The 72089-nt window shown below is 41.8% G+C and overlaps 2 protein-coding genes and 3 long non-coding RNA genes across 9 annotated transcripts; 1 reads left to right on the forward strand and 4 right to left on the reverse strand.

Annotated features, from left to right (window-relative positions):
- Positions 1 to 30460: 30460 nt before the first annotated feature.
- Positions 30461 to 30887, reverse strand: LOC117149969. The gene is made up of 3 exons (XR_004460634.1): positions 30776 to 30887; positions 30618 to 30666; positions 30461 to 30552 (listed from the first exon to the last, which is right to left on the reverse strand). It is a non-coding gene; the product is annotated as an uncharacterized LOC117149969 (long non-coding RNA).
- Positions 30888 to 32478: 1591 nt separating this feature from the next.
- On the reverse strand, positions 32479 to 32819 carry LOC117149973. The gene is made up of 3 exons (XR_004460635.1): positions 32785 to 32819; positions 32639 to 32720; positions 32479 to 32573 (listed from the first exon to the last, which is right to left on the reverse strand). It is a non-coding gene; the product is annotated as an uncharacterized LOC117149973 (long non-coding RNA).
- A 1819-nt stretch (positions 32820 to 34638) lies between these two features.
- LOC117149968 lies at positions 34639 to 35801 on the reverse strand. 4 transcript variants are annotated; one of them, XR_004460631.1, is made up of 7 exons: positions 35746 to 35801; positions 35595 to 35679; positions 35309 to 35481; positions 35105 to 35253; positions 34946 to 34994; positions 34799 to 34880; positions 34639 to 34733 (listed from the first exon to the last, which is right to left on the reverse strand). It is a non-coding gene; the product is annotated as an uncharacterized LOC117149968 (long non-coding RNA). The 4 variants fall into 4 exon arrangements; XR_004460632.1 differs by having other exon boundaries at positions 34946 to 35253; positions 35309 to 35407; XR_004460633.1 differs by having other exon boundaries at positions 34946 to 35253; positions 35323 to 35481.
- Positions 35802 to 39889: 4088 nt separating this feature from the next.
- LOC117149970 (dynein heavy chain 2, axonemal-like) lies at positions 39890 to 51504 on the forward strand. 2 transcript variants are annotated; one of them, XM_033316865.1, is made up of 3 exons: positions 39890 to 39968; positions 40026 to 40694; positions 51418 to 51504. In XM_033316865.1, the coding sequence occupies exons 2-3, from the start codon at positions 40028 to 40030 to the stop codon at positions 51450 to 51452; spliced, it is 702 nt and encodes a 233-aa protein (XP_033172756.1). In that variant the 5' UTR covers positions 39890 to 39968; positions 40026 to 40027; the 3' UTR covers positions 51453 to 51504. The 2 variants fall into 2 exon arrangements, with proteins under 2 accessions (XP_033172756.1, XP_033172757.1); XM_033316866.1 differs by lacking the exon at positions 51418 to 51504 and adding an exon at positions 40761 to 40814.
- Positions 51505 to 70334: 18830 nt separating this feature from the next.
- On the reverse strand, positions 70335 to 70686 carry LOC117149965 (CCHC-type zinc finger protein CG3800-like). The gene is made up of 2 exons (XM_033316862.1): positions 70416 to 70686; positions 70335 to 70359 (listed from the first exon to the last, which is right to left on the reverse strand). Exons 1-2 carry the CDS (start codon positions 70665 to 70667, stop codon positions 70348 to 70350), a joined length of 264 nt encoding a protein of 87 aa, XP_033172753.1. The 5' UTR covers positions 70668 to 70686; the 3' UTR covers positions 70335 to 70347.
- Between the last annotated feature and the right edge of the window lie 1403 nt (positions 70687 to 72089).

The raw sequence follows: 72089 nt of genomic DNA on the forward strand, positions 1-72089 counted from the left end.
TCTCGGTCTTTCTGCTTTGCCCTTCGTCGCGGCTGTTGCTCGGCCGCTCCCCTACGCGAGACTTGTGGGGAGTTTAAAGACTCCTCATATCTCCCCATTCCTTCGGAAGTTTTTAAAACTGTTGGTCCCGGCGGTCCTCCGCCCCGGTGTCCCTTCGTATATGCAGCTCCTCTGTTCCTTTCATCCGGTGCTGCTGTTGATTCTGCCCCATTTGTTTGACATTCAAATTCTCCCGCCTTCCACTCACCGCTCATCCGTTTTTCCGCTTGGCCACATCGGCGAACTCTCGTTATCGATATCACCGCGTCGTTGCCACTGTCGATATTCCGGCGTTGCCATCTCGTGCCGATCGCTACCTCCAGTGTGGCCGCATACGAGCATCTCATCGATCACACTATCGATCGATAGTTGCTATCGGGGTGCTCCCATCCCAATTGCTTCCTCACGTGCATCGGTGTAGCAGCTCAATGAAAGGTAAGCCTAACGTTTTCTTGCGTAACGCCATATTGACCAATCCTCTCTTGCTTCCAGCTCCACCAACACATGTATGCCCCCCTTCCTTCATGCTCCGGGCGGCTGCACCTGGCCTCGCGCCCGCCCTGGAGGCCTGATTGTGCTGTCAAGTGAGGCCCGCCTGTGTTCTGCGACTGCCTTCCCCTCCCGCGCCCGCAACAGCCCCGCGTCGTAAGCCGGCCCGGCGCCTGGCCCCGCGTCTCACCCCTCGCGCGTTATCACGGCTGCTGCGGTGATGTCCGCACCCATTTTTTTGAATGTTACAAATGCCTGTGTTGTTTACAAAAACCCAGACAGATGGTTTTCATTGCCGTCTGGCGTTCTTTATTCGGCGACCGTTACCTTTACCTTCCCGCTCGTCCGTACCTTAAGGCGGTAGCGCTGCCCGCCAAGCTCGAACAACTTGGCCCAGTGCACTCTTCGCTTCCGGGCTCCTTGTCGAGCCGCCTCCTCGGCCACCTGGACCGGCCAGTCTTCCGTCGGCAACTCCCTTTACTTCTGCCCGTCCAGCGACGCCTGCCTCCAATGGCAAGGGCGGGGCGGCGGTTGCCGCGCTTCTGGGCACGACGTCTGCCTCGGCAGCTTTGGTGGTGGCGGCGCCTCACCGGGTGCAGGCCAGCTCCACTCCTCCTTCTCCGGGTTTGCTTCTCCCGGGCTCTCCTCCCTCGGGACCTCCTTCTCCGGCCTTTTACCCTCTGCTCGGGCGCGTAATTGCGGATCGCGGTGACGGCGTGCGCGGTGGCCGTGGTGGTGTCGGCAGCTGCGCCGGCGGCGGCCGCGGCGGTGTCAGCAGCGGCGCCTGCGTCGCCGTCATCCGTGGTGGTGTCGGTGGCGGTGACTGCGTCTCCGTCATCCGTGGTGGTGACTGCGCCGGCGGTGGCGGCTGCCGTGGCGGCGTTGGTCGACTCGGCGGCGGTGTCAACGGCAATGGCGGCTGCGGTGTCGGCGGTCGCTGTCTTCCAGCCTCGTCCGACGACACCTCCGGCGTGACCGTCTCGCCTCCGTCATCGTCTTCCTCGCTCTCTGAGGAGAGAGTGATGACCTCGGCCACGCCCTCCGCGTCCGCCATTGGCTGGTCATCCTCTAGCTCGATGTCCGGAATTTCCTCCGGGTCCTCTATACTTCCCGGGGATGGAGATCGCGACACCAGGGGTGACGCCAGGAGCTGGAGGTAGGAATCGGAATCCCTACTCCATATCGCCCCGGGCTGTTCTCCGGCGCCGTTCTCTCGTACTTCCCGGACGTGAAACACGTGTGCTGCCATGGTGATCTCAAATTAAAAAGACCAGTTCGAGCCGCGCTCTCCGCGACGAAACCTCGGTTTTGCTTCTGCTCCTTGTGCCGTTATTCCGTGGGCCTGTACCGGTAACGGATCTTTTCCCGTCCGTATACTCGCCTCCCACGGAATCCGCAGCTGTGTGTGCGTGTTAACCGTTAACGGTTCTTGGCTGCGTACCCTCCCTGTCCCGCTCTCGCGCTCTAACGGGTCGTGTGTTTTTTTTTTTTTTTTTTTTTTTAATTCGTTTATTGAATTCTTATGGTAAACTATATACAATAAATCATAATAACGTTTAGGAGGGCAAATCCAGGACTCCCCGCGGTATGGCCGTGAAGCATTGCTTCGCGAGGACGATCAGGATTTGCTCATTCGTGGACCCTCCTGGCTCTCTCGGCTCTTCTGAGCTCGGTGGTTATCGCTGCGGCGAAGCTGTTGACCGCTTGCCATTCCGCCTCCCCCTGCAGCATGAATGGGACTAGGTTGTCCGCATTCAGTCTGCCGCCAAGTACGGTTTCCAGAGAGCTCCGTTCCCTAGCGTATTTAACGCACGAGAAGAGAACGTGCTCAGCTGTTTCGCTCCGACCACCTCCGCACCATGGACAGTCATCCGCATCCTCGTGTCCAAAGCGCTTCAGGTAGCTGCGAAAGCAGCCGTGCCCGCTGATCAGCTGCGTTAGGTGGAACGTAATATCGCCATGCTTCCGCTCTAGCCACTGCTTGAGGTTGGGTATCAGCTGCTGCGTCCAGCGACCCTTAGGCTCGTTGGTCCACCTGTGCTGCCATGTCTCCAGGGTGTGCTGCCTTGCTTCAGCTCGTATTGTTTTCTTGGCGCCGGGGGAGAGTCTTCGACCGTGGGTTTGGTTGAAGACCACTTCGTTTTCCTGCGCTAACAGGTCCAGAGGCGGTATCCCTGCGATCACCAATGCCGCCGCGTTGGACACTGTTCTGAAGGCGCAGCAGACACGTAGGGCCGAAAGTCTGTGGGTAGCATTTAGGAAAGCGTAGCTTTCGGTACCAAGCGCTTTTGCCCACACCGGGGCGGCATATAGCATGGTCGCTCGGGTGACGCTCATCAGCAGCCTTCTGCTCGCCTGTTTTGGGCCTCGGGAGTTCAACATTATGTTTGATAGCGCCCGATTTACTCCTGCTGCTTTCGAGCTAGCGTAGGCAAGGTGTTCTCGGAACGAAAGCCTGGTGTCAATCATGACTCCCAGGTACTTGCCCGAGAGGAGGACACCTTGGTACAGCCTACTTCGACGGTGGCCGTCTCCACCGCTTTCCTTGAGCTAATCAGGACAGCCTCAGTCTTCTCCGGCGCCAGCTCTAGCCCCATTGAACTGAGCCAATGTTCAATGGCCCTGATGTTTTGGTTACAGCTTTCTTCGGCACGGGCCTGTGTGTGTTGCTGACTTCTGCTTCGTATCGATACCTTGTATCGTCTTCCCCCTTTCCTCCCCAACGATTTGATTTGTGATTTTTTTTTGTTTATTATTTTTTTTATATTTTTTTTTTTTGATTTTATTTATTTTTTAATTTTTTTTATATTTATTTATTTATTTTTTTTTTTTTGTCATTTTTTTTTTTTTATTATTCCTCGAAGTCTCCTGTCTTCGAGATCTTTTCTCGTTTTGTGTTCTAGGACGCATATAACTGGTAACGTGAATTTTTTTTATCGTGTACGGCCCGTCAAATTTTGGGGCCAATTTTGCCGCGAAACATCCGGCTGCCTTTGACAGGTGGTGCTCTTTGGCCCATACTGTGTCCCGCACCTTGGGTTTCCACGGCCGTCTTCTGAGATTATAATGACGTGCCTGATCCTGTCCCGCCTTTTCCATATTTCTCCGCACCAGTTCGAAAATTTCCTTCAATTTTCCCGCATTTTCCGCCGGTGTCTGGATGCACGGCTCCCTTCCCTGCGTTATGAACGCCGGCGAGTATCCTGTGGTCTCCGCCACACTTGTGTTGACGGCCAGCTGCAGCTCCGGCCAGTGCTCGTCCCATGTCCTCTGATCGGCACCTGTGAATTGTGCGATCATTGTTTTGACGGTCCTGTTGGCCCTTTCCGTAGGGTTATCTTGCGGAGTATATGGAGCCGTGAGCTGGTGTCGTACCCCCAGCTCCTCCAGAAACTTCCTGAACGCCCTACTTGTGAACTGCACGCCGTTGTCTGTGATCATCACTTTGGGCACTCCGTATCTGGCCACAATCCGCTCTCGGACGGCCTTTCGCAGCGTCTCAGTGGTCGCCCTTCTCATAGGGATGATCTCGGTCCACTTTGAAAATTTGTCCACCAGGACCAGCAGCATCGAATTCCCGTGCTTCGATCGTGGCAAAGGGCCCAAGAAGTCCGCGCACACGGTTGCCCATGGTTCTTCCGGCACCTGTGTTAACATCTTCCCGGCCGCCTGTAGCTGGCTGGACTTGTACTTCATGCAGCTCTCGCAGTTCCGCACATACTTCCTTACGTCCCGATGCATTCCCGGCCAATGATACCTGGCTGCAATCCTGGCAATCGTCTTGCGGCTTCCCAAGTGTCCCGCAGTTGGCATGTCGTGGTTTTCGGTCATGACACGCTGTCTCTGCCCGACCGGTACACACATCTTCCATGATGCACCTCCTCGTTGCCCGCCCGATGCGGTATGTGCCGATACAGCTTGCCGTCTTCCTCCAGATAGTCTGGAAATTTTTCTGGCTGCTGCTTCACTTTTCTTCGCATCTCCTCCAACCACCTACATTCCTGCTGCTCTCTCGGTTGTCCGTCGTCCTCCACGCTCACTCTTCGGCTCGTCTCCTGCAGTGGTTGTCTTGAAAGCGCGTAGGCGACGATGTTCAGCTGGCCCTTCCTGTACGAGATTTCGAAATCGTACTGTTGCAGCTCCAACGCCCACCTCGCTATTCTGACGGACGGACTCTCGATGTTATTCAGCCATTTCAGAGCCATATGGTCCGTGATAACCTTGAAGGGATAACCCTCCAGGTACGGTCTCAACTTTCTGACCGCCCACACTATTGCTAAACATTCCTTTTCCGTTGCCGAGTAGTTCCTCTCCGCTGCGTTCAGCGTTCTACTGGAGTAGGAGATTACTCGCTCGCCTCGCTCGGAATGCTGTGTAAGGATTGCACCCAGCCCATAGTCGCTGGCATCTGTCTGCAACACAAACGTTTTCGTGAAGTCGGGGCATGCCAGAATCGGATCGGCGACCAGTCTGGCCTTGACGGCCTCGAATGCGGCTTGGTGGGTGTCTTCCCATTTCCATTTTGCCTGCTTCTTTAGGAGCGCATTCAAAGGCTGTACCAGCGTCGCAAAATCGGGCACAAAGCGTCTGTACCACGATGCGACTCCCAAGTATTGCCTCAGCTCCTTCACGTTTCCTGGCGGCTTTAGTTGCGCTATTGCCGCCACCTTCTCAGGATCCGTTCCAATACCTTGATTTGTCACGCGGTGACCCAAGTATTGTAGCTCCTTCCTAAAGAATTTGCACTTATCCGCATTCACTTTCAGGTTCGCCGCCCGTAGCCTCTTGAACACCTCCTTCAAGTTGCGCATATGTTCCTGCAGCGTCCGTCCGATCACTATGATGTCGTCCTGATATGCGAACGCGTGCTGCATCATTTCGGGCCCTATTACTTGGTCCCATGCCCGTTGGAACGTTGCCGACGCTGAGTGCAGTCCGAATGGCATCACTTTCCATTGGAACAGGCCCTTTCCCGGCACCGTAAACGCCGTATACTGCCGGCTCCTTTCTTCCAACGGAATTTGCCAGTATCCGTCCTCTAGGTCTAGACTGCTTATGTACTTCGCCTCCATTAGCTGTTCCAGGATGTAATTTATCATCGGCATCGGGTACGCATCCTGTACGGACCTTGCGTTTATCTGCCGGAAATCCACGCACAGTCTCCACTGCCCTGTTTTCTTCATCACCATCACTATCGGTGAGCTGTACGGGCTTCTAGACGGCTCGATACATCCTTTTTCCAGCAGCTCGTCGACCTTGGCGTTGATCTCCACTTGCATCTTGGGGTTTTTTGGGTAGTACCGCTGCTTGACCGGTTGATCGTCCTTCATCGTTATCCGGTGCTCTGCCACGGTTGACGTCCCTTGAACGTTTTCTTAACTAGTCATTGATAGTCACTGATATGTCTCCAAACCTGAAGCTCAGCTTGTGGTCACTATTAATGATCTTGGCGCATGAGCTGTCATCAATGCCAAGGCTGAGGAGCGAGCCACCACATTCATTCTTCCTTGATATAAGACGCCAGTTATCAGTGTCCAAGTCATCACCGTTGGTGGCGCGTTGATCCCCTTGTGATACCTACTGGCGTGGCGGTCAGTAATGAAATACAAAATGATTAAAATTAATAATATAAATGAAATTGAAATTTTCCAATTGTAAATTTCAATAAATGGGTTTAAAATATTAATGTTGTCAAGAGAAAATTCTGAATTGTTGGATTTTATATAATTTGATATTTCCAGGTTTTTAAAGTGGTTTGTAGTTATGTACTCAAGTATTTTGTTTTCTGAATTAGTGTATGCATTGTGTCCGTATATTTGTATCCCTTCTTATTGAATCCATATCCTGATTCTAGATTGATTATTTCTTTATAAAAACTTAAGTTAGTTATGTGGAATAAGTCGGCATAAGATTCATAGGTAAGGACATCCTTTTTGTCCTTGAACACGAAGAATTCGTGATTGGAGTAATCAATTATTTCTGCAGTGGTTATCATTACGAATTAGAAGTAATAAGAAATGAATTTTCCGTAATTTAATAAAAAAAAATGTGGTATTTGTTAAAACTTTGTAACGAACTGATTTTCTTTATTTCGCTCGCTACTGGTTGCAGCGGCTAGCTCAGAGAGTTTGTGTGTTCGTCCCACCAAATTTATGATTTGTGTGATTGCCCGACCAAGGAAACTCAATAGGTTCTTAATATAGTCGTTTATTCCACTGTTTCTTATATTATATTCCGGAGATATTCTACTCCTGCGGCGCTTCTCTTGCAACGCCTTGCCTCCGTGGTACTGCTGGCTCCTTGACGTGGACGACGAGTCGGCCCGGCCGGGACTGGGATGTTATGGGGCACGATGTATCGTCCTGGGGCGAGGCTATGCTCGTCCTGAAACCACCTGTACCGACCACTGACTCCACTGTCCTTCTCGAACCCGCTGCGTCGCAGTCGTCTCCGCTAGAAGACCACCCGCCGGTCGGTCTGGGTTTAGGATGTTATGGGGGTAGGGGGTAGGGTGTGTCGTCCTGGGGCGAGGCAACGCTCGTCCTGGGACCACCTATACCGACCACTGACTCCACTGACCCTTATGGACCCGTCGGGTTCCTGTCTTAGCTTCTGAAGGTCCTTCTGCCGGCCGGAATGGATTTAGGATGTTATGGTGCTGGGTGTATCGTCCTGGGGCGAGGCAACGCTCGTCCTGGGACCACCTTTGCTAGCCACTGACTCCAATGATCCTTGCGACACGCCAGGTCCTTCTCCTCCACTCCCAGGATCTCCACTTGCTTGTGACGATTCGTCCTTCTGAGTCCTTTGGGCTTCTTGCCGCCCGATGCTTACACTGCTCCTTTCCTTCGTTTGACCGCGCGTTCACACTTCCGAGATCCTTCGATTAACACTCCGACGCTCGGCCACCTTCCGCACGCGATCTCTCTGTCTCACTAACTGTCCTCCATCCGTGCTCGCGCCTACCCTCTATAGGCCGCAGGGATCCCGTTATTTCCCTTTTTGCGCATGGCCCGCTCGGGTACAAGGTCCAACAGTTGTACCGTTAGTTCACGGTGTGTCCTCTTTGTACACGCACCGTTACCGTTCGACCTCTTCGCACTTGGCCAGCGGAGTCCAAGGTCCACCGCGGTACCGTTAACTCTCGGTCTTTCTGCTTTGCCCTTCGTCGCGGCTGTTGCTAGGCCGCTCCCCTACGCGAGACTTGTGGGGAGTTTTAAGACTCCTCACATCTCCCCATTCCTTCGGAAGTTTTTAAAACTGTAGGTCCCGGCGGTCCTCCGCCCCGGTGTCCCTTCGTATATGCAGCTCCTATGTTCCTTTCATCCGGTGCTGCTGTTGATTCTGCCCCATTTGTTTGACATTCAAATTCTCCCGCCTTCCACTCACCGCTCATCCGTTTTTTCCGCTTGGCCACATCGGCGAACTCTCGTTATCGATATCACCGCGTCGTTGCCACTGTCGATATTCCGGCGTTGCCATCTCGTGCCGATCGCTACCTCCAGTGTGGCCGCATACGAGCATCTCATCGATCACACTATCGATCGATAGTTGCTATCGGGGTGCTCCCATCCCAATTGCTTCCTCACGTGCATCGGTGTAGCAGCTCAATGAAAGGTAAGCCTAACGTTTTCTTGCGTAACGCCATATTGACCAATCCTCTCTTGCTTCCAGCTCCACCAACACATGTATGCCCCCCTTCCTTCATGCTCCGGGCGGCTGCCCCTGGCCTCGCGCCCGCCCTGGAGGCCTGCCTGTGCTGTCAACTGAGGCCCGCCTGTGTTCTGCGACTGCCTTCCCCTCCCGCGCCCGCAACAGCCCCGCGTCGTAAGCCGGCCCGCGAGCCTGGCCCCGCGTCACACCCCTCGCGCGTTATCACGGCTACTGCGGTGATGTCCGCACCCATTTTTTTCAATGTTACAAATGCCTGTGTTGTTTACAAAAACCCAGACAGATGGTTTTCATTGCCGTCTGGCGTTCTTTATTCGGCGACCGTTACCTTTACCTCCCCGCTCGTCCGTACCTTAAGGCGGTAGCGCTGCCCGCCAAGCTCGAACAACTTGGCCCAGTGCACTCTTCGCTTCCGGGCTCCTTGTCGAGCCGCCTCCTCGGCCACCTGGACCGGCCAGTCTTCCGTCGGAAACTCCCTTTACTTCTGCCCGTCCAGCTCCACTCCTCCTTCTCCGGGTTTGCTTCTCCCGGGCTCTCCTCCCTCGGGACCTCCTTCTCCGGCCTTTTACCCTCTGCTCGGGCGCGTAATTGCGGATCGCGGTGACGGCGTGCGCGTTGGCCGTGGTGGTGTCGGCAGCTGCGCCGGCGGCGGCCGCGGCGGTGTCAGCAGCGGCGCCTGCGTCGCCGTCATCCGTGGTGGTGTCGGTGGCGGTGACTGCGTCTCCGTCATCCGTGGTGGTGACTGCGCCGGCGGTGGCGGCTGCCGTGGCGGCGGTGGTCGACTCGGCGGCGGTGTCAACGGCAATGGCGGCTGCGGTGTCGGCGGTCGCTGTCTTGCCAGCCTCGTCCGACGACACCTCCGGCGTGACCGTCTCGCCTCCGTCATCGTCTTCCTCGCTCTCTGAGGAGAGAGTGATGACCTCGGCCACGCCCTCCGCGTCCGCCATTGGCTGGTCATCCTCTAGCTCGATGTCTGGAATTTCCTCCGGGTCCTCTATACTTCCCGGGGATGGAGATCGCGACACCAGGGGTGACGCCAGGAGCTGGAGGTAGGAATCGGAATCCCTACTCCATATCGCCCCGGGCTGTTCTCCGGCGCCGTTCTCTCGTACTTCCCGGACGTGAAACACGTGTGCTGCCATGGTGATCTCAAATTGAAAAGACCAGTTCGAGCCGCGCTCTCCGCGACGAAACCTCGGTTTTGCTTCTGCTCCTTGTGCCGTTATTCCGTGGGCCTGTACCGGTAACGGATCTTTTCCCGTCCGTATACTCGCCTCCCACGGAATCCGCAGCTGTGTGTGCGTGTTAACCGTTAACGTTTCTTGGCTGCGTACTCTCCCTGTCCCGCTCTCGCGCTCTAACGGGTCGTATGTTTTTTTTTTTTTTTTTTTTTTAATTCGTTTATTGAATTCTTATGGTAAACTATATACAATAAAACATAATAACATTTAGGAGGGCAAATCCAGGACTCCCCGCGGTATGGCCGTGAAGCATTGCTTTGCGAGGACGAACAGGATTTGCTCACTCGTGGACCCTCCTGGCTCTCTCGGCTCTTCTGAGCTCGGTGGTTATCGCTGCGGCGAAGCTGTTGACCGCTTGCCATTCCACCTCCCCCTGCAGCATGAATGGGACTAGGTTGTCCGCATTCAGTCTGCCGCCAAGTACGGTTTCCAGAGAGCTCCGTTCCCTAGCGTATTTAACGCACGAGAAGAGAACGTGCTCAGCTGTTTCGCTCCGACCACCTCCGCACCATGGACAGTCATCCGCATCCTCGTGTCCAAAGCGCTTCAGGTAGCTGCGAAAGCAGCCGTGCCCGCTGATCAGCTGCGTTAGGTGGAACGTAATATCGCCATGCTTCCGCTCTAGCCACGGCTTGAGGTTGGGTATCAGCTGCTGCGTCCAGCGACCCTTAGGCTCGTTGGTCCACCTGTGCTGCCATGTCTCCAGGGTGTGCTGCCTTGCTTCAGCTCGTATTGTTTTCTTGGCGCCGGGGGAGAGTCTTCGACCGTGGGTTTGGTTGAAGACCACTTCGTTTTCCTGCGCTAACAGGTCCAGAGGCGGTATCCCTGCGATCACCAATGCCGCTGCGTTGGACACTGTTCTGAAGGCGCAGCAGACACGTAGGGCCGAAAGTCTGTGGGTAGCATTTAGGCCCTGGGCGTAGCTTTCGGTACCAAGCGCTTTTGCCCACACCGGGGCGGCATATAGCATGGTCGCTCGGGTGACGCTCATCAGCAGCCTTCTGCTCGCCTGTTTTGGGCCTCGGGAGTTCAACATTATGTTTGATAGCGCCCGATTTACTCCTGCTGCTTTCGAGCTAGCGTAGGCAAGGTGTTCTCGGAACGAAAGCCTGGTGTCAATCATGACTCCCAGGTACTTGCCCGAGAGGAGGACACCTTGGTACAGCCTACTTCGACGGTGGCCGTCTCCACCGCTTTCCTTGAGCTAATCAGGACAGCCTCAGTCTTCTCCGGCGCCAGCTCTAGCCCCATTGAACTGAGCCAATGTTCAATGGCCCTGATGTTTTGGTTACAGCTTTCTTCGGCACGGGCCTGTGTGTGTGTGTGTTGCTGACTTCTGCTTCGTATCGATACCTTGTATCGTCTTCCCCCTTTCCTCCCCAACGATTTGATTTGTGTTTTTTTTTTGTTTATTATTTTTTTAATTTTTTTATATTTTTTTTTTTGATTTTATTTATTTTATATTTTTTTTTTTATTTATTTATTTTTTATTTTTTTTTTTTCATTTTTTTTTTTTTTTTTATTCCTCGAAGTCTCCTGTCTTCGAGATCTTTTCTTTTTTGGTCGTTTTGTGTTCTAGGACGCATATATCGTGTACGGCCCGTCAAATTTTGGGGCCAATTTTGCCGCGAAACCTTCGGCTGCCTTTGACAGGTGGTGCTCTTTGGCCCATACTGTGTCCCGCACCTTGGGTTTCCACGGCCGTCTTCTGAGATTATAATGACGTGCCTGATCCTGTCCCGCCTTTTCCATATTTCTCCGCACCAGTTCGAAAATTTCCTTCAATTTTCCCGCATTTTCCGCCGGTGTCTGGATGCACTGCTCCCTTCCCTGCGTTATGAACGCCGGCGAGTATCCTGTGGTCTCCGCCACACTTGTGTTGACCGCCAGCTGCAGCTCCGGCCAGTGCTCGTCCCATGTCCTCTGATCGGCACCTGTGAATTGTGCGATCATTGTTTTGACGGTCCTGTTGGCCCTTTCCGTAGGGTTCTCTTGCGGAGTATATGGAGCCGTGAGCTGGTGTCGTACCCCCAGCTCCTCCAGAAACTTCCTGAACGCCCTACTTGTGAACTGCACGCCGTTGTCTGTGATCATCACTTTGGGCACTCCGTATCTGGCCACAATCCGCTCTCGGACGGCCTTTCGCAGCGTCTCAGTGGTCGCCCTTCTCATAGGGATGATCTCGGTCCACTTTGAAAATTTGTCCAGCAGGACCAGCAGCATCGAATTCCCGTGCTTCGATCGTGGCAAAGGGCCCAAGAAGTCCGCGCACACGGTTGCCCATGGTTCTTCCGGCACCTGTGTTAACATCTTCCCGGCCGCCTGTAGCTGGCTGGACTTGTACTTCATGCAGCTCTCGCAGTTCCGCACATACTTCCTTACGTCCCGATGCATTCCCGGCCAATGATACCTGGCTGCAATCCTGGCAATCGTCTTGCGGCTTCCCAAGTGTCCCGCAGTTGGCATGTCGTGGTTTTCGGTCATGACACGCTGTCTCTGCCCGACCGGTACACACATCTTACATGATGCACCTCCTCGTTGCCCGCCCGATGCGGTATGTGCCGATACAGCTTGCCGTCTTCCTCCAGATAGTCTGGAAATTTTTCTGGCTGCTGCTTCACTTTTCTTCGCATCTCCTCCAACCACCTACATTCCTGCTGCTCTCTCGGTTGTCCGTCGTCCTCCACGCTCACTCTTCGGCTCGTCTCCTGCAGTGGTTGTCTTGAAAGCGCGTAGGCGACGATGTTCAGCTGGCCCTTCCTGTACGAGATTTCGAAATCGTACTGTTGCAGCTCCAACGCCCACCTCGCTATTCTGACGGACGGACTCTCGATGTTATTCAGCCATTTCAGAGCCATATGGTCCGTGATAACCTTGAAGTGATAACCCTCCAGGTACGGTCTCAACTTTCTGACCGCCCACACTATTGCTAAACATTCCTTTTCCGTTGCCGAGTAGTTCCTCTCCGCTGCGTTCAGCGTTCTACTGGAGTAGGAGATTACTCGCTCGCCTCGCTCGGAATGCTGTGTAAGGATTGCACCCAGCCCATAGTCGCTGGCATCTGCCTGCAACACAAACGTTTTCGTGAAGTCGGGGCATGCCAGAATCGGATCGGCGACCAGTCTGGCCTTGACGGCCTCGAATGCGGCTTGGTGGGTGTCTTCCCATTTCCATTTTGCCTGCTTCTTTAGGAGCGCATTCAAAGGCTGTACCAGCGTCGCAAAATCGGGCACAAAGCGTCTGTACCACGATGCGACTCCCAAGTATTGCCTCAGCTCCTTCACGTTTCCTGGCGGCTTTAGTTGCGCTATTGCCGCCACCTTCTCAGGATCCGTTCCAATATCTTGATTTGTCACGCGGTGACCCAAGTATTGTAGCTCCTTCCTAAAGAATTTGCACTTATCCGCATTCACTTTCAGGTTCGCCGCCCGTAGCCTCTTGAACACCCCCTTCAAGTTGCGCATATGTTCCTGCAGCGTCCGTCCGATCACTATGATGTCGTCCTGATATGCGAACGCGTGCTGCATCATTTCGGGCCCTATTACTTGGTCCAATGCCCGTTGGAACGTTGCCGACGCTGAGTGCAGTCCGAATGGCATCACTTTCCATTGGAACAGGCCCTTTCCCGGCACCGTAAACGCCGTATACTGCCGGCTCCTTTCTTCCAACGGAATTTGCCAGTATCCGTCCTTTAGGTCTAGACTGCTTATGTACTTCGCCTCCATTAGCTGGTCCAGGATGTAATTTATCATCGGCATCGGGTACGCATCCTTTACGGACCTTGCGTTTATCTGCCGGAAATCCACGCACAGTCTCCACTGCCCTGTTTTCTTCCTCACCATCACTATCGGTGAGCTGTACGGGCTTCTAGACGGCTCGATACATCCTTTTTCCAGCAGCTCGTCGACCTTGGCGTTGATCTCCACTTGCATCTTGGGGTTTTTTGGGTAGTACCGCTGCTTGACCGGTTGATCGTCCTTCATCGTTATCCGGTGCTCTGCCACGGTTGACGTCCCTTGAACGTTTTCTAAACTAGTCATTGATAGTCACTGATATGTCTCCAAACCTGAAGCTCAGCTTGTGGTCACTATTAATGATCTTGGCGCATGAGCTGTCATCAATGCCAAGGCTGAGGAGCGAGCCACCACCCTCATTCTTCCTTGATATAAGACGCCAGTTATCAGTGTCCAAGTCATCACCGTTGGTGGCGCGTTGATCCCCTTGTGATACCTACTGGCGTGGCGGTCAGTAATGAAATACAAAATGATTAAAATTAATAATATAAATGAAATTGAAATTTTCCAATTGTAAATTTCAATAAATGGGTTTAAAATATTAATGTTGTCAAGAGAAAATTCTGAATTGTTGGATTTTATATAATTTGATATTTCCAGGTTTTTAAAGTGGTTTGTAGTTATGTACTCAAGTATTTTGTTTTCTGAATTAGTGTATGCATTGTGTCCGTATATTTGTATCCCTTCTTATTGAATCCATATCCTGATTCTAGATTGACTATTTCTTTATAAAAACTTAAGTTAGTTATGTGGAATAAGTCGGCATAAGATTCATAGGTAAGGACATCCTTTTTGTCCTTGAACACGAAGAATTCGTGATTGGTGTAATCAATTATTTCTGCAGTGGTTATCATTACGAATTAGAAGTAATAAGAAATGAATTTTCCGTAATTTAATAAAAAAAAAATGTGGTATTTGTTAAAACTTTGTAACGAACTGATTTTCTTTATTTCGCTCGCTACTGGTTGCAGCGGCTAGCTCAGAGAGTTTGTGTGTTCGTCCCACCAAATTTATGATTTGTGTGATTGCCCGACCAAGGAAACTCAATAGGTTCTTAATATAGTCGTTTATTCCACTGTTTCTTATATTATATTCCGGAGATATTCTACTCCTGCGGCGCTTCTCTTGCAACGCCTTGCCTCCGTGGTACTGCTGGCTCCTTGACGTGGACGACGAGTCGGCCCGGCCGGGACTGGGATGTTATGGGGCACGGTGTATCGTCCTGGGGCGAGGCTATGCTCGTCCTGAAACCACCTGTACCGACCACTGACTCCACTGTCCACTGTCTCGAACCCGCTGCGTCGCAGTCGTCTCCGCTAGAAGACCACCCGCCGGTCGGTCTGGGTTTAGGATGTTATGGGGGTAGGGGGTAGGGTGTGTCGTCCTGGGGCGAGGCAACGCTCGTCCTGGGACCACCTATACCGACCACTGACTCCACTGACCCTTATGAACCCGTCGGGTTCCTGTCTTAGCTTCTGAAGGTCCTTCTGCCGGCCGGAATGGATTTAGGATGTTATGGTGCAGGGTGTATCGTCCTGGGGCGAGGCAACGCTCGTCCTGGGACCACCTTTGCTAGCCACTGACTCCAATGATCCTTGCGACACGCCAGGTCCTTCTCCTCCACTCCCAGGATCTCCACTTGCTTGTGGCGATTCGTCCTTCTGAGTCCTTCGGGCTTCTTGCCGCCCGATGCTTACACTGCTCCTTTTCTTCGTTTGACCGCGCGTTCACACTTCCGAGATCCTTCGATTAACACTCCGACGCTCGGCCACCTTCCGCACGCGATCTCTCTGTCTCACTAACTTTCCTCCATCCGTGCTCGCGCCTACCCTTTATAGGCCGCAGGGATCCCGTTATTTCCCTTTTTGCGCACGGCCCGCTCGGGTACAAGGTCCAACAGTTGTACCGTTAGTTCACGGTGTGTCCTCTTTGTACACGCACCGTTACCGTTCGACCTCTTCGCCCTTGGCCAGCGGAGTCCAAGGTCCACCGCGGTACCGTTAACTCTCGGTCTTTCTGCTTTGCCCTTCGTCGCGGCTGTTGCTCGGCCGCTCCCCTACGCGAGACTTGTGGGGAGTTTAAAGACTCCTCATATCTCCCCATTCCTTCGGAAGTTTTTAAAACTGTTGGTCCCGGCGGTCCTCCGCCCCGGTGTCCCTTCGTATATGCAGCTCCTCTGTTCCTTTCATCCGGTGCTGCTGTTGATTCTGCCCCATTTGTTTGACATTCAAATTCTCCCGCCTTCCACTCACCGCTCATCCGTTTTTCCGCTTGGCCACATCGGCGAACTCTCGTTATCGATATCACCGCGTCGTTGCCACTGTCGATATTCCGGCGTTGCCATCTCGTGCCGATCGCTACCTCCAGTGTGGCCGCATACGAGCATCTCATCGATCACACTATCGATCGATAGTTGCTATCGGGGTGCTCCCATCCCAATTGCTTCCTCACGTGCTTCGGTGTAGCAGCTCAATGAAAGGTAAGCCTAACGTTTTCTTGCGTAGCGCCATATTGACCAATCCTCTCTTGCTTCCAGCTCCACCAACACATGTATGCCCCCCTTCCTTCATGCTCCGGGCGGCCTGTGCTGTTAAGTGAGGCCCGCCTGTGTTCTGCGACTGCCTTCCCCTCCCGCGCCCGCAACAGCCCCGCGTCGTAAGCCGGCCCGCGCGCCTGGCCCCGCGTCACACCCCTCGCGCGTTATCACGGCTGCTGCGGTGATGTCCGCACCCATTTTTTTGAATGTTACAAATGCCTGTGTTGTTTACAAAAACCCAGACAGATGGTTTTCATTGCCGTCTGGCGTTCTTTATTCGGCGACCGTTACCTTTACCTCCCCGCTCGTCCGTACCTTAAGGCGGTAGCGCTGCCCGCCAAGCTCGAACAACTTGGCCCAGTGCACTCTTCGCTTCCGGGCTCCTTGTCGAGCCGCCTCCTCGGCCACCTGGACCGGCCAGTCTTCCGTCGGCAACTCCCTTTACTTCTGCCCGTCCAGCGACGCCTGCCTCCAATGGCAAGGAGGCACCGTGGTGGTGTCGGCAGCTGCGCCGGCGCCGGCCGTGGCGGTGTCAGCAGCGGCGCCTGCGTCGCCGTCATCCGTGGTGGTGTCGGTGGCGGTGAATGCGTCTCCGTCATCCGTGGTGGTGACTGCGCCGGCGGTGGCGGCTGCCGTGGCGGCGGTGGTCGACTCGGCGGCGGTGTCAACGGCAATGGCGGCTGCGGTGTCGGCGGTCGCTGTCTTGCCAGCCTCGTCCGACGACACCTCCGGCGTGACCGTCTCGCCTCCGTCATCGTCTTCCTCGCTCTCCGAGGAGAGGGTGATGACCTCGGCCACACCCTCCACGTCCGCCATTGGCTGGTCATCCTCTAGCTCGATGTCCGGAATTTCCTCCGGGTCCACTATACTTCCCGGGGATGGAGATCGCGACACCAGGGGTGACGCCAGGAGCTGGAGGTAGGAATCAGAATCCCTACTCCATATCGCCCCGGGCTGTTCCCCGGCGCCGTTCTCTCGTACTTCCCGGACGTGAAACACGTGTGCTGCCATGGTGATCTCAAATTGAAAAGACCAGCTCGAGCCGCGCTCTCCGCGACGAAACCTCGGTTTTGCTTCTGCTCCTTGTGCCGTTATTCCGTGGGCCTGTACCGGTAACGCATCTTTTCCCGTCTGTATACTCGCCTCCCACGGAATCCGCAGCTGTGTGTGCGTGTTAACCGTTAACGGTTCTTGGCTGCGTACCCTCCCTGTCCCGCTCTCGCGCTCTAACGGGACTGTGTGTGTGTATGTGTGTGTTGCTGACTTCTGCTTCGTATCGATACCTTGTATCGTCTTCCCCCTTTCCTCCCCAACGATTTGATTTGTGTTTTTTATTTTTTTTTGTATTATTTTTTTATTTTTTTTTTGATTTTATTTATTTTTTTATTTTTTATTTTTATATATTTTTTTTAATTTATTTTTTTTTTATTTTTTTTTTTTTTATTCCCCTTTTTTTTTATTCCTTGAAATCTCCTGGCCCGTCGGCGCCCGCGCTTCCCGTCTTCAGATCGCTGATGTGAGCAGTCTTTCTTTTTTGGTTGTTTTGTTTTCTAGGACGCATATAACTGGTGACGTGAATTTTTTTATCGTGTACGGCCCGTCAAATTTTGGGGCCAATTTTGCCGCGAAACCTTCGGCTGCCTTTGACAGGTGGTGCTCTTTGGCCCATACTGTGTCCCGCACCTTGGGTTTCCACGGCCGTCTTCTGAGATTATAGTGACGTGCCTGATCCTGTGCCGCCTTTTCCATAGTTCTCCGCACCAGTTCGATTTCCTTCAATTTTCCCGCATTTTCCGCCGGTGTCTGGATGCACTTTCCGGTCCCGGTCGTTTTCTCGTCAAACAACGCGTTGGGCAGCCTCGGCTCCCTTCCCTGCGTTATGAACGCCGGCGAGTATCCTGTGGTCTCCGCCACACTTGTGTTGACCGCCAGCTGCAGCTCCGGCCAGTGCTCGTCCCATGTCGTCTGATCGCCACCTGTGAATTGTGCGATCATTGTTTTGACGGTCCTGTTGGCCCTTTCCGTAGGGTTCTCTTGCGGAGTATATGGAGCCGTGAGCTGGTGTTGTACCCCCAGCTCCTCCAGAAACTTCCTGAACGCCCTACTTGTGAACTGCACGCCGTTGTCTGTGATCATCACTTTGGGCACTCCGTATCTGGCCACAATCCGCTCTCGGACGGCCTTTCGCAGCGTCTCAGTGGTCGCCCTTCTCATAGGGATGATCTTGGTCCACTTTGAAAATTTGTCCACCAGGACCAGCAGCATCGAATTCCCGTGCTTCGATCGTGGCAAAGGGCCCAAGAAGTCCGCGCACACGGTTGCCCATGGTTCTTCCGGCACCTGTGTTAACATCTTCCCGGCCGCCTGTAGCTGGCTGGACTTGTACTTCATGCAGCTTTCGCAGTTCCGCACATACTTCCTTACGTCCCGATGCATTCCCGGCCAATGATACTGGACTGCAATCCTGGCAATCGTCTTGCGGCTTCCCAAGTGTCCCGCAGTTGGCATGTCGTGGTTTTCGGTCATGACACGCTGTCTCTGCCCGACCGGTACACACATCTTCCATGATGCCACCTCCTCGTTGCCCGTCCGATGCGGTATGTGCCGATACAGCTTGCCGTCTTCCTCCAGATAGTCTGGAAATTTTTCTGGCTGCTGCTTCACTTTTCTTTGCATCTCCTCCAACCACCTACATTCCTGCTGCTCTCTCGGTTGTCCGTCGTCCTCCACGCTCACTCTTCGGCTCGTCGCCGGCAGTGGTTGTCTTGAAAGCGCGTCGGCGACGATGTTCAGCTGGCCCTTCCTGTACGAGATTTCGAAATCGTACTGTTGCAGCTCCAACGCCCGCCTCGCTATTCTGACGGACGGACTCTCGATGTTATTTAGCCATTTCAGAGCCATATGGTCCGTGATAACCTTGAAGTGATAACCCTCCAGGTACGGTCTCAACTTTCGGACCGCCCTTTTCCGTTGCCGAGTAGTTCCTCTCCGCTGCGTTCAGCGTTCTACTGGAGTAGGAGATTACTCGCTCGCCTCGCTCGGAATGCTGTGTAAGGATTGCACCCAGCCCATAGTCGCTGGCATCTGTCTGCAACACAAACGTTTTCGTGAAGTCGGGGCACGCCAGAATCGGATCGGCGACCAGTCTGGCCTTTACGGCCTCGAATGCGGCTTGGTGGGCGTCTTCCCATTTCCATTTTGCCTGCTTCTTTAGGAGCGCATTCAAAGGCTGTACCAGCGTCGCAAAATCGGGCACAAAGCGTCTGTACAACGATGCGACTCCCAAGTATTGCCTCAACTCCTTCACGTTTCCTGGCGGCTTTAGTTGCGCTATTGCCGCCACCTTCTCAGGATCCGTTCCAATACCTTGATTTGTCACGCGGTGACCCAAGTATTGTAGCTCCTTCCTAAAGAATTTGCACTTATCCGCATTCACTTTCAGGTTCGCCGCCCGTAGCCTCTTGAACACCTCCTTCAAGTTGCGCATATGTTCCTGCAGCGTCCGTCCGATCACTATGATGTCGTCCTGATATGCGAACGCGTGCTGCATCATTTCGGGCCCTATTACTTGGTCCAATGCCCGTTGGAACGTTGCCGACGCTGAGTGCAGTCCGAATGGCATCACTTTCCATTGGAACAGGCCCTTTCCCGGCACCGTAAACGCCGTATACTGCCGGCTCCTTTCTTCCAACGGAATTTGCCAGTATCCGTCCTTTAGGTCTAGACTGCTTATGTACTTCGCCTCCATTAGCTGGTCCAGGATGTAATTTATCATCGGCATCGGGTACGCATCCTTTACGGACCTTGCGTTTATCTGCCGGAAATCCACGCACAGTCTCCACTGCCCTGTTTTCTTCCTCACCATCACTATCGGTGAGCTGTACGGGCTTCTAGACGGCTCGATACATCCTTTTTCCAGCAGCTCGTCGACCTTGGCGTTGATCTCCACTTGCATCTTGGGGTTTTTTGGGTAGTACCGCTGCTTGACCGGTTGATCGTCCTTCATCGTTATCCGGTGCTCTGCCACGGTTGACGTCCCTTGAACGTTTTCTAAACTAGTCATTGATAGTCACTGATATGTCTCCAAACCTGAAGCTCAGCTTGTGGTCACTATTAATGATCTTGGCGCATGAGCTGTCATCAATGCCAAGGCTGAGGAGCGAGCCACCACCCTCATTCTTCCTTGATATAAGACGCCAGTTATCAGTGTCCAAGTCATCACCGTTGGTGGCGCGTTGATCCCCTTGTGATACCTACTGGCGTGGCGGTCAGTAATGAAATACAAAATGATTAAAATTAATAATATAAATGAAATTGAAATTTTCCAATTGTAAATTTCAATAAATGGGTTTAAAATATTAATGTTGTCAAGAGAAAATTCTGAATTGTTGGATTTTATATAATTTGATATTTCCAGGTTTTTAAAGTGGTTTGTAGTTATGTACTCAAGTATTTTGTTTTCTGAATTAGTGTATGCATTGTGTCCGTATATTTGTATCCCTTCTTATTAAATCCATATCCTGATTCTAGATTGATTATTTCTTTATAAAAACTTAAGTTAGTTATGTGGAATAAGTCGGCATAAGATTCATAGGTAAGGACATCCTTTTTGTCCTTGAACACGAAGAATTCGTGATTGGTGTAATCAATTATTTCTGCAGTGGTTATCATTACGAATTAGAAGTAATAAGAAATGAATTTTCTGTAATTTAATAAAAAAAATGTGGTATTTGTTAAAACTTTGTAACGAACTGATTTTCTTTATTTCGCTCGCTACTGGTTGCAGCGGCTAGCTCAGAGAGTTTGTGTGTTCGTCCCACCAAATTTATGATTTGTGTGATTGCCCGACCAAGGAAACGCAATAGGTTCTTAATATAGTCGTTTATTCCACTGTTTCTTATATTATATTCCGGAGATATTCTACTCCTGCGGCGCTTCTCTTGCAACGCCTTGCCTCCGTGGTACTGCTGGCTCCTTGATGTGGACGACGAGTCGGCCCGGCCGGGACTGGGATGTTATGGGGCACGGTGTATCGTCCTGGGGCGAGGCTATGCTCGTCCTGGAACACCCTGTACCGACCACTGACTCCACTGTCCTTCTCGAACCCGCTGCGTCGCAGTCGTCTCCGCTAGAAGACCACCCGGTCGGTCTGGGTTTAGGATGTTATGGGGGTAGGGTGTGTCGTCCTGGGGCGAGGCAACGCTCGTCCTGGGACCACCTATACCGACCACTGACTCCACTGACCCTTATGGACCCGTCGGGTTCCTGTCTTAGCTTCTGAAGGTCCTTCTGCCGGCCGGAATGGATTTAGGATGTTATGGTGCAGGGTGTATCGTCCTGGGGCGAGGCAACGCTTGTCATGGGACCACCTTTGCTAGCCACTGACTCCAATGATCCTTACGACACGTCAGATCCTTCTCCTCCACGCCCTGGATCTCCACTTGCTTGGGGTGATTCGTCCTTCTGAGTCCTTCGGGCTTCTTGCCGCCCGATGCTTACACTGCTCCATTCCTTCGTTTGACCGCGTTTCACACTTCCGAGATCCTTCGATTAACACTCCGACGCTCGGCCACCTTCCGCACGCGATCTCTCTGTCTCACTAACTGTCCTCCATCCGTGCTCGCGCCTTCCCTTTATAGGCCGCAGGGATCCCGTTATTTCCCTTTTTGCGCACGGCCCGCTCGGGTACAAGGTCCACGGTTTGTGCCGTTGATTCACGGTGCGTCCTCTTTGCTCACGCACCGTTACCGTTTGACCTGTCTGCCCTTGGCTCGCTGGGGTCCAAGGTCCACAGCGGTACCGTTAGTTCACGGTGCGTCCTCTTTGTGCCCGCACCGTTACCGTTCGACCTCTTCGCCCTTGGCCAGCGGAGCCCAAGGTCCACCGCGGTACCGTTAACTCACGGTCTTTCCGCTTTGCCCTTCATCGCGGCTGTTGCTAGGCGGCTCCCCTACACGAGATTTGTGGGGAGTTTTAAGACTCCTCACAACTTAATGTTATCTTTAAGAATAGTTCTGTTTCTATTATTGATTATAACTTTGTTAGGTAAGTTTTCCTTAACAATCTGTTTTTTGTATATAGTTTTTAGCTTATTTCTTTCTACGTATTTCTTCTCATAAACAACTTGACCTACATGATATTCAGTTTCTTTACGACCTTCATTGTGTGTTACAATCATTTTTTCTTGTGTGTTCTTTAGAATTCTTGAAATGTTTTCGTGATCAATTTTATTATATTTGTTGTAGAATTAACGCTCTGATTGAATTCTTTTGCGACTTTAATAATTATTTCAGAATAGTCAGTGAGATTGAATTCTTCTTTTATACAACGAGCTAATTCTGTTAATGTTGATGTGCCCTTTCTACTTGTCCGTTCGATGTACTGTGTCTGGGGCGAAATGTAGAGTTAAACCACATCTTTGTGCAAAGGATTTAAATTGAACAGAGGTGAAGCTCGGTTCATTATCAGTCATAATTACTTTGGCGTGGGGAAACTGTTGGAGTAATTCCATTACTTTATTCTCGATGTTTAGTTTATTTTGAATTTCTTTTACAACCAGGAATTTTGAATATGCGTCAATACAGGTTAGGAAAGTAAGACTTTGCGCGTAATAAATTTCGATGTGTAAATTCTCTCCTTCTTTAGTTGGAATAGGAGCTTCCCCAATAGGGATTTTAATAGGATGCCGGTTGTATTTATTTTCGTTGCAAATTATAAAATTTTGTATATATTCCTTTAATTTGATATATAAATTTGGCCAATAAAATAATCTATTGATTTGTTTATAATTTTCGCTTTATCTTCATTATTTTCCACGTCTTGTAGAAATATTTTAGTATAAAGAAATTTGTTGGTAAAGTTATTTTTTAATGGTAATTGAATATGATAAAGATCTTCTACAGTGCAATGAATTCCCACCGTTATGTTTGGTTTAAGATACTCCCTTAATATTTCTATTAAGTTTTCTGGCGTATCATATTCAATTATATGTCGTGTCTTATCAAAAACATTCAATGACTCATGTATTGTATACCTCCCCCTTTTTTAATATTAATTGTTGTCAAAACTGATTTAACGGTTTTCGGGGCTCATGTATTACATTTATTTTGATCTGAGTTTGATTGTTCTAATTCGCAATATCGCTATTTATTTTTATTCGAGATAATGCGTCAGATACGACATTAGTTGTTCCGGGTTTATATATTATTTTCGGGGTAAAACTTTCTATGAAGGAGTACCATCTTTTCATTTCTACGTTCGGGTTTTTAAATAAGATTGTGAAAGATCAAGATTGATGGTCTGTTTGTATTTCAATACCAATTACACCATATACGTTATTCCTGAGATTTTTAAGAGCCCAAACTATTGCCAAAAATTCTTTTTTATTTGTGGTTTTGGATATGAAAGTATTTGGTTTATTATCCTGTGATAAAACTGCTCCGATAGCTACATCTGATGCGTCCGTCGTTAATGTGATTTTTTTGTTTTAATATGGTTGAACTAATTCCACTTGTGGTATTAAATTATCTTTAAGTTCGTTAAAAGCTTTAACAGCTGGGTCATCTAACTGTATTGTAATTTTTGTAAACATTTTTCCATTATCTATCCTAAGTATTTGGTAGAAGCCGGTGAGGCCTCGAAAAATTCGAAGCTCTCTTATGTTTTGTGGAATCGGATACTTCATAATTGTGGAAATTTTCTCAGGATCTGTTTTAAATACATTGTGAGAAACAATATAACCAAGAAATGCTGTTTCTAATTTAAAGAACTTAGATTTTTCTAGAGACATTTTTATATTTGCTTTTTGTAAAATATTAATTATTTGAATTCAATCAGTATAATGTTGTTCAATTGTATTAGAAAAGATTATTATATCATCCATATAAACATGACAGGTTTTTCCGACTTGTTCTCTCAATATGTCATCCATTGTTCTTTGAAATATTTTAACCCAAATGGCATACGTAAGAATTCAAATTTTCCGTTATTTATAGAGAAAGCAGTTTTTTAAATATCTGAATTTTTCATTAAAATTTGGTGGAATCCTGATTCCAGATCAATTGTTGAGAAATATTTTGACTTCCCTAAGTTAGATAATATTACAGACGGATCTTGCATCGGGTATCTGTCAGGTATTGTGCTTTCGTTTAATATTTTAAAGTCAATAACTAGTCGTTGTTTTTGAGATCCGTCTTCGTTTTTCATATTATTTGCATATTTATTTTAGAATTTTCCTTTTCAATTTTATTCATAACTTTATATTCAAAAATTTTTATTTGATTTGAAATTATATTTAAGCTAAGAATTTTTTCTTTGTCGGAAAACTCTACGACGGCGTGCTCAGGATTTGTGGATCCTAAACTATTCGATTTAAATATGACGGAATTAACATCGTCGGCTTGTTCAGGATTTTTCGATACCAAGCTGATATATTGTTTATTAGCGGATAAATCTACGCTGGCGTGCTCAGGATTTTCAGATCCCGAACTATTAGTTTTATTAATGACGGATAATTCAACGTCGGATTGCTCAGGATTTTCAGATCCCGAACTATTAGTTTTATTAATGACGGATAATGTCGGGGTGCTCAGGATTCTTTGATCCCAAGCTATATAAACTGCCTTCAGAAATCACAGTTTCGGTTTTACATACCTTTTGCTCATCAAAGTATTTTTTAATAAAATATTCTTTAGATGAAGAATATTTTTTTCCTTAATTAAATACAAATCGTTTTTATCCTCGTCAAAATATTCGACTCTCTCTTTATTTCCCTTACACTCCATGATTCCTTTCTCGATATCCAATTTTGCTCCAATCTTTTTTAACAGATTGAATTCAATTAATAGATCAGATTCTAAACCCTCGATATCATAGAAAAAATGTTATTCTATAAATATATTTATCAATTGATAATAGTTTATGATTGAATATCCATGAACTGTAGATACTCTTTTGTGTATTGATAATTTGTTGGTAAAGTTATTTTTTAATGGTAATTGAATATGATAAAGATCTTCTACAGTGCAATGAATTCCCACCGTTATGTTTGGTTTAAGATACTCCCTTAATATTTCTATTAAGTTTTCTGGCGTATCATATTCAATTATATGTCGTGTCTTATCAAAAACATTCAATGACTCATGTATTGTATAAATCCCCCTTTTTTAATATCAATTGTTCTCAAAACTGATTTAACGGTTTTCGGGGCTCGTGTATTACAAAACACTTATTCTTATCTGGTGGTTCATTTGTAAACCGTTCTTTCAATCCTCCCGAATCAGACTGATTTTAAAATTCTAAGTCCTAATCCAATCAATCTCGGCCGGAAACATTGCATCACTGATTGCCTTTAGATACAGGATACCAAGTGGCATGTGATAAGCAATGTACAAAGGTAGACGAGACGGCATATCAGTCAGATATTGGAGAGCTGATTTGGTTGGAATTGACGACTAGACCCGATACTTTGCACTCGACGCCAAAATTGGCAAGCTACACTACAAGAAGTGTGGGCAGGCGTTGGTTGGCTACGTTGACGCTGAATGGGGCGGTGATAATCTCGACCTTAAATCCTACACAGGCTATGTTTTCTGTTGTTTGTTGAAAAGGTGCTCCAAGTGTGGAACACTGACAACCGTAATGGGAAGATCCTAATCTTCACCCAAACTCAGCGAATTGAGAGCAACGGCTGAAAGAGTAAACGCGAAATAAAAAGTCTTGAGCCGCGCGTCCGAACACAAAGAAGTTTTATTTGAAACTAAAACTGATACACATAAAAATGCCAGCTTCATGCGGCTGCTTATTTACTAATATATATACATACATACAGTTCATGTGTATGTATGTAAGTTCTCATACAAAATTACATACGCACATGTGGGCATTGCTTATATTCAACAGCCTTCCTCAATGCCAACATGTTTACAAAAATTAAAACAAATTTAACATTTTCATAAACCCATTATGCTTTCCCTTTGAAAGATTCTTTGTCATAATGTCTGCTATCATCTCATTCGTAGACCCTCTTTCATGACTTCTCTCAAATGCTTCGTCCTTGAGTGTTGAACCGGGTTCTTCGCTAAGTGCTGCGCACTCAGGTTGTCGCCATGCATAACCGTCGGGGTCATCAGATCACCGCATCCGATCTCCACAATTAGCCTTCGTAAAGCTATAGCTTCCTTGCAAGCCGTGGTCAGAGCCATATACTCGGCTTCAGTACTGCTCAACGCCACGCTCTGCTGCTTCTCGGACCTCCATGATACTGGTCCGCCAGACAGGAAGAACACATACCCTGTGTATGACTTTCGGTCCAAACGGTCGCCTCCCCAATCTGCATCCACAAAGCCGGTAAGTGCCTGACCGCACTTTTGATAATGCAGCTTGACGTCCACAGTTGACGCCAAGTACCGGAGGATGTGCTTCACAGCCACCATGTGCTCAGAATGCGGGTCCTGGTTCCTCTGAGCCAACTTCGCCACCGAATGTAGTATTTCTGGTCTGGTAGTAAGCCCAAGCCACATTAGCTCACCAATTGTAGACTGATACTGCCCTGCGTCGACCTTCTGGCACTGCTCGCCCGAGCACACCACTTGATGTTCTGCATCCAAAGGTGTCGTCGCTGGTCTACACTTCTCGCTGTCATATGCCCGCATTAGTTCCTTGATATATTGCGAATGGCCCAAAGTGATTTCTCCAAGGTCGCCATCTCGTTGCACCTCCATGCCTAAGAACAAATGCAGTGGACCCTTGTCCGTGCACTCGAAAGACTCTGAAATCTTGGCTTTCAGATCCTCCATATCTTCTCTTGACTGGCACGCTAGGATCAAATCATCAACATATACTAAGATGAGCATCAGATTACCTTGACCACTTTGCTGATAAAGACATGGTTCATGATTACAGGCCTTAAATCCCAAATCTTTTAGAACACCGTCGAGCTTGGAGTTCCACTCTCTGCCTGACTGCTTCAAGCCGTATATTGCCTTCCTCAGCAATAACACCTGGTCGGGATTAGCAGCATCTGTGTACCCTTGGGGCTGCTTCATGTACACAGTATCCTTTAGATCGCTATTTAAGTACGCCGTGCATACGTCCATGTGATGCAAGTACAATTGCATCTCTGCTGCCAATGCCAAAATGAGCCTCACACTCTCGAGCCTGCACACGGGTGAAAAAGTCTCGAAGTAGTCCACTCCGAACTTCTGCGAACACCCCTTTGCTACTAGTCGTGCCTTGAAGCGCTCAATTCTACCAGAGACGTCTCGTTTCAGGGAATACACCCACTTGCAAGCCACACACCGGCGATTTCTTGGTAAATCAGCGAGCTTCCATGTCTCATTTGCAAGTAGCGCCTTGTACTCCAGGCCCATTGCCTCTTCCCACTTTGCAGAATACTGCGAATTGATGGCCTCCTCATAGGACTTGGGAATTTCGACGTCGCTAGCCATCAACACGCCAAGTACATTGTATTGCTTCTTCGGGCGCCCTGGTCTGCCCGACCGAACAATCTTTGGCCGTCCAGGCCCCACATGTACTTCAGCTTCTTCTGCCTCAGCTGCACTCTCATAGTCGTTGCTGCTGCCCACGGGTTCCGTATCGTCACCTTCCCGTGCATTCGAATCACTCTGCGGCTCCGGGTCATCAGTTGTGGGAAACTGGAACTAAATGGTATTTCCATGATTTACCAAACTACCAGACTCATCAAAAAGGACATCTCGCTTCTCGATCACACACCGCTTCTCTTTGTCAAACAGACGGTACCCCTTAGCCGCTATTGAATATCCAATCATACGATATTCCTTTCCTTTGGATTCGAATTTGCCTTTATGGACTCCTTTGTCCAATGCCACTGCTATGGCACCAAAAACCCTCAAGTGGCTCACTGCTGGTATTTTTCGGGTCCACTCTTCCATAGGGGTTTTGTTTTGTAATGCTCTGCTCGTTGATCGGTTCCTCAGATACACCGCAGTGTTTATCGCCTCAGCCCATAGAGCCTCATCCAACTCCGATTGCAGCAGCATGCACCTAGCCATTTCTACTAGCGTGCGGTTGGCTCGTTCTGCAACTCCATTTTGTTGGGGAGTGTGTGGAACAGTCAGCTGTCTAGCGATCCCATGTGCCTTCAAATAGTCATCAAAGACATTATTGACGAACTCACCACCATTATCGCTCCGGATACATTTTATCTTTCTACCTGTTTGTCGCTCGACCAGTTTCTTAAACTCGACAAACTTAGTGAAGACCTCGTCCTTCTTCCGCAAGAAATATACAAAAATCCGCCTGGACTTGTCGTCTATGAAAGTAAGAAAGTACTTTGATCCAGCAAGTGACGGTGTGCTAAATGGCCCGCACAGGTCTGAATGGATCATATCCAACAGCTCCTCAGCTCTGCTCCTCGTTCTCTTCGGAAATGGTTGCACATGGATTTTTGCCAGCATGCACGTCTTGCATACTGCGTCTGGTTTGAAAACGACCTTTTCAACACCGTACACCATCTTCTTCCTCACCATCTCCTGTAGGCTGCTTGTATTCAAATGGCCATACCTTTTATGCCATAGTGAACCATCAGCATCAACGGCCGCAAAACAACTGTTATGTTTCCCTTGAAACATATACAAATTATCAGCTCTCATTACACGCAGTATTCGCTCGCCTTCCTGAATGACGTCAGCGTAATGTAGTCCAAAATTGACAAAACATTTATACTGAGCTGCACGGCTGACTGACATAAAGTTGCCGTTCAAATCTGGGACGAAGAGTACGTTATTCAATACCAGAGTACATAATTCAGTCTTCAGCTTCACTGTTCCTATGCCCTTTGCTAGTAGGAATCCATTTCCAGCAAGACTAATTTTTTCAGTGTGCTCTTCAAAATCAGTAAAAACACTTCTGTCACAGCACATGTGGCTGGTAGCCCCGCTATCGAGACACCACTGTGTTTTGCCAAAACCACCACCATCCAGCGCATTTAACAAGCAGCAGTGTTTTTGTGTCGCGCTCTCTTTGTTTACTTTCTCGCGACGACAGTTCGCTTTAAAATGCCCACGCTCTCCACAGTTATAACAAACTACGTCTTTCCTCTTCTTTGCGCTCGGCCGAGCTTCTCTCGCCGGCGCCTGTGGCTTATGTACTGCAGTAAATGCCTTTGCGCTCTCCGTTTGTTTTTCTCTCTGCTGCTCCGCTCCTCCCCTTCTCGTGTCTTCCTCGATCAGCTTTATACATAGAGCATCGAAAGACGGCAGCTCGTCGCGCGTCTCAATGGCGACAACGAAATTCTCGAAACTTTCTGGAAGGCTCGACAGCAAAACGACACTGCGCAATTTCTCGGTGATACCAATTTCCACCGCATCAAGGGCATCAAAGATTTCCTTAAATTCTTTAATATGCGACGATATACTCTGCCCTTCCAACAAACGTTTGCTCAGCAACTTCTTATACAGCATGACCGTTCGTAACGGCTGGTGGACATCCTGTAAAACTTTCCATGCCTCAGCCGCAGTGAGACACCCTTTTACGTAACCAAGTTGCGAAGACTTCACACTAAAGATGATCGTGGCCAATGCTTTTTCAACTTGGGATTGCCAAGCACCTCCAGTATCAACCTCAGGTTTCACGGACTCTCCTGAAACCACCTTCCACAAACATGCGTGCACCATTGTTGAAAAGGTGCTCCAAGTGTGGAACACTGACAACCGTAATGGGAAGATCCTAATCTTCACCCAAACTCAGCGAATTGAGAGCAACGGCTGAAAGAGTAAACGCGAAATAAAAAGTCTTGAGCCGCGCGTCCGAACACAAAGAAGTTTTATTTGAAACTAAAACTGATACACATAAAAATGCCAGCTTCATGCGGCTGCTTATTTACTAATATATATACATACATACAGTTCATGTGTATGTATGTATGTTCTCATACAAAATTACATACGCACATGTGGGCATTGCTTATATTCAACATTTTCTTCATGGCTGGTGGTCCGATATCATGGAAATCGGAAAAACAGAACAGCGTAGCGCTCAGCAGTACCGATGCAGAGTACATGGCATTGTCAACGGCGTGTAAAGAGGCAATTGCTATGAGAAGGCTCATAATTGAATTTGGCTGCTGACGTCGAGACTCCAACCGATGTTTACGGCGATAACTTGAGCTGATATACGTTATCATTTTGTTCGGGAGATTGTGGATCATGGTCAAATTGTTCTAATGTATGCTTCAACAGAAATAATGATAGCAGATATACTAACAAAGAATTTGCATAAGAAAAAACATTCATTTGCTGGTCATATTGAGGCCCAGTTGAATGATATCGCAGATTGTTTCCTCATATTTACCTCTGGCTATAATGACAATGTCGTCAGCATAGTCTTGGCAAAGTTTACCTCTCCTATAGTGGCCGTGGCTCGCCTAGGTGCCAGTAAAGATTTGATCCGACCAGCAGCAAAGCCGCCAGAGCTAGCTTTAAGCCATTGAATTATTGAACGAAATCACGCCCTCGCCAAGAAATTCCAATCCTTACTTAGAAAAAAGCTTCTCGGACAACCCCACCACAAGCCTAGCTAATAGAGTCGACAACTTAGAGAAGAAAATTGACATTTTAATGGCGTTAATCTTACAAGGAAGAAATAATAATCTAGACATGGATACATCCACATAAATCTACATTTACTTATATATATTTACACCCAATTTGAATACACACTATAGACTATATCCGATCGAAAAGCGCACGTCTGTCTGCTTCCAAATTGTTCTTCATTGTCATCACTTTCCTCCACGCAAAGCCTAAATTAGTATGGAAAAACAAATCAATTAGATGGTTGGCACAAAAACATAAATAATATTCTAACCTCAACGTATCCTAATGAACAAGCCTACGACAACGCACTCTAACTGATCCTGACGATGCGATGCGAAGCAAACCACACCAGAATATAAAAACGAATCGGAAGATGGACATGATAAACAAAATCTCCAACTTTTGCGGTTATAAATACAAAAAATTTACAATTTTATGATGCAGTCTCCATCTCCTGATGCCACTGCTTTAATAAGGATCTCTAGCGCGGAGCTGACGCCACATTAAAAAGCTGCAAAATCCGTCCTCAAAATGCATATTTCTGCTCAGTATCGTTATTTCAACGAATTTCCTCTAACCTGTAATGAAAGGAAAATTAATAAGAACGTGATACAAAATTAATCAAGGACACACAGAAAATAGCAAACCAGACAGGCAAACTAGCAGATGCTAATATGCGACTCCATCCTGCGGACGACACGCACGCAACTCCTTCTTCCAAGACTGCAAATACTGAAACAAGGAAACACATGCTAGTACTGGGAAACTCGACGACTCCAAAACCGCGGCATCCCAGCTGCGATGGCCTAAAAAAGGGCCTCCAAATTAAATCTTACAAAATGTACCCCAAAAATTTTAATTTTACAATCAATTCCATAGCCACAATCGCTGCGGGGACCCTAGACAACTAACCCTGATCCGGCGGCTACAAGCTGCCAATCCCGACGCAATCGCCACAAGACGCGGCGCTCTTGGCAAAACTCGGTGTACGATCGAGCAAATAATGCCAGCAACGTCGAAGTGTCCCTGCAATTTAAACGAACTTATTAAACTATTACAAACAACTGCCACTGATAGTGCAAAAGATTATCACCAAATGACAGCGGCGCGGGATACTACCATCACAAACAAATTACCCGCAACGCCTGCCGGACATACATGTTGCATGTGGCCCGCTTCCAGCGGCCGCAACAAACCACAGCCAACAAACCATAAACACTTACCTGCGATGATTCCTGAGGCTTCCAGCAACTCGGTGCTTCCGCCTTTCTGGCGGTGGTACCTGAAAAGAAATAAATCACACAATGTTAGTCTTAATTTTCAATGTTTTTGTAAAACGTAAACAAACCATGCAATATAATAATGTTACCAGTACATGTCAATGTCTTAAAACATAAGTTTACAAAATAAATATATTAACTACATAATTAATAGTAACTCTCCATGCCCCAAACCAAACACACTCTATGCAATGTACAACTCTAAAATTCAAATAATTGTACCTATATATTACACACATTGTAATCATAGGCAAAATAAATCGTGCATGCGGAACAGAATTCAAGAGAACGCCCACTTCATATAAATACAAAAGAGAGCCTCTTTACGCTAAACATAAAGAAGTAAATAAGTCTCAGCCAAGGGTTTGCTAAGCGTTTGCTTTGCAACTTACAATTTGAATATACTAACAAAGAATTTGCATAAGAAAAAACATTCATTCGCTGGTCATATTGAGGCCCAGTTGAATGATATCGCAGATTGTTTCCTCATATTTACCTCTGGCTATAATCACAATGTCGTCAGCATAGTCTTGGCAAAGTTTACCTCTCCTATAGTGGCCATGGCTCGCCTAGGTGCCAGTAGTGATTTGATCCGACCGGCAGCAAAGCCGCCAGAGCTAGCTTTAAGCCATTGAATTATTGAACGAAATCACGACCTCGCCAAGAAATTCCAATCCTTACTTAGAAAAAAGCTTCTCGGACAACCCCACCACAAGCCTAGTTAATAGAGTCGACAACTTAGAGAAGAAAATTGACATTTTAATGGCGTTAATCTTACAAGGAAGAAATAATAATCTAGACATGGATACATCCACATAAATCTACATTTACTTATATATATTTACACCCAATTTGAATACGCACTATAGACTATATCCGATCGAAAAGCGCACGTCTGTCTGCTTCCAAATTGTTCTTCATTGTCATCACTTTCCTCCACGCAAAGCCTAAATTAGTATGGAAAAACAAATCAATTAGATGGTTGGCACAAAAACATAAATAATATTCTAACCTCAACGTATCCTAATGAACAAGCCTACGACAACGCACTTATGTATTGTTCTTCATTGTCATCACTTTCCTCCACGCAAAGCCTAAATTAGTATGGAAAAACAAATCAATTAGATGGTTGGCACAAAAACATAAATAATATTCAACCTCAACGTATCCTAATGAACAAGCCTACGACAACGCCCTCTAACTGATCCTGACGATGCGATGCGAAGCAAACCACACCAGAATATAAAAGACGAATCGGAAGATGGACATGATAAACAAAATCTCCAACTTTTGCGGTTATAAATACAAAAAATTTACAATTTTATGATGCAGTCTCCATCTCCTGATGCCACTGCTTTAATAAGGATCTCTAGCGCGGAGCTGACGCCACATTAAAAAGCTGCAAAATCCGTCCTCAAAATGCATATTTCTGCTCAGTATCGTAATTTCAACAAATTTCCTCTAACCTGTAATGAAAGGAAAATTAATAAGAACGTGATACAAAATTAATCAAGGACACACAGTAAATAGCAAACCAGACAGGCAAACTAGCAGATGCTAATATGCGACTCCATCCTGCGGACGACACGCACGCAACTCCTTCTTCCAAGACTGCAAATACTGAAACAAGGAAACACATGCTAGTACTGGGAAACTCGACGACTCCAAAACCGCGGCATCCCAGCTGCGATGGCCTAAAAAAAGGGCCTCCAAATTAGATCTTACAAAATGTACCCCAAAAATTTTAATTTTACAATCAATTCCATAGCCACAATCGCTGCGGGGACCCTAGACAACTAACCCTGATCCGGCGGCTACAAGCTGCCAATCCCGACGCAATCGCCACAAGACACGGCGCTCTTGGCAAAACTCGGTGTACGATCGAGCAAATAATGCCAGCAACGTCGAAGTGTCCCTGCAATTTAAACGAACTTATTAAAAAATTACAAACAACTGCCACTGATAGTGGAAAAGATTATCACCAAATGACAGCGGCGCGGGATACTACCATCACAAACAAATTACCCGCAACGCCTGCCGGACATACATGTTGCAAGTGGCCCGCTTCCAGCGGCCGCAACAAACCACAGCCAACAAACCATAAACACTTACCTGCGATGACTCCTGAGGCTTCCAGCAACTCGGTGCTTCCGCCTTTCTGGCGGTGGTACCTGAAAAGAAATAAATCAAACAATGTTAGTCTTAATTTTCAATGTTTTTGTAAAACGTAAACAAACCATGCAATATAATAATGTTACCAGTACATGTCAATGTCTAAAAACATAAGTTTACAAAATAAATATATTAACTACATAATTAATAGTAACTCTCCATGCCCCAAACCAAACACACTCTATGCAATGTACAACTCTAAAATTCAAATAATTGTACCTATATATTACACACATTGTAATCATAGGCAAAATAAATCGTGCATGCGGAACAGAATTCAAGAGAACGCCCACTTCATATAAATACAAAAGAGAGCCTCTTTACGCTAAACATAAAGAAGTAAATAAGTCTCAGCCAAGGGTTTGCTAAGCGTTTGCTTTGCAACTTACAATTTGAATATACTAACAAAGAATTTGCATAAGAAAAAACATTCATTCGCTGGTCATATTGAGGCCCAGTTGAATGATATCGCAGATTGTTTCCTCATATTTACCTCTGGCTATAATCACAATGTCGTCAGCATAGTCTTGGCAAAGTTTACCTCTCCTATAGTGGCCATGGCTCGCCTAGGTGCCAGTAGTGATTTGATCCGACCGGCAGCAAAGCCGCCAGAGCTAGCTTTAAGCCATTGAATTATTGAACGAAATCACGACCTCGCCAAGAAATTCCAATCCTTACTTAGAAAAAAGCTTCTCTGACAACCCCACCACAAGCCTAGTTAATAGAGTCGAGAAGAAAATTGACATTTTAATGGCGTTAATCTTACAAGGAAGAAATAATAATCTAGACATGGATACATCCACATAAATCTACATTTACTTATATATATTTACACCCAATTTGAATACGCACTATAGACTATATCCGATCGAAAAGCGCACGTCTGTCTGCTTCCAAATTGTTCTTCATTGTCATCACTTTCCTCCACGCAAAGCCTAAATTAGTATGGAAAAACAAATCAATTAGATGGTTGGCACAAAAACATAAATAATATTCTAACCTCAACGTATCCTAATGAACAAGCCTACGACAACGCACTTATGTATTGTTCTTCATTGTCATCACTTTCCTCCACGCAAAGCCTAAATTAGTATGGAAAAACAAATCAATTAGATGGTTGGCACAAAAACATAAATAATATTCTAACCTCAACGTATCCTAATGAACAAGCCTACGACAACGCACTCTAACTGATCCTGACGATGCGATGCCAAGCAAACCACACCAGAATATAAAAGACGAATCGAAAGATGGACATGATAAACAAAATCTCCAACTTTTGCGGTTATAAATACAAAAAATTTACAATTTTATGATGCAGTCTCCATCTCCTGATGCCACTGCTTTAATAAGGATCTCTAGCGCGGAGCTGACGCCACATTAAAAAGCTGCAAAATCCGTCCTCAAAATGCATATTTCTGCTCAGTATCGTAATTTCAACGAATTTCCTCTAACCTTTAATGAAAGGAAAATTAATAAGAACGTGATACAAAATTAATCAAGGACACACAGAAAATAGCAAACCAGACAGGCAAACTAGCAGATGCTAATATGCGACTCCATCCTGCGGACGACACGCACGCAACTCCTTCTTCCAAGACTGCAAATACTGAAACAAGGAAACACATGCTAGTACTGGGAAACTCGACGACTCCAAAACCGCGGCATCCCAGCTGCGATGGCCTAAAAAAAGGGCCTCCAAATTAGATCTTACAAAATGTACCCCAAAAATTTTAATTTAAATTTTACAATCAATTTCATAGCCACAATCGCTGCGGGGACCTTAGACAACTAACCCTGATCCGGCGGCTACAAGCTGCCAATCCCCTGACTCCTGAGGTTTCCAGCAACTCGGTGCTTCCGCCTTTCTGGCGGTGGTACCTGAAAAGAAATAAATCAAACAATGTTAGTCTTAATTTTCAATGTTTTTGTAAAACGTAAACAAACCATGCAATATAATAATGTTACCAGTACATGTCAATGTCTAAAAACCTAAGTTTACAAAATAAATATATTAACTATGTCGGCGCATACTTTTGTAAGCTAGTGTATTTGCTAGAATATTTCACAAGAATAGTAATTCCATCATTTTGGGAAATCAATGGTATTTCATCATATTGTATTATGTGTAAGAATATTCCAGAAGTACAGTAATTTCATCATTTCGGGGAAATCATTGGTATTTCATCATATTACATTATTGCATACTGCGTTGCTATTGGTCGGTTGTATTTTTGTAGCTTTGGCATCTCCCGTTATAGCGCGGCGGCAGCGTGTGGTCGCTGTCGCCGAGTGTGGTTCGAAGGTTAGCACGGAGAAGAAGTGAGTGACACAAATTAATTGTATGTAGACCTTGTGCCTGTAGACCGGTGCCTTCGAAACTAGCTGCGCGAAATGGAGAATAATAATTGTGCTCCGACATCAGAAGTGGGATCTGGCTCGCTGCCTGACACCATAAATGGGCCGTGGCGCGTTTTAATGGAAATGCAAAATAAAAACTTGATCGAACTTGTTAAAGCAATAAAATCAACGGCATCCGAAACAACAAACAAAAATACTGTGGTGTTACCTAAATTCAACGCGGACCTTGATGGCGCAGACGCAACGGCGTTGTGCTCTACGGCAAATATAATTTTGGCTGAATCAACTATAAAAGGCAGCGCGTTAGTTATGGCTTTAAGTACAGCGATGGAAGGAAGCGCGTCGCAGTGGTTTGCTCAAATATGCTATCCGGAAATAACTTGGGCCGAGTTTAAGAAACTTTTCGTGCAACGTTTTGCTAGTGTGGAAACTCCAGCGGCTATGTTTTTAGCAATGCTAGCAGGTTGTCCAACTGACGGCGAATGTCTCTTCAATTATGCTAGTCGCATGATGACGTCGCTTATTACGAAGTGGCGTGAGATGGATGTGGAGAAAATAGCGGTTTCTGTGACGCTTGCTAAGTTGGCTCATGTAGATAGCAGGCTGCAACGATTAACATTTACTTCAAATGTGCGCACAAGAAGTGAATTACAAACTGAGCTTAAAGCATTTACGTTTAATAAACGAAAGAAAACTCCGCAAGAAGAAATGCCTCCAGCTGACATAAAGCGCCAGCAACTTTCAACAATGAGATGCCATTTCTGTGGAAAACTCGGTCACAAGATGATCGAATGTAGAGCTAAACAGCAGCAGCAATTTTCATCTAATGCCAAGGACAGCAACGACAGGAACCCTTTTGGTCACCGTCAAAAATCGGATGTGACTTGTTTTAATTGTGGCGAGAGCGGTCATATTTCAACACACTGCAGTAAGCCCAAATAGGACAAAGGCACACATCAAGTGAAAAGGTTGGAACTATGCGAGGTTGTTGAACCCAAGGGAGAGATGGTTCATCAAGGCGAGACATTTTCAACAACAACAACAACCACTCAGAGCCCACTCGTTCGTCAGAAATGCCTAATTCGCTGGAATAGAGCAAGGTCCCGAAAAGAAGAGGCACAAAATGCAAACACCGATTAGATGCCATAGTTGTGGTAAACTCGGACACAAGGCAATGGAGTGCCGAAAGAGAAGAGCAGAAGAAAGGAACGAGAGAAACGAGACGAGACCAGGCGATAGCAGCGGCAGATCTAAAGTTACGTGTTTCAAATGTGGCAACGTTGGACATATTGCATCGGCGTGCAGGAACAGCAACAGCGAATATAACCATAGAGAGGAGAGTCGACACGTGTGCGGTAATTCAGCAGAACGGGACAGCAATATAGTTTGGTGAGCGGTTTCCATTTTTCTTGTTCCGAATGCTCGTTAATAAAAGAGACAATTAGCGAGAAGAGACGCCATAATCTTGTAGTTTTGAGAGGCATAGACGACAATGTTGTCAAGAGTAATTTGCAAATTCTGTCCACTGTAAAAATTTCTGAATTCAATCTTAAATTGTTATTTCACGTAGTTGATAAGAAATACCTTAAATACGATATGATGATTGAAGCTGTTGAAAGAGACAGTAGCGAAATGATTGAAGCTGTTAAAAGAGACAGCAGCGAAATGATTGAAGCTGTTGAAAGAGACAGTAGCGAAATGATTGAAGCTGTTGAAAGAGACAGTAGCGAAATTATTGAAGCTGTTGAAAGAGACAGTAGCGAAATGATTGAAGCTGTTGAAAGAGACAGTAGCGAAATGATTGAAGCTGTTGAACGAGACAGTAGCGAAATGATTGAAGCTGTTGAAAGAGACAGCAGCGAAATGATTGAAGCTGTTGAAAGAGACAGTAGCGAAATGATTGAAGCTGTTGAAAGAGACAGTAGCGAAATGATTGAAGCTGTTGAAAGAGACAGTAGCGAAATGATTGCAGCTGTTGAAAGAGACAGTATGGATGCCTGAAGGGCTAATAATGAAATTTGTAATTATAATGTAAGCACAAGTGCAAGGCAAATGTCTTGATCATGGCGTGTTGCGCATTAGATATGAATATGAAGAGAATGAATTATGTTAAAGAAAAGAAGTTTGCATTGGAAATTTAAATTTGAAAATTTGATTTGTCAATCTGCTAATATTTTTTTTTTTTCAAATGATGTAAAAATAGTTTTACAATATAATTATAGAAAACGAATCATTTTGGTAATATTTCACGAGGACGTGTAAAGGTCAGGATGGCCGTGTCGGCGCATACTTTTGTAAGCTAGTGTATGTGCTAGAATATTTCACAAGAATAGTAATTCCATCATTTTGGGAAATCAATGGTATTTCATCATATTGTATTATGTGTTAGAATATTCCAGAAGTACAGTAATTTCATCATTGCGGGGAAATCATTGGTATTTCATCATATTACATTATTGCATACTGCGTTGCTATTGGTCGGCTGTATTTTTGTAGCTTTGGCATCTCCCGTTATAGCGCGGCGGCAGCGTGTGGTCGCTGTCGCCGAGTGTGGTTCGAAGGTTAGCACGGAGAAGAAGTGAGTGACACAAATTAAATGTGTGTAGACCTTCGGTGCCTTCGAAACTCGCTGCGCGAAATGGAGAATAATAATTGTGCTCCGACAACTACATAATTATTAGTAACTCCCCATGCCCCAAACCAAACACACCCAATGCAATGTACAACTCTAAAATTCAAATAATTGTACCTATATATTACACACATTGTAATCATAGGCAAAATAAATCGTGCATGCGGAACAGAATTCAAGAGAACGCCCACTTCATATAAATACAAAAGAGAGCCTCTTTACGCTAAACATAAAGAAGTAAATAAGTCTCAGCCAAGGGTTTGCTAAGCGTTTGCTTTGCAACTTACAATTTGAATTAATTCTTTCGCTCTACAAATAAGACGTGAATTGTCTTCGCTTCCACAATTGTAATTTTATTTGGATAAACCCATTAACATATCATATCGATAACATATTAACATATCGTTCTCAACATATTTTAAACTTTAGTGCCCTAGAGTGGGCGTGGCTAAAAGTTTAGTTACAAATCGACAAAAATTTACAGGACTAATAAAATTATGAAAAAATATACAACACTGTTTTAAAAATGTGATCGTGTCAGTTTTGGGTGTTAGAGTGGGCGTGGCAAAAAGTTTTATGGCAAGTCGATAGAAATTTTCAAGACTATTGCAATTATGAAATATTCAACAATTTTTCAAATATGTGGGCGTGGCAGTTTTGGTCGGTTAGAGGGCGTTAGAGTGGGAGTGGGAAAAAGTTTTATGGCAATTCGATAGAAATGGACAAGACTAATAGAATTATGAAAAAATATCCAACAATATTTCAAAAATGTGGGCTTGGCAGTTTTGGCCTATTTTAGAACGTTAGATCGGGAGTGGAAAAAAGTTTTATGGCAAATCCATAGAAATTTACAAGAATATATATTATGAAAAACATCCAAAATATCCAAAAAAATTTTGTAAATTTATTCGCCAATATATATTCTTTAAACAATTTTATTCAACATATTTTGTAATAAATAGTTATTTTGATAATGACTGAAAAATTATTAAATGTTAGCACAAAAGTAAATAAAGGAACTGTAGGTAGAAAATTATGTTTAAACAAAGCAGGCATTGAAAACTTAATATCGAGTAAATTTATTCTACACTGGCATAACAAAAATAAAAATAGAATATAAAAAGCAAAAATAATCTTCAGTATTTAATCGTGGTGGATAAAGTAAAGAACAGAAAAGGTAAGAACAGAAATGTCCAGATATGTTTAATATGAAATCTTTTAAATTATTTCTTAGCAATGGAAAGTACTGGGACTGATCGCGGATCTGAAATTGCGGGCCTTGTTGAATATGTGAAGAAAATTACTTTTTTATATTCTTTAGATCATCGCGACTGGAATGCAAAAGTGATAAACGTGATACGCATTTGGTTAATCAATTCAAAAGAATTAGTTCTTACAATATTTTACGATTGCGATGTTCTCACTGGTTGCCTTGGATTTCCTGTGGCATCGGTTATTGATTTATGCTACTTTATTCGCACCTCTAAAGAAATAATATCTATTCATTCTTTTCACGACATGGTTAACTTCGGCACTGTGCAAGATGATGTTGATGGCTGCCTATTGAAAATTTTAGAGCTTATATATGCTCCCATATTTCGAAATTTTATGGAATGGGGAGACAATGTGAAGCAACGATTCTGTACGTCCCTGGATAAATTTCTAGGAATCTTAACAGCAATATATTTTAAAATGTCTGGAATGACAGTTCTTTATGTCCCTTATGTAGTCAAAGAAATAGCAAAAGAGATTTCCTCGTACGACAGAGAATTTGTCAAGAACTTGGAATGTATTGCGGTGTCGTGGGCTACGCTTATTCGAATTCTTTTAAATGACAAGACCCTTACCAGTCCAAACGAATATATTAGTGTTGGGGATGAGTTCGAGTTCTGGCTATATCGATGTAAGTATTATGAATTATATAATTTTACTTAAACTAGGTATAAAAATATTGAAAACGGTTTCTTAGGCTTTTAACGCATTTCGTTTAGTAGAAAAAAGGTAATGAAAATCTGTATTTGAGGATGATCCCTTTGAACATATATGTGACTGGCATTACCAAACATTTTACTTTTATCTTGAAGTCATCTCATTACGGTATCTCGGATAAAGCTGTCGATTACTGCCAATATGAGATAATATTGCTAAAGGCTCGAATCTAAGAGCATAAGATCCACCTTTTTGTTTTTCTTGTTTATGATTGCATAGAACCCACATATCTACAGAAAGTGGTGCTCTTTCCCAATAAGTTTCTTAGTTTTCTTCATTAAAAAGTGCTCTTTCTTGTTTAATGATTTCTCGTTGCTTATCCGTAGGCTACGGTCAGCCGACTTTTTACTTGAAGAAGTCTTAATTTGTCAATAAAGCTAGCCAAGTGTACTATATGGCTGTACTATTTCTTTGTCAAAGTTTGACTAAAATCTTCTCTGTTAACACTTTATTTGGGAAAACGGACGACAGGACACCGAGATACCTTTTTTCGTTGACTTCGGTGATCTGCGTGCAAGTTTGTCTGTTAAGAGTAATCTTCATTTTTTTAGACTTTGTGGACGCCGAAAAATGAATATATGTACTCAATCCTTTAAATAATTTCACAATGCCTTTATTCGACTTTTCCCTTTAAGCACACGCCACCGAATGCCGCGTCTCGCGTATTCCTCTTTTCTTATGCTCTCTGAAGTGTGTATGCTTTTGTGAGTGAGCTAGGTATACATTCTTATCTCTTAATGCTAGCTTATAAGTAAGAGCGAGATAACAATAATATTCCTATTCCTAACGGGGATATGATCGTATGCTTCTCTCTGCCGCTATGGGCTTCATACCTAAGACTATGCTACTACATGGTACAGTGGGCCTTATGAGTGTTCATCGTACCACAACTCGGCCGTCCTGACTAGCTGATCCCCTGATCATGGTTTACATTGATTGCTTAGTTGTATGATGAATTCTTTTACCTTATTTATACATATGTACATACTATATTAATCTGTTATTATATTATTATTATTGTTTAATTGTGTTTTCGTTTATTTTTCTTGTTGCCTATCCAATGCTTAATATTTTGGATGCTCCAGACACCTTGGTATGGGTTACGAGATATCTGAAAACCTTCTACGTCTTTTAACAAGAATCTGTCGTTTCTTAATACTTTAGATATCACATATGGGCCTTTACACTTTGGAATCAATTTCCTAGAGATGCCTGCTGTACTGTCGAAATTTTTAACCATCACATAATCTCATTTTTTGTATTCTGATGGCTGTCTGGCGGTCTTGTCATAATGTGTTTTATTATACGCTTGAGCCTTTTTTTGATTATTTTCAACTTCATTTCTAATTTTTACCAAATCCCTATCTTCTTCAGTATTTTCTAATTCCTCTAGTTTTTCTTTTAATTCGTCTACTATTTTTCTTCTTTGCTCTAAACCAAAAAGAACTCTGCTTGGAGTTTGTTTGATGCTGCGGTGCTGTGTATTATTTAAGACGTGGTCAACTTTATCTATTACTGTGTCCCAATATATGCCTTTTCTGGTTGTACCAGTTTCGCTATCATTGGACCTAGGCTTCTATTGACTCTTTCAACCTGTTCGTTTGCTTGGAGTGAACCAGTCGCAATCTTCATATGCTTAACATCGAACTCTAACATAAAGTCATCAAATTCCTTGGATGTAAAACAACTTCCCCTATCTGAAATGATGCATTTAGGCTTGCTGTATGCTCTAAAATAGTTCTTCAGGGCTGTAATGACTTCCTTTGTATTAGTGGTCTTTGTGGCGTATAAACGTACCAACTTCGTAAAACCATCGATGACAACAAAAATATGTTTTTTGGATCTGCCTGAGTCGACTGGGCCGTAATGATCGATATGTATTAGTTCAAACGGTTTGCTGGCCTTCGGAATGCAGTGCAGAAATCCTTCCTTGCCTGTCTTAGGGGAGAACGCAACACATTTTAAACAATTTTCTATATGGCTCAAACATTTGTCTTTGGCATTGGGAAACCAATAAGATTTAGAAATAACATCTAACATTTTGTCTCTACCTATGTGTCCGATCTCATTGTGATATTTATATAGAATATGATCTTCCATGTCTGTGGGAACATAAAATAAAAGTCTGCCGTCGTTACATTTTCTATAAATTATTCCGTTTCTCATTTCGAACAACTTATGTACATTTTTTTCCAGCAGTTTCTTGATTTCTTGAACTTTTTGATCCTTGCCTTGGCAGATTACTAAATTGTCTTCAAACGTATTTGATTCCACTATCAAAATATTCGTGCATCTACTAAGAGCATCAACATGCTGCATCCTTTTACCCTCTCTATGTATGAGCTCATAATCGTAGTTCTGGAGCTCTAACGCCCATCTAGCTATTCGCGGATTAAGTTCAATCTTGTTAAGCGTCAAAGTAAGAGAATTACAATCAGTTATAATTTTAAAGCGTTTTCCGTACAAATATATTCTAAATCTTCTTCACAGTGCGTGAATAATTGCCATTGTTTCCAATTCGAAACTGTGATATTTTGCCTCAGCGACTGTTGTTCGCTTTGAAAAATAAAATATTGGGTGTAATTTTCCATCCTCTTTTTTTTGACATAACACCGCACCGAAACCAAGAGCGCTTGCATCACAGTGCAGTTGTATTTCGTCTTTGAAATTATAAATTGCTAAGACCGGTGCATGGACCAGCTTTTCCTTAAGAGTTGAGAAACAGCTCATTTCCTTTTCTCCAAATTTAAATTTTTCATCTTTTCTCAAAAGGTCATATAAAGGTTTCGCTAATGTTGAAAAATCTTTTATAAATCTACGGAAGTATGAACATAAGCCCAGAAAACTTTGCACTGCTTGTATTTTGTCTGGAACTGGAAAATGCTGTATGGCATCTATTCCTTTGTCATAAGCCCTAATGCCTTCACCATTTATAATGAATCCTAAATATTTAATATTTGTCTGAAGGAACTCACATTTATCCATTCGTAATTCCAACACTTCCTTTAAGGTTTCTAAATGCTCCTCCGAGTTCTTGCTAGCAATCATGATGTCTTCCATTTATAGAATTACTTTGTTATCCTTTATAAGATCCTCGAAAATTTTGTTTACAAACCTTTGGAACACCGCCGATGCAGTTTTTAGGCCCATTGGCATTCTGAGAAATTCGAATTGCCCTAACGGTGTAACAAATGAGGTATATTTAACTGATTCCTTATTAACGAATACATGAAAATAACCGTTTTTTTAAATCAAGCTTCGAAAAAACTTTTTTGTTGACTAGCTTGTCTAAAAGGTCATCGATAAGCGGTATCGGATAATTGTCTTTAATTAAAACTTTGTTCAGTTTTCTAAAGTATATACTGTAGTTAATTACATCTTCCATGAAGTTAATTAAGTTTCAAAACGCAATCGGCCATCTTTATCTTTATTTGGTTTTTATTCACCATGTGTACAGTCCTGATTTATTCCTGATTTAAGACTGATTCATGACTGAACTTAGTGTGATCTACAGGCAGATCGCTCGTGACAGCCAAGTGCTGACACTAGCAAATTCTGCAATATGTATGTATGAAGTTCATACTCGATAACCAATGGGAGTCGAGTGCGACCCCTAAAAGCGCACATGCTGAATTCGCATATTTAGGATTGGGGTGAACCTAAGGAATTAGGGTGGTCCTAAGTTTACTTATTAGTTGACTTATTATTATGATTCATATTATAATTATTATTAATATTATTATCATTATTATTGTTATTATTGTTATTATGTTCGTATATACTACATCTCCCTCCTTTTGAAAAATAACGTAATAATATGAAGTTATTTTCAAGTATATACATTTTTTTTTTTTATTTTTTTATTAAGATGTATATTAATATTTGAAATGAATTATTAAAGAGATATATTAAAAAAAAAATATATCTATTTTTATTGTATTTTGCAAAGTAAAAATTTTGTATTAAAATGTTTTTATTGGTTTTTTATTTGTGGTTGGCCAACCTTGGCTTTTGCCTTGTCTAACATATTTTTAGCTCTTCTATATGCTATTTCTAATCTTAGCTTAACTTCTTTTGAATAGTCATCCATGTTGTAAATAGGATCTATTCTGTCTATCCTGTTAAAATCTGTGAACTGTCTTGGTAATCTTCCAAAAACTAATTCATATGGACAATATTCATGAACTACCGATGGTGTTGTGTTGAAACAATAAGTAAAATATTGTATCCATATATCCCAATCGGTTTTGTCAACAGATATATATGAGCGAACATACTCGTTGAAAGTTCTGTGACTTCGTTCTATTGTTCCTAATGTCTGGTGATGGTGTGCTGTTGAAGTAATGTTTTTTATCTTCATATATTTGCACAGGTCGTCTATAATTTGGTTTTTATATTCCGTTCCCATGTCCGTTATGATTGTATTCATTGGACCGTACTTTAGAATAAAATTTTCGAATATAGCCTTAGCAACTGATCTTGCACTTTTATTTGGAATAGGTACCGTTACCAAATATTTTGTTAAATCGCAAATGATAGTAACAGCATACTCATTTCCGTTTTCTGATCTTGGCAGTGGACCAATGGTATCTAGCAAAACTATATCAAATGCTGTTGCTGGCGTTTCTGTTATTGTCAACGGTGTTTTAGTATGTTTGGTTGTCTTTGCTTGTTGGCATTTTAAACATGTTTTAACATATTTACTTATTGCCTTTGTCGTTTGTGGCCAATAATAATAGTTTTTTATTTTCCTCAGGGTTCTAGAAATTCCTGAATGGCCTCCTTCTGATGGATCATCATGATATTTAGACAGTATTGCTTTTATTTGAACCTTATCATTTTTATCTATCTTTGTCACCTTGTTTAATAGCGCTATTTTTAAGTTTTTTAGTATTTTATTGCCCTTTTCTTTAAAATTCTTTATAGTGACAAATTCGAAGATTTGTTCACTTGGTGACAATTGTGTTTGAATGATGCTATTTATTCTTGCTTCTTCATTAAGCCTTTGAAAGAATTGATCTAAATCGATTCTTTCATTAGAATAAAAATTAGTCATATCAAAACGTGTTATAATGTGTTTTCCTCTTTTTAACAAGCACTTATGTTTGTCTATTTTGAGTATAACATATTTTTTGGCATCAATGTTATTGATTACCTGATAGATATTGGCCATTTTTATATTTTCTTTCTTATTTGGTTCATGCAATTTTTCACCTGCACAGGTATTTTTCTGTCTTGTTGTAGATCTTGTTGTGACCTTTAGTATCTGTCTATTCATTGCTTTAAGTTCTCCGATGGTTATTCGGGACAAAGCGTCTGCAACATGATTATCTTTCCCCTTGAGGTATTCTACAGTGAATTCAAACTCCTCCAAGTCTAGTCTCATTCTGGTTAATTTTGAACTGGGGTTTCTCATCGAAAAAAGATATGATAGTGGCCTATGGTCACTTTGTACTAAGAAATGTCTACCATATACGTATGGTCTGAAGTGATTTATTGTCCAGTGAATAGCTGCTAGCTCCTGCTCTGTAGTGGACTTATTACTTTCGCCTTTTGTAAAGCTTCTTGAAGCGTATGCCACTGATAGCTGTTGACCGTTATGGTCTTGAGATAGTACCGCTCCACATGCTTGTTTACTAGCATCTGTGGTTATGCAAAATTGTTTGCTGAAATCTGGGTACTGAAGGAGTGTTGGTTTCATTAATTCCCTTTTGAGATATTCGAATGCATCATGGCATTCGCTTGTCCATTCAAATGGAACATTCTTTTTACAAAGCCTCGTTAAGTGGCGTGATTTCTCAGAAAAGTTCTTAATAAATCTTCTGTAATAATTGCAAAATGCCACGAATCGTCTAGCTTCGTCTGCGTTTACTGGTTTGGGGTAATTTTTTATTACCTCATATTTATGGTAGAGTCATCTGGCAATATACCTTTGTCAGTACACTTGTGACCTAAATAAGTAACCTCTTTCATAAAGAAAGTGCATTTTTCTGGATGTAGTTTTAAATTATGTTGCCTACATAATTTGAAAACGTCGGTTAGATTTTTAAGCATGTGCTTTTCAGAACAGCCTATGACTACTAAATCATCCATATACAGAAATGCTTGCGAAGGCGTTAAGCCTGAAAATGCAAGGGTTATCATTCTTTGGAAAGAATTTCGGGCTATTTTTAAACCAAATGGTAATCGCGTGTAGCGGTATGCTCCTGTTGAAGTTGAGAATGATGTTATATTTTTTGACCTTTCGTCTAATTCTATTTGATGAAATCCTGACATCAGGTCTAGGCACGAGAAATATTTTGCTCGACCTAATTGATCAAGAATATCTTCTATTCTTGGAAGTGGAAATTTATCTGCTAGCAGTTTCTTGTTGATTTGGCGATAATCGACTACTAATCGCCATCTCTTTTCCGCCGAGTTAGGCAGTGATTTCTTGGGTACCAAGAGAAGTGGGCTATTATATTCTGAAATAGATGGTTCGACAATGCCATCTTTTATTAATTTGTCAACTTGCCTTTGAATTTCTGGCTTTTGACTTTCTGGCATTCTATAGTTTTTGATATAGACTGGAGTTTTGTTATTTAATCTCAATTTTTGCTTATAAAAATTATTGGCTGATATGGTTTCTGTTTCAAGACCAAAAATATCGCTATATTCGGTGCATAATTTTGTTAAATCGCTTTTGAATAACGATGGAAATTTAAGAAGTTTTAATACTTCTGAAGTTCTTTTGCACTATTTTCTATATTTGCATTGTATACATCATAATCATCCAATGATTCGCTTTTTATATTTGCACTGCTAACTATAGCGTCTTTTTCAGTTGTATTAGTAATTCGAATCAAGACGTTCTGAGTGTTTACGAGTGCACTTGCTCTTATTATGCCAGGTTGCAATTCCTGGTTGGGGATGAGGACATGTGTGTCAGTAGATGTTAGCTGAATCTTTCGAATCACTTCTGATCTAGCTGGCAAAATTATTTCGTTATCTAGTGAATGTATAATATGAATGTTTATGTTCCTGAAATTTTTGGGCCTCAAAGTGAAACAATCTTCTTGGTCGTGGAATTCCAAAATACAATTGTATTTCTTAATGAAATCCAAGCCAATTATACCATCCCCTGGTATAGGAAAATTGTCAGGTACGATATGGAATTCATATGGTATTGCTGCATTAGCAATACACATTTCTAAATGTAGTGTACCTAGAGACTATATTGTACCTTTCCCTATTCCTGATATATTCGTTGTGTTTTTTGGATTTAAATCGTTAAGATTATTGTTTCTGCATTTAAGCAGGGAAATTTCTGCACCTGTATCTATTAAAAGAGTTACCCATGAATTGGTACTCATATTCTTTAATCGTATAAAAATGCTTAAATTGAGATTAATTTTGTATAATTTTACTGTAGATTGTCGCTCAAGGGGGTATGTTCGTTTTCCGATTGTATGTTTCGGACATGGTGGGTATGACTTGTTTTATAGTTATGGTTTTGGTTACCTCTTGAGTAACCTCCACCTCTATTATAATTTTGGTTACCACCTCGTCCTCTGTTTCCACTATGGTAACCACCTCGGCCTCTATAATTGTTATTGTATGACTTATAATTTCCTCGGCCATTACCTCTGTTTTGGTAATTTCCTCGGTAATTATTACCTCGATAGTGTCCTCTATTATTATAGAATAATACACTATTTGAATTGCCGGTCATTTCTGTACTGCAGTGTATGTATTTTTCAATCACACTATTCATTGTGTTGAAATTTCCAGCTTCCAATATGGTTTTGAGCTTATCGTGCCCACAATTCTTGGTCATTGCAGATATGGCTTCCTTTGTAGCGAATTTGTCTGCATTGTTTGAATCTAAACCATTATCTATATAGGCTGCTTCGAGCAACCCACGTAGGTTTTCTATCTCTGTGGTATATTGCTCTGCAGTTTTGCCGCGCTGTTGTGTACTAAGCATTTTTGCTTTGATGACATCGGGCGATTCGCCTTTAACTGATGCTTTTAATACATTTATTATACCGATAATGGTCTTTTCATTTTCAACTTTGTGTGATAATGGACCAAGTATCTTTGTCTTGATTACCTCTACCGCTCGCATCTCCTGATCTCCTTTTGTCAGATCTATTAGCCGGAGGGCCGTGAGGAATCTATTTAAGTTTAACTTTTTGCCGTCAAACTCAGGTATTGTGGACGAAATTTGTCGCACATATTCCCTTGATGTTGCGGCAGAGTCTGTCATTTTGGCTGTTTCCTGTATTCTTGAAGTATTTGAATCTGAAAGTTCTTCTTCAAGTAATTCGGTTAATGTTATTACCACTGGAATTGCAAGATCGTGGAGATCCTCTTCTTTTATTTCTATTTCCGATTCTCCTACACTTTCGATATCCTCACCGATCTCAGCCACTATAGGTGTGCTTAAAATCGTTGGGATTGTAATATTTAAGTTATGTCTGTACTTGACGTTTAACAAGTTCTCACGGAACCTGTTTAGAAATTTTACTGCTTGGGATAAATGATTTTTTGTTAATCTTTTCCTTTCTCTGTGAATTAATTGGCGTGCTTCATTAAAGCATCTTACCAATATCTGCGCATGCTTGTTTGGTGTCATGCATTTATAAGACTTGTCGAAAGTCGTTTTAATTTCTTTAAGCTCGTTTTTTATTTCTTGCCAGTCCATTTAAAGAATAAAATGGATTTATCTGTGCAATCGAACTTTATAAATTGTGGCCTCTCCTAAAAATGTTTTTTCAATAATCTTTTTTTTTTTTCATTCTAGTTTTCTGATATTAAAAATAAAAATTTTAGATCATCTTAATTCAAAATACATTTTGGGTGTGTTTTTTTTTTTTTTATGTAACATATATATGTTTATATTAACATATTATTAAAGTATTTCTTTATGCATTCATCTTTTTTTTTTTTTTTTTTTTTTTTAAATTTTATCCAAATTATTCTCTGCTCTGCTTATATAACGCTTCTTTATTATCTTGTTATGCTTAACATATAGCGTTAATATAAACTGAGCGACTGTTACGATCGTCTAGATCAAAAGGAGTAACCACAGTGACTGAATGTCTTCTGTATGGTCGACTATTTTTAAGTTATTGACCACATTGGCCGTATTATTTTTTGTCTGACTATCGTCAGATCCAAACCAACCCATTTTTGTATATTTTTTTTTTTTTTTATTTTTGGGTTTTGGTTTATTTTACTTTAAAAATATGTTGTTTTGATTTTTTTTTTTTTTAAATATTGTTACATTTTCCTGCGTAATTGGTGTATGGCTTTACGGGCCATTCTTCTCATCGGGCAGAAAAAGTTCCGCTCAATGTTACAATATTTTGTGTAATATTAATATGCAGCGCAGTGCATCGAGGGTGGTGTGCCACGCAGGGCAACAAAAAAAAATATTTTATTTTTCTGCTCCTACTTGCTTCAGCTGGACGTCGCCGGTGTTGGCACTCTGACCCTCCTTGCGTCAGCTAGACGTCGCCGGGGTTGGCACGTTGACACTCCCTCGATGACGTAGTGAGCGGGCTGTTTACCACGTTGATGATGATGTCATCATTTAGGGGTTATGTGCTGGGGCTGCAATGTCTGCATGTATTTTCACAATGTGGTGTGAACAGTGGTCCCTCGCAGTCATTCGGGCAGCTTTTCTTACAAGCAGGCAGGTTTTTCGGATGGGGAGTTAGAGTTTTGTTAATAGGTAACGATTTTATTTGTTTTTCTGAGTGAGCGGGTGTGGTGGGAATTTTTTTCTTAAGATATTCGACACAGTGGTCTAGCTCAGCTTGTAGTTTTTGAGCTTTCGACCATTCGGGCGCTGGAGTTTTCGTATATAATAACCACTTTATGTGTGCTATTCTCCTTTTTGCTTTATTTCGAACTCCGCCCCTGTTTTTACCCATCACACTAACGCTCTACTCACTCAGATCGCTGTTTCTCCACAATTGCCGCCGTCTCGGTGGATAAGTATTGAATGCCGGGCATGCTGATCCTCTCACGTTTAGTGAAGCGGTTTCCTTTAGTTTCTGCTACCACTTATAACGGTCCTGTCACGGTCGCCATGTAGTTAATTACATCTACCATGAAGTTAATTAAGTTTTAAAACGCAATCGGCCATCTTTATCTTTATTTGGTTTTTATTCACCATGTGTACAGTCCTGATTTATTCCTGATTTAAGACTGATTCATGACTGAACTTAGTGTGATCTACAGGCAGATCGCTCGTGACAGCCAAGTGCTGACACTAGCAAATTCTGCAATATGTATGTATGAAGTTCATACTCGATAACCAATGGGAGTCGAGTGCGACCCCTAAAAGCGCACATGCTGAATTCGCATATTTAGGATTAGGGTGAACCTAAGGAATTAGGGTGGTCCTAAGTTTACTTATTAGTTGACTTATTATTATGATTCATATTATAATTATTATTAATATTATTATCATTATTATTATTATTATTGTTATTATGTTCGTATATACTACAATACATAGCCGTATGTCTCCTGTTTTCTTTTTGACTAAAACAATTGGTGAAGCATATTTTGATTCACTAGGTTGAATAATTCCCTCTTTTAAATAGTCATCTAATAGTTTTTGTAATTTTTCTTTTTCTGAGTAGGCAAGTCTTCTTGGGGCGCAGCTAAATGGTTTTGACGTTTCTAAACAAAGTTTTATTTCGCATTTGACTAAAGGCTCGGTAGGCTTATTAACGCTTAAGTTGTAATGATGAACTCCAATTAAGAACACAAGTCCGTTTTAGGTTGAATGCAGCCGTCGGGCTGACTTATATTTATTCAATTTATTCTTTTGATTTTAGAGTAGGCAGAAATGGTTCTGCCAGCTCAACGTCTATAGAGTGTCTGCTTTTACAGTTTTGAATATATTTGGACTTAGGCTAATCCGCGTAACTGCGCTGCCGGGTAGGCCAGCGGCGGAGCGGCGTTCTTATGTATATCTTATATATCTAGACTTATCGGGAGAGCGAGCTATGTATGTACGTATGTAATATGCATTTGGTCGGCGTGGGAATGCTGACCATGCACTTATACTTTCTGGCCTTCGAGTGGGCAATGCACTTATAATTTTTGGCCTTCAATTGGGCGATCATGTTACATCCGACCTGGGCCTTACTGCGTGCATAAACATAAACATAAACATAGCAACAAAGTGCTGCCATATGTTAATATGCTATTTTATTTAATTGTTCTTAATATAGCATAGGCACATACTACATCTCCCTCCTTTTGAAAAATAACGTAACCTAGTGAAGTTATTTTGATTATTAAATGCAAATTATTTTATTTAAAAATTTTTTTTTTTTTTTTTGATTTTTTAAGTTTGTTTGTGTTTTTGTTTGAACAACAATAGTATTATTAATATAAAAGTTGATTTTGTAATGCAAAGATAAAAATATACATAGTGTATGGAAAATTTTGTAATAATGATTAAGGAAAATATAAGTTTAAAATCAATCATGAATGAAATTTCTTTAATCTATCTTTATGAACTACTTGCTTCTTATTTTTATTAGTAAGTATCGTAATATTGTTATTATCTCCTATGCTTTCTATCTTATAGGGCCCTGTGTGTTTAAAGTCTAATTTATGACCTACCCCATTCCTTAGTAAAACTTTATCTCCTACTTCTAACTCTATGTCATTTACTTTTAAGTCGTAATTTTCCTTATTTTTCTCTTTATGTGCTTCAAGCAGTTTTCTTGCTCGAGCATATGCTACTTCTAACCTATATTTACTCTCCTTAGCGTAATCATCTGTGTTATATATTGGTTCTATGCTATGTAGTTTATTAAAATGTTTTGGTAAATTACTTGTTCGACCGAAAACTAATTCATATGGACAGTAATTATGTACTATAGATGGGGTCTTGTTGAAGCAGTATACGAAATATTGAAGCCATACGTCCCAATCGGTTTTGTCCGCCGATAATTAAGATCGTATATACTCGTTTAAAGGTCTATGATGTAGTATGTGCCTATGCAATATTAAGAACAATTAAATAAAATAGCATATTAACATATGACAGCACTTTGTTGCTATGTTTATGTTTATGTTTATGCACGCAGTTAGGCCCAGGGCGGATGTAACATGATCGCCCACTCGAAGGCCACAAAGTATAAGTGCATTGCCCACTTGACCAAATGCATATTACATACGTACACACTTAGCTCGCTCTCCCGATAAGCCTAGATATATAAGATATACATAAGAACGCCGCTCCGCCGCTGGCGTACCCGGCAGCGCAGCTACGCGGATTAGCCTAAGTCCAAATATATTCAAAACTGTAAAATCAGATACTCTGTAGACGTTGAGCTGGCAGAACCATTTCTGCCTAATCTAAAATCAAAAGAATAAATTGAATAGATATAAAGTCAGCCCGACGGCTGCATTCAACTCAAAACGGACTTGTGTTCTTAATTGGAGTTCATCATTACATGGCGACCGTGACAGTCGTCCAACGCTGGACGAATTGACCAAAGCTGGTGAAGACAAGGAATACTGGACTGGAAGAAGACACACACAAAGAATAATTAAATGGAACCTCCAAAACTAAGGAAGAATCTGAGTGAGTAGAGTTCTATTGAGTATGGGAAAACACCTTGGCGGTTTGAAAACTAAGCTGAATAAAAGTATAGCCCACGTAAGGTGGCTAATATACGGTCAGCAAACGCCACCGGTTTGGTCGAAAGCTCTAAAGCTACACGCAGAGCTAGACCACTTGCTGCAATATCAGCAAGAATTAAAGACCCATAAACTCGAGAAGACTCACTCAGATAACATTAAAATTATACCCAAAATTAATGAAATTCCAAAATACCAGGCATGTCCAGCACCAGCACCAGCATTAACAAAGCCAAAGAAGTCCTGCCCCCCTGGCTGCGAAGGAATCTGGAGTCCTCACTGCTTGGGGACTTGTGAGCAGCCATCGACATCGTCAGCGGACAAACAATAGACAGCAGCGAGGGAGTGTCAGCGTGCCACCCCCGGCGACGCCCAGCTGACACCTGATGAGCATCAGCAACAGCAGAACAATAAATATATAATAAATATAAAATATATAGATAAGAAAATTGTAAGAAATATTGTAAAACGGAGCATATACTATTATGCCCTGTTAACCCAATATGGCCCGTGAAGCCATAGCTAGAATCAGGCAGGCAACAATGTAAAATACAATTTTTTTTTTACTCTTGAGAACATTGAAAATTTTTATAAATAGATAATTCCAAACATAAATGTCTATAGAGACAAATGGAATAAGTAAAACTGAAAATATAAATATATATAAAGAAGATTCTCTATTCTATTCTCCAAAATATAAAATTAGTATACCCAAAATGGGTCTAATAGACACTAGAACTGTGGACTCTACAGACAATGTAATAAATAAAGTCGAAGTCCAAAATGGAGATTTGTTCTGGATAACCATAATACTAATTGTAATCGCACTAATTATGGTATCCAATGCATTAATAAAAATATACAAATTGCATAACAAGTGTCTTAAGAAACAATACCGTAGCACTGCTAACGGTTTAGATAATATTTAAGGAAGATCTTTAAGAAAGTCAATTGTGAATGAAAATTTGAGAAAAATTTTTTGAAGGAAAAAAAATAATAAATAAATTTATAAAACGTAATATTGAATTTATATAGATTAAAAAAAAAAAAATACAACTGCATAAATTTGAAGACATGAGTATACCACAGCATGGACTGGGAAAAGCTTGTTGATCAGATAAAAGATCCAAATGAAAATTTCAGAAAATCCTATAAATGCTTAACGCAGAACAGATCAATACAAGCTGTAACAATCAATAAGAATGCCCAAATCTTGGTAAATAATTACCATATAATGAAATCAGAGAACTGATCCAACAAAATAGAAAGAATTTGGAAAGCAAACAGTGTGCTAAAGTTTTGGAACTACTGGTGACATTAAGAGAAAAATTAATATTTATAAAAAATAAATTCTGTCTCCAGATAGAAATTCCAACCATAGTAAACACTCCACTAAGAATAAATTTGAATGAAGACAGCACTAACTCTGACGAAGAAGATAGGACTATATTCAAAGAAGGTATTAAAGAGGAAGATCTTCACGATCTAAATTTACCAGCAAAATTAATGCTGAAGGACGAAGATAAAATAAATAACGCAGCTGACTCCGAAAATAAAGTAACCATGGCAGAACAAGCAGCAGCCATTAGGTCGTACATTAAGGAAGTCGCTTGCACAGTGCCAGAATTTGATGGAAAAAAGATCCATTTACAAAGATTCATTAAGGCAATCAAATTGGTAGACCTAGCTAAAGGATCATATGAAGACATTGCAGTTGAGGTCATTAAGTCAAAAATAATTGGCACAATTTTGAACTCAGTTGAAAATGAAACGACGATTCCGGCAATTATAAACAAATTGCAGAAAGTAGTCGTAGGTGAAACTTCCAGTAATGTCAAGGCAAAACTAGCAACAGTTCAGCAAAGAGGTAAAACTGCAATGCAATTTACCGCTGAAGTTGATAGACTGAGAAAGCTATTAGAAGCTTCCTTTATCGATGAGGGTATACCTCTCGAACATGCCACTGGTCTAAGCACTAAAGAGGCAATAGACACAATGATAAATCGTGCTGAGCACGAAAGTATAAAAAGAGTACTGGAAGCAGGGACTTGCACCACTATGGATGCAGCGATTAGCGCGTACATAAGAACGAGCGCAAGAGTTACCGGTGACATCAATAAAGTGATGTACTTTAGAGGTAACAGATCCAACAGAGGATACGGAAATGCCAATAGAGGTGGTAACCGAGGTAGAGGCTTCAATAACAATAGTAATAGAGGCAACTACAATAACGGTTACCAAAATAACGGTTACCAGAATAACGGTTACCAAAACCGCTATAATGGAAATAATAATAATAACCGCTATAATGGCTATAACAGAGGCCGCAATAATGGAAATAGAGGCCGTAATAACAATCAAAACAACTATAACGGAAATAACGCAAATGTACGAGTAATCCAAGAGCAGGGAAACTCGCAACAGCCTTTAGGTACTCAGTAAAAGAAGATCGTAGAGTATACACCATTAATTATAATCTCAACATATTTTCTACATTCATTCATGCCGAAACAGGCGTAAAACTAGTTTTTCTACTTGATACAGGTGCAGATATCTCTATTCTCAAAGAGAACTCTGACAAATTTTCTAATATTCAAATAACTAACAAAATAAACATTCAAGGCATAAGCCAACAGAAAATTCAGTCGCGAGGACAGACTTTTATTGAGATACAGACTGGTAAATACATTATCCCACACGACTTTCATTTAGTAGATAAAAATTTTCCCATACCGTGTGATGGAATAATAGGAATAGATTTCATTAAAAAATATAATTGCCAAATTGATTTAAACACAGAAGAAGATTGGTTCATAATTAGACCAAACAATTTGAAATTTCCAATTTATATTCCCATAACATACAGCTCTGGTATTAACACAACTTTATTACCAGCAAGATCCCAAGTTGTCCGAAGATTAATAGTATCATCCAAAGATGATAACATTTTAATTCCAAACCAGGAAATTCAAACTGGTATTTATGTTGCAAATACAATCGCAACATCAAGTAATACAGTTGTCCGAATTTTAAACACGACAGATTCTGACCAATTAGTTAATATGGACACTTTAAAATATGAGCCACTTTCGAACTACAATGTAGTTCAGGCAAATAGTGAAAATAGAAATAAAACTGTCTTATCTCAATTAAAGAAAAATTTCCCCGAATTGTTCAAATCACAATTAGAAAATATATGCAGCGAATATATATGGTAGATATATTTGCATTAGAATCAGAACCAATAACAGTTAATAATTTTTATAAACAACAGTTGAGATTAAAAGATGATGAGCCGGTATACACAAAAAATTATAGAAGTCCTCATAGTCAAGTAGAAGAAATGCAAGCCCAAGTTCAGAAATTAATAAAGGATAAAATAGTTGAACCATCAGTTTCACAGTACAATAGCCCTTTGCTATTAGTACCTAAAAAGTCAAGCCCAAATTCAGATAAAAAGAAATGGAGATTAGTAATAGACTATCGCCAAATTAATAAGAAACTTTTAGCTGACAAATTTCCACTACCGAGAATAGATGATATTTTGGACCAACTTGGTCGAGCAAAATATTTCTCCTGCCTTGATTTAATGTCAGGTTTTCATCAAATCGAACTAGATGAAGGCTCGAGAGATATAACATCTTTCTCAACCAACAATGGCTCATATCGTTTCACGCGATTGCCATTTGGCTTAAACATAGCGCCTAATTCATTCCAAAGAATGATGACTATAGCATTCTCCGGAATAGAACCGTCTCAGGCATTCCTTTATATGGATGACTTAATAGTCATAGGTTGTTCCGAAAAACATATGCTTAAAAACCTCACTGAAGTTTTTGGTAAATGCAGGGAATACAACCTAAAGTTACATCCTGAAATATGTTCATTTTTCATGCATGAAGTCACATTTTTGGGACATAAATGCACAGACAAAGGAATTTTGCCGGATGACAAAAAATATGATGTCATTCAGAACTACCCAGTTCCACATGATGCGGACAGCGCTAGACGTTTTGTAGCATTTTGCAATTACTACAGACGTTTTATCAAAAATTTCGCCGACTATTCGCGGCACATAACAAGATTATGTAAAAAGAATGTTCCATTCGAGTGGACAGATGAATGTCAAAAAGCATTCATACATTTAAAATCTCAGCTAATTAACCCAACACTTTTGCAGTACCCAGACTTCAGCAAAGAATTTTGCATAACAACAGATGCAAGCAAGCAAGCGTGTGGCGCAGTTTTAACTCAAAACCATAATGGCCACCAACTCCCAGTTGCTTATGCATCAAGAGCTTTTACGAAAGGTGAAAGCAATAAGAGTACAACAGAACAAGAGTTAGCAGCAATTCATTGGGCAACAGTACATTTCAGACCATACATTTACGGAAAACACTTCACTGTGAAAACAGACCATAGACCATTGACATATTTATTCTCGATGGTGAACCCCAGTTCTAAATTGACAAGAATAAGGCTTGAATTAGAGGAATATAATTTTACAGTAGAGTATCTAAAGGGCAAAGACAATCATGTAGCTGATGCGTTATCAAGAATAACCACCAAAGAGCTAAAAGAAATAACTGGAAATATATTAAAAGTCACTACAAGATTTCAAAGTAGACAAAAATCCTGCGCAGGAAAAGAACAATTGGATTTGCACGAACAAACCAAAGAAATAGCTTCAGAGCCCAACGTATACGAAGTCATAACAAATGACGAGGTACGAAAAGTAGTGACATTGCAATTGAATGACACGATATGTTTATTTAAACATGGAAAGAAAATCATTGCAAGATATGATGTTGGTGATCTTTATACTAATGGAATTCTTGATTTAGATCAATTCTTCCAAAGGCTTGAATTGCAAGCCGGTATATATGATATCAGCCAAATCAAAATGGCACCGTGGAAGAAAATCTTTGAACACGTTTCAATAGATGAATTTAAAAATATGGGCAATAAAATATTAAAGAATTTAAAAGTAGCGCTACTTATCCCAGTGACCCAAATAAATAATGAATAAGAAAAAGAAGCTATATTGTCTACACTACATGATGATCCAATACAAGGAGGGCATACAGGCATTACAAAAACCTTGGCCAAGGTCAAAAGACATTACTATTGGAAAAATATGAGTAAATACATAAAAGAGTACGTAAGAAAATGTCAAAAATGCCAAAAAGCAAAAACAACAAAGCATATAAAGACCCCAATGACTATAACCGACACACCAGAACATGCTTTCGATAGAGTTGTCGTGGACACAATTGGTCCACTACCTAAGTCAGAAAATGGTAACGAGTACGCAGTCACTCTCATATGTGATTTAACCAAGTACTTAGTTGCCATACCAATAGCAAATAAAAGCGCAAAAACAGTCGCAAAAGCTATATTTGAATCTTTTATTCTAAAGTACGGTCCAATGAAGACGTTCATAACGGACATGGGTACAGAGTATAAGAATTCAATAATTACTGACCTATGTAAATATTTGAAAATAAAAAATATAACATCAAGCTCATCACCACCAGACAGTTGGAGTAGTAGAAATAAGTCATAGAACTTTAAACGAGTATATACGATCCTACATATCGGCGGACAAAACCGATTGGGACGTATGGCTTCAATATTTCGTATACTGCTTCAACACGACCCCATCTATGGTACATAATTACTGTCCATATGAATTAGTTTTCGGTAGAACAAGTAATTTACCAAAACATTTCAATAAACTACATAGCATAGAACCAATATATAACATAGATGATTACGCTAAGGAGAGTAAATATAGGTTAGAAGTAGCATATGCTAGAGCAAGAAAACTTCTTGAAGCACAAAAAGAGAAAAATAAAGAAAATTATGACTTAAAAGTAAATGACATAGAGTTAGAAGTAGGAGATAAAGTTTTACTAAAAAATGAGGTAGGTCATAAATTAGACTTTAAATACACGGGGCCCTATAAGATAGAAAGCATAGGAGATAATAATAATATTACGATACTTACTAATAAAAATAAGAAGCAAGTAGTTCATAAAGATAGATTAAAGAAATTTCATTCATGATTGAATTTAAACTTATATTTTCCTTAATCATTTATACAAATTTTCCATACACTACGTATATTTTTATCTTTGCATAACAAAATCAACTATCGTTGTTCAAACAAAAAGAAAAACACAAAAAAAAAATTAAAATAAAAATAAAATAATTTGCATTTAATAATCAAAATAACTTCACTAGGTTACGTTATTTTTCAAAAGGAGGGAGATGTAGTATGTGCCTATGCAATATTAAGAACAATTAAATAAAATAGCATATTAACATATGACAGCACTTTGTTGCTATGTTTATGTTTATGTTTATGCACGCAGTTAGGCCCAGGGCGGATGTAACATGATCGCCCACTCGAAGGCCACAAAGTATAAGTGCATTGCACACTTGAAGGCCAAAAAGTATAAGTGCTTGGTCAGCATTCACACGCCGACCAAATGCATATTACATACGTACACACTTAGCTCGCTCTCCCGATAAGCCTAGATATATAAGATATACATAAGAACGCCGCTCCGCCGCTGGCGTACCCGGCAGCGCAGCTACGCGGATTAGCCTAAGTCCAAATATATTCAAAACTGTAAAATCAGATACTCTGTAGACGTTGAGCTGGCAGAACCATTTCTGCCTACTCTAAAATCAAAAGAATAAATTGAATAAATATAAAGTCAGCCCGACGGCTGCATTCAACTCAAAACGGACTTGTGTTCTTAATTGGAGTTCATCATTACAATGACTTCTTTCTACTACTCCAACTGTCTGGTGGTGATGAGCTGTTGATGTTATAATTTTTATTTTCAAATATTTACATATGATAGATACTCAACTGTAAAATTATACTCCTCTAATTCAAGTCTCATACGAGTTAGTTTAGAGCTCGGATTTATCATAGAGAACAGGTATGTAAGTGGTCTGTGGTCTGTTTTGACAGTGAAATGTCTACCATAAATATATGGTCTGAAATGAGTTATTGCCCAATGAATTGCTGCCAATTCTTGTTCTGTTGTGCTTTTATGATATTACTTTCACCCTTTGTAAACGCTCTTGATGCATATGCCACTGGAAGTTGGAGACCTTTTTTGCATTGAGTTAACACTGCTCCACAAGCTTGCTTACTTGCATCCGTTATTATGCAAAATTCTTTGCTGAAATTTGGGTATTGTAATAAATTGGGATTAACTAGTGCCGATTTGAGATGTTCGAAGGCATGCTGGCATTCAGCTGTCCATTCGAATTTTACATCTTTTTTACATAATCTTGTTATGTGATGAGAATATTCGGCAAAATTTTGGATAAAACGTCTATAGTAATTGCAAAATGCAATAAATCGTCTAGCACTGTCCGCATCGTGTGGGACTGGATAATTTTTGATGACGTCAAACTTTTTGTCATCTGGCAAGATTCCTTTATCTGTGCATTTGTGTCCCAAAAATGTGACTTCATGCAGGAAAAATGAACATTTTTCTGGATGTAGCTTTTGGTTGTATTTCCTGCATTTCTCAAAAACATCAGTCAAGTTTTTAACCATATGTTTTTCGGAACAACCAATAACTATTAAATCATCCATATACAGGAATGCTTGAGAAGGTTCAAGTCCAGAGAAAGCTATAGTCATCATTCTCTGAAAACAATTTGGTGCTATTTTTAGACCGAATGGTAATCGCGTGAAGCGATATGAGCCATTGCTCGTTGAAAAAGACGTTATATCTCTTGAACTTTCTTCGAGTTCAATTTGATGAAAACCTGACATTAAGTCTAGGCATGAAAAATATTTTGCTCTACCTAGTTGATCTAAAATATCATCAATTCTAGGGAGTGGGAATTTATCGGACAACAATTTTTTATTAATTTGACGATAGTCAATTACTAATCGCCATTTTTTCTTGTCAGAACCACGAAGAGATTTCTTTGGAACTAACAAAAGTGGGCTGTTATATGGGGACACAGACGGTTCGACTATTTTGTTATCAATTAATTTTTCTACCTGTACTTGAATTTCGTCAAGTTGACTATGAGGATTTCTATAATTTTTAATATATACTGGTTCATCATCTTTCGATCTTAACTTTTGTTTGTAGAAATTATTTGTTGTGATTGATTCGGTTTCAAGTCCGAATACATCGCTATACTTGGTGCATAAATCTGTTAGTGTAGATTTGAATTGTGGTGGAAAATTTTGTGTTAATTGAGACATGACAGTTTTTTCTCTTGCTTCAGGATTGGTTTGAACTATGTCATAGTTCGAAAGTGATTCATATTGTAGATATTTTATATTTACTATTTGATCTTTATTATTTGTATTCAGCAATCGGACAAATGCATTTTTGGTTGTTGCAACTGTGTTTGCAACATAAATGCCTTTTTGAATTTCCTGGTTTTGTATTAAAACACTATCTTCATTTGAATATTTGATAGTTGTATTTTTCGGACAACCTGGGATCTTGCTGGTAGAATTATTGAGTTATTACCAGAGCTGTATGTTATTGGAACGTATATTGGGAAATTCAAATTATTTGGTCTCATCTTGAGCCAATCTTCTGTTTGATTAAAATCTAATTGACAATTGAATTTCTTTATGAAATGAATTCCTAATATTCCATCACATGGGATTAAGAAATGTGAATCTACTATATGAAAATCGTGTGGAATTATGTAATTGTCTGTCTGTATCTCAATTGAAGTTAATCCTTTGGATTGAATTAATTCTTGTCCTATTCCTTGAATAATTTTATTGTTGCCTTGGATATCATAAAAAATATCAGAATTTTCTTTTAGAAGAGAAATATCTGCACCTGTGTCTATTAAAAAGACAAGTTTTTTATTTGTTTCTACATTGACAAAATTAACAAATATGTTTTGGCTAAGATTAATTGTGTGAACCTTGTGTCTATTTATTGATGAGCAGCTAAAGGGTGTTCGGAGTTTCCCGAGTTATTTTGGGCTGCTCTTACATATCCTTGATTATTGTTATTTTGGCCTCGGTTCGAGTTGCCACGGCCTCTAAAGTTTCCTCTATTATTATTGTTATTGGTATTGTTATAACGTTGACCGCCTCTGTAATAAGGACGGCCCCTTGTGTTATAACGACCGCGGTATGTACCGCGCTGAGTCTGATTTTGGTAGAACAGAACAGCGTTGGAATGTCCAGTTGCTTCTGTGCAACTGTCTATAAATTTAGATATGGCATCGTTCATACTGTTGAACGTGGCTGCTTGCATGATAACTTTTACTTTATCAATCGAGCAATTCCTCGTCATTGCTTTGACGGCTTGTGTCGTGCTGTATTTGTTTGCAAGTTCTGGTTTCAAACCATCACTAATATAAGCACCTTCTAGAGCTTTTGTTAATTTCTCCACCTCTTGCGTGTAAAGGTTGGCTGTTTTGTTCTTTTGCTGCAGATTTAGTAATTTTGCAGAGAGTACCTCAACAGATTCCCCCTTTACTGTTCGCGAGAGTTTATCTTTAATTTCCTGTTTGAGTATTTTCTGTGCTAATGAGATTCCTAGCATGACCTTTTAGTTTGGTCTTAATGATATTGACTGCTAAAGTCTCATGTTCTCCTTTTATCGACGCTTCGTTGGCGTCAGCCTTTAGGCTTCCGATGACCAATGTTGGCGACGAGAAGGTCTACGACGATTCGCTCCATGATCGACGCGAACACTAAGCTGGAGGTCGTGCTCAAGATCGAGCCCAGGGTGCGGATCCGCACACCTGTCCGGGCATTGAGCGACACCGTAGTGTCCAAGTACCGGGACATCATGCTGGCTGATGACGAGTTCCATCGGCCTGCTACCGTCTCCATGGTCTTAGGAGCGGATATTTATCCTAAGGTTATCCAATCCGGATTCCTGACCTTCGACGAGGGAATGCCGGTCGCTCAAAAGACCGTGTTTGGGTGGATCGTCTCCGGAGCTTGCAGCCTGCCGTAGGATGGCTATGTTGCAACCCCAGTGATTGCAAGGGGGCGGAATGTTCAAGTTACGGGGTTTCGACTGTCACCCGCTCTCCGCTCCCTCTTATGCTCTCCAATGCCTATGTATGATCATACTATAAATATTTACGACGTCGCAATTTTTAATCTGTCTTTATGAACAGTTTGCTTTTTATTTTTATTATTAGTTATTATAATGTTATTATTTTCTCCTATTTCCGTTACTTTATACGGACCTGTATATTTTGAGTCTAACTTATGACCTGTTTCGTTTTTTAATAAAACTTTATCTCCTACTAATATATCTAAGTTCCTTGCTTTCTGGTCATAAAGTTTCTTATTTTTCTCTTTATGTTCATCTATCATAATTCTAGCTCTTTTATAAGCTACTTCTAATCTATATTTACTTTCCTTAGCATAATCTACATTCTACATCTACATTATATATGGGTTCTATATTAGTTATGCTATTAAATTGATTTGGCAAATTATTTGTTTTACCAAAGACAAGTTCGTATGGACAATAATTATGTACCATAGATGGGGTCGTGTTGAAGCAGTATACGAAATATTGAAGCCATACGTCCCAATCGGTTTTGTCCGCCGATATGTAGGATCGTATATACTCGTTTAATGACTTCTTTCTACTACTCCAACTGTCTGGTGGTGATGAGCTGATGTTATATTTTTTATTTTCAAATATTTACATAGGTCAGTAATTATTGAATTCTTATACTCTGTTCCCATGTCCGTTATGAACGTCTTCATTGGACCGTACTTTAGAATAAAAGATTCAAATATAGCTTTTGCGACTGTTTTTGCGCTTTTATTTGCTATTGGTATGACAACTAAGTACTTGGTTAAATCACATATGAGAGTGACTGCGTACTCGTTACCATTTTCTGACTTAGGTAGTGGACCAATTGTGTCCACGACAACTCTATCGAAAGCATGTTCTGGTGTGTCGGTTATAGTCATTGGGGTCTTTATATGCTTTGTTGTTTTTGCTTTTTGGCATTTTTGACATTTTCTTACGTACTCTTTTATGTATTTACTCATATTTTTCCAATAGTAATGTCTTCTGACCTTGGCCAAGGTTTTTATAATGCCTGTATGCCCTCCTTGTATTGGATCATCATGTAGTGTAGACAATATAACTTCTTTTTCTTTTTCATTATTTATTTGGGTCACCGGGATAAGTAGCGCTACTTTTAAATTCTTTAATATTTTATTGCCCATATTTTTAAATTCATCTATTGAAACGTGTTCAAAGATTTTCTTCCACGGTGCCATTTTGATTTGGCTGATATCATATATACCGGCTTGCAATTCAAGCCTTTGGAAAAATTGATCTAAATCAAGAATTCCATTAGTATAAAGATCACCAACATCATATCTTGCAATGATTTTCTTTCCATGTTTAAATAAACATATCGTGTCATTAAATTGCAATGTCACTACTTTTCGTACCTCGTCATTTGTTATGACTTCGTATACGTTGGGCTCTGAAGCTTTTTCTTTGGTTTGTTCGTGCAAATCCAATTTTTCTTTTCCTGCCCAGGATTTGTGTCTACTTTGAAATCTTGTAGTGACTTTTAATATATTTCCAGTTATTTCTTTTAGCTCTTTGATGGTTATTCTTGATAACGCATCAGCTACGTGATTGTCTTTGCCCTTTAGATACTCTACCGTAAAATTATATTCCTCTAATTCAAGCCTTATTCTTGTTAATTTAGAACTGGGGTTCACCATCGAGAATAAATATGTCAATGGTCTATGGTCTGTTTTCACAGTGAAGTGCTTTCCGTAAATGTATGGTCTAAAATGTACTATTGCCTAATGAATTGCTGCTAACTCTTGTTCTTTTGTACTCTCCTACACCTTTCGTAAAAGCTCTTGATGCATAAGCAACTGGGAGTTGATAGCCATTATGGTTTTGAGTTAAAACTGCGCCACACGCTTGCTTGCTTGCATCTGTTATTATGCAAAATTCTTTGCTGAAGTCTGAGTACTGCAAGAGTGTTGGGTTAATTAGCTGAGATTTTAAATGTATGAATGCTTTTTGACATTCATCTGTCCACTTGAATGGAACATTCTTTTTACATAATCTTGTTATGTGCCGCGAATAGTCGGCGAAATTTTTCATAAAACGTCTGTAGTAATTGCAAAATGCTACAAAACGTCTAGCGCTGTCCGCATCATGTGGAACTGGCTAGTTCTGAATGACATCATATTTTTTGTCATCCGGCAAAATTCCTTTCATGCATGAAAAATGAACATTTTTCAGGATGTAACTTTAGGTTGTATTCCCTGCATTTACCAAAAACTTCAGTGATGTTTTTAAGCATATGTTTTTCAGAACAACCTATGACTATTAAGTCATCCATATAAAGGAATGCCTGAGACGGTTCTATTCCGGAGAATGCTATAGTCATCATTCTTTGGAATGAATTAGGCGCTATTTTTAAGCCAAATGGCAATCGCGTGAAATGATATGAGCCATTGCTTGTTGAGAAAGATGTTATATCTCTCGAGCCTTCATCTAGTTCGATTTGATGAAAACCTGACATTAAATCAAGGCAGGAGAAATATTTTGCTCGACCAAGTTGGTCCAAAATATCATCTATTCTCGGTAGTGGAAATTTGTCAGCTAAAAGTTTCTTATTAATTTGGCGATAGTCTATTACTAATCTCCATTTCTTTTTATCTGAATTTGGGCTTGACTTTTTAGGTACTAATAGCAAAGGGCTATTGTACTGTGAAACTGATGGTTCAACTATTTTATCTTTTATTAATTTCTGAACTTGGGCTTGTATTTCTTCTACTTGACTATGAGGACTTCTATAATTTTTCGTGTATACCGGCTCATCATCTTTTAATCTCAATTGTTGTTTATAAAAATTATTAACTGTTATTGGTTCTGATTCTAATGCAAATATATCTATATATTCGCTGCATATATTTTCTAATTGTGATTTGAACAATTCGGGGAAATTTTTCTTTAATTGAGATAAGACAGTTTTATTTCTGTTTTCACTATTTGCCTGAACTACATTGTAGTTCGAAAGTGGCTCATATTTTAAAGTGTCCATATTGACTAATTGGTCAGAATCTGTCGTGTTTAAAATTCGGACAACTGTATTACTTGATGTTGCGATTGTATTTGCAAAATATATACCAGTTTGAATTTCCTGGTTTGGAATTAAAATGTTATCATCTTTGGATGATACTATTAATCTTCGGACAACTTGGGATCTTTCTGGTAATAAAGTTGTGTTAATAACAGAGCTGTATGTTATGGGAATATAAATTGGAAATTTCAAATTGTTTGGTCTAATTATAAACCAATCTTCTTCTGGGTTTAAATCAATTTGGCAATTATATTATTTAATGAAATCTATTCCTATTATTCCATCACACGGTATGGGAAAATTTGTATCTACTAAATGAAAGTCGTGTGGGATAATGTATTTACCTGTCTGTATCTCTATAAAAGTCTGTCCTCGCGACTGAATTTTCTGTTGGCTTATGCCTTGAATGTTTATTTTATTAGTTATTTGAATATTAGAAAATTTGTCAGAGTTCTCTTTGAGAATAGAGATATCTGCACCTGTATCGAGTAGAAAAACTAGTTTTACGCCTGTTTCGGCATGAATGAAAGTAGAAAATATGTTGAGATTATAATTGATGGTGTATACTCTTCGATCTTCTTTTACTGAGTACCTAAAGGCTGTTGCGAGTTTCCCTGATCTTGGATTACTCGTACATTTGCATTATTTCCGTTATAGTTGTTCTGATTGTTGTTACGGCCTCTATTTCCATTATTGCGGCCTCTGTTATAGCCATTATAGCGGTTATTATTATTATTTCCATTATAGCGGTTTTGATAACCGTTATTCTGGTAACCGTTATTTTGGTAACCGTTATTGTAGTTGCCTCTATTACTATTGTTATTGAAGCCTCTACCTCGGTTTCCACCTCTATTGGCATTTCCGTATCTTCTGTTGGATCTGTTACCTCTAAAGTACATCACTTTATTGATGTCACCGGTAACTCTTGCACTCGTTCTTATGTATGCGCTTATCGCTGCATCCATAGTGGTGCAAGTCCCTGCTTCCAGTACTGTTTTTATACTTTCGTGCTCAGCACGATTTATCATTGTGTCTATTGCCTCTTTAGTGCTTAGACCAGTGGCATGTTCGAGAGGTAAACCCTCATCGATAAGGGAAGCTTCTAGTAGCTTTCTCAGCCTATCAACTTCAGCGGTAAATTGCATTGCAGTTTTACCTCTTTGCTGAACTGTTGCTAGTTTTGCCTTGACATTACTGGATGTTTCACCTACGACTACTTTCTGCAATTTGTTTATAATTGCCGGAATCGTCGTTTCATTTTCAACTGAGTTCAAAGTTGTGCCAACTATTTTTGACTTAATGACCTCAATTGCAATGTCTTCATATTATCCTTTAGCTAGGTCTACCAATTTGATTGCCTTTATGAATCTTTGTAAATGGATCTTTTGTCTACGGTATCGTTTCTTAAGACACTTGTTATGCAATTTGTATATTTTTATTAATGCATTGGATACCATAATTAGTGCGATTACAATTAGTATTATGGTTATCCAGAACAAATCTGCATTTGGACTTCAACTTTATTTATGACATTGGCCGTAGAGTCCACAGTTTTAGTGTCTATTAGACCCATTTTGGGTATACTAATTTTATATTTCGGCAAAGAATCTTCTATATATATATTTATATTTTTAGTTTTACTTATTCCATTTATCTCTATAGACATTTATGTATGGAATTTTTTATTTATAAAATTTTTTTTTTCAATTTTCGCAAGAGTAAAAAAAAATTGTATTTTACATTGTTGCCTGCCTGTTTCTAGCTATGGCTTCACGGGCCATATTGGGTTAACAGGGCATAATAGTATATGCTCCGTTTTACAATATTTCTTACAATTTTTCTTATATTTATATTTTTAATTTATTATATATATTTATTTTCTGCTGCTGCTGATGCTCATCAGGTGTCAGCTGGGCGTCGCCGGGGGTGGCACGCTGACACTCCCTCGCTGCTGTCTATTGTCTGGCCGCTGACGATGTCGATGGCTGCTCACAAGTCCCCAAGCAGTGAGGACTCCAGATTCCTTCGCAGCCAGGGGGGCAGGACTTCCTCTGTTTTGTTAATGCTGGTGCTGGTGCTAGACATGCCTGGTATTTCGGAACTTCATTAATTGTGTATTTGGTATATTTTTAATATTATCTGAGTGAGTTTTCTCGAGTTTATGGGTCTTTAATTCTTGCTGATATTGCAACAAGTGGTCTAGCTCTGCATGTAGCTTTAGAGCTTTCGACCAAACCGGTGGCGTTTGCTGACCGTATATTAGCCACCTTACGTGGGATATACGTTTATTCAGCTTAGTTTTCAAACCGCCACGGTGTTTGCCCATACTCAATAGAACTCTACTCACTCAGATTTTTCCTTGGTTTTTGCAATTCCATTTAATTATTCCTTGATGATGGGTCTTCTTCCAGTCCAGTATTCCTTTGTCTTCACCAGCTATGGTCAATTCGTCCAACGTTGGACGACTGTCACGGTCGCCATGTAATGATGAACTCCAATTAAGAACACAAGTCCGTTTTAGGTTGAATGCAGCCGTCGGGCTGACTTATATTTATTCAATTTATTCTTTTGATTTTAGAGTAGGCAGAAATGGTTCTGCCAGCTCAACGTTTACAGAGTGTCTGCTTTTACAGTTTTGAATATATTTGGACTTAGGCTAATCCGCGTAACTGCGCTGCCGGGTACGCCAGCGGCGGAGCGGCGTTCTTATGTATATCTTATATATCTAGACTTATCGGGAGAGCGAGCTATGTATGTACGTATGTAATATACATTTGGTCGGCGTGGGAATGCTGACCATGCACTTATACTTTGTGGCCTTCGAGTGGGCAATGCACTTATACTTTTTGGCCTTCAATTGGGCGATCATGTTACATCCGCCCTGGGCCTTACTGCGTGCATAAACATAAACATAAACATAGCAACAAAGTGCTGCCATATGTTAATATGCTATTTTATTTAATTGTTCTTAATATTGCATAGGCACATACTACAAAGTAGTTGCGTTTAATAATCTCCTTTAACTGACTGTTTAAGGCTTGTTTATTGTTTTCGCCGCATATGAAGTTCATTTGCTCATCCTCTAAGTGATCAATGCTACAAATTTCTCTAACAGCTTCTTCATAACTGGGCACAACCGCAGCATAAAGTCCGGAATCCGTCGTGAAGTTGGCTAAAGGCATAACTGTTTCGATGACCGTTTTGCTACCTGCTTCGTTAACAGTTTGACTAACTATACTACTCGCTTCGTTGGCTGTTTTACTAACTGTCTTATTAACTGTTTCATTATCCATTTGACTAACTGTTTCATCAACCTCTTCGTTAACTGTCTCACTAACTGTTTTGCTAACTGTCTCACTAACTGTTTCAATAACTGCTTCACTAACTGTTTCACTAACTGTTTCACTAACTGTTTCACTAACTGTTTCACTAACTAATTCACTAACTGTTTCACTAACAATAGAACTGACTGTTTTACTATTTGCTTTTCTATATCTTTTACTATCGACTGGGTTGACCGTTATCCTTCCCAAGGCGTCTGGATCCAGTTTCAACTGGCACGCTTCCATGAAATTTCGTCCAAGAACTACATTATGACTCATAGACTCGTCTGGGACCACGTACAAATAAAAATAACATTTAACTTTTTCTTTTATAATGTAACATAAGATTTTTCCATGTATTGTCAGTTGGCTTTTATTCAGCCCGAAAGAGGTTTCTGAAGCGGATTCTAAATTAATTTCCTTGGATACATTGCTTAACTTTGTAAATGATATTTGGACTCCCTGTGTCTATGAGGCATTCTGTAGTTAATGGGATTTTATAGATATTGTGAAAAAAAAATCTTGACAAGTCTTACATAATTGTTGATATTGGCGCTCTTGCGCTCCGGGCATTGTCCGACGAAGTGTCCAAATGCCGCACAGGCATAGCAGGATCCGGGCTCCCTCTTTGACTTGAGACACTCCCTGGCGAAGTGCCCTTTGGAGTTGCAATTGGCACAACGTAAGTCCTTATTGGCTGCACCTCCTCCAGTAAGGCGCTTTGATGAACTGCTCCCTGTTTTGTGCTTCGGCAGACGGACTTCCGAGAAAGCCCGCAGAATTTGCATCGGCTCGGAGAAACACTGTATGCGCAACGCTGGTGCTGGGATTCCTTCAATGATGTTTTCCAGGAGCTCCTCTAGACCGATGTTGATGTCGTTGGCCAGCATCACCTTGTCCTCGAAGTAAACAGCAAATTTCTCATCCGGATGCCATTCGCGTTTTTGAAATGCGTTCCTCAGTTCCCCTTTTGACATCTTGACCTCGAATGTCAAGATTAACTGTTCGCACAGCTGGTCGGTCGATTCTAGGATGCGTGTGGCGCTTGCGTGCAGCCAGCGCTGTGCGTTTCCTTTTAGTTTGGCAATTAGCAGCATGTGCATGCATCCGTCGTCCAAATTGTAAATCTTTCCGATGTTCTGAAACTGCGAGACCCAATTGCGCGCACATAAGCTGCCGTCAAGCTCCATCGTTACCTCTTTTGCCAAGGCAAGCGATGTTGCAGGAGATTCCAGAAGCAAATACAAAATAAATACAAAAAAAAATTTCATATTTATATCAGTTACTCGTAGAGTAAAAGAATAAACTAGATTCGTTGAAAGTATGTAACAGGCATAAGGAAGCGTTTCCGACCTTATAAAGTACATAATTATATTCTTGATCAGGATCAACACTCGAGTCGATCTGGCTATGTGATATTTTTTCACTTTTTTATTAATCTTGTAAATTTTTAACGATTTGCAAAAAAATGTTTGACACGCCCATTCTATCGCTCTTAAACCGCCAAAACTTCAGCGGACTTATTTTTGAAATTTTTTGATTATTTTTTCATAATTTTATTAGTTTTTTAAATTTTTATCGCCTTGCAAAAATTTTTTTTCCATGCCTACTCTAACGCTCTTAAACCTCACAAAACTGCCAAGACAACATTTTTTTTTAAATTGTTAAATATTTTTTCATAATTTTATTAGTCGTGTAAATTTCTATCCATTGCCAAACCACTTTTTGCCCGCCCACTCAAACGCCTTAAAACTGGAAAACCATTAATACACTTTTGACAATTTTTCATTTTGTTCCCCAATATCTATCGGTATCTCAGAAAATTTATGAATTTTCAAGTTTGCATTCACACCAGCTGAGTAACGGGTATCTGATAGTTGGGGAACTCGACTACATCATTCTCTCTTATTTTCATTTGTTTTAGATTGATTAGAGTCTGTATTAAACCGCCAGTAAGTATACAAAATAATAGTGATTGTTGGGTTGTTGGGGGTTGCTGGTCCTGGAATTTTCCAAATTTGCTGAAAAGAAAACACTCGAAGAAAAGCGAACACAAGACTTTTCGTAATTGCGCGGGCCCGACCGGGCGTATCTTTATTTAGCGTGGTTAGTTTAGACACTGCCGCTTATTCTAATTAGTTAGGCTCTCCCAAGCGCAGCGGAGACTCCTTGGAGACTCTGTGGTGAAGAGCGGGAGAGCGTAAGAGGGA

The sequence above is a fragment of the Drosophila mauritiana genome, unplaced genomic scaffold (genome assembly GCF_004382145.1).
Source record: "Drosophila mauritiana strain mau12 unplaced genomic scaffold, ASM438214v1 Y_06, whole genome shotgun sequence".
Lineage (NCBI taxonomy): Eukaryota > Metazoa > Arthropoda > Insecta > Diptera > Drosophilidae > Drosophila > Drosophila mauritiana.

Excerpts from the sequence above, each read along its gene's own strand:
- LOC117149970 (XM_033316865.1), top strand. The coding sequence starts at position 40,028 with ATGGAAAGTACTGGGACTGATCGCGGATCTGAAATTGCGGGCCTTGTT. Across the intron at positions 40,695-51,417 it reads CGAGTTCTGGCTATATCGAT|GCAAGTCTTCTTGGGGCGCA; the intron begins GTAAGTATTATG and ends TTTTCTGAGTAG.
- LOC117149965 (XM_033316862.1), bottom strand. The coding sequence starts at position 70,667 with ATGCAAATTCTGCGGGCTTTCTCGGAAGTCCGTCTGCCGAAGCACAAA.